Source organism: Medicago truncatula, chromosome 7 (genome assembly GCF_003473485.1).
Source record: "Medicago truncatula cultivar Jemalong A17 chromosome 7, MtrunA17r5.0-ANR, whole genome shotgun sequence".
Classification (NCBI taxonomy): Eukaryota; Viridiplantae; Streptophyta; class Magnoliopsida; order Fabales; family Fabaceae; genus Medicago; species Medicago truncatula.
Genome location: NC_053048.1, coordinates 42,986,484 through 43,040,902, shown reverse-complemented (window position 1 = coordinate 43,040,902; position 54,419 = coordinate 42,986,484). Strand labels below are relative to the sequence as shown.

Below are 54,419 nucleotides of genomic sequence, written 5' to 3'. Positions count from 1 at the left end.
AGCCTTGTGTGTTAAAAGAAGTACTAATACCTAAAACGTCCTTTGAATTGGTAGATTATTAACTTCTTTCATAAAAAAACCGATCTAATCGCATTCAATTACAAAGAGAATATGAAAAAGAAAAAGATGTCTTAAATATTCTTGTTCGACAAATTTTTATTCATTAGAATGGATTCAACAACTTCCTACAAGTTTTTTAATAAGGATTTTTTTTTTTTTTTTGGGTCAAGTAGTCTAGTGGCTAGAGCTCACACAATTTAATTGTGGAAAAGTGGAGTGTCCGGGGTTCGAACCCCGGCTCCTGCATATAATATGCAATATCCCTACCAACTGAGCTAAGCTCACGGAGATTTTTAATAAGGATTTTATTATAATTGTTTATTAATGCTCTACCTCATTAAAACATAATCAGTGCACTTCACCAACTCTTCAAAATACTCCAGTTATCCCCATACTCTAAAAAAAAAAAAAAAATTAAACGCACGTAAATTTAATTTGGTAGTAGGTTTTACAGTAACCTACCACACTTAATTAACGTGTCATACTTATTTTTTTTTTTCTTCTTTTCCTCCATTCTAGATTATAGTAACGTTTTCAATGAACAATCAAATATGAGGACATGTTAGTAAAGGTTGAGGATCGACAATGGGAGTGAGTTCTATTGAGTGAGTGATGGACCATCCTTCGTCTTTATATGCAAATTAGACAGACAATTCTGAGTCACAACAAAGTAAACATTTCATCTTCTTTTAATTTAGTGGATTGCACCCCACATTTATCTTCTAGTAAATATAAAGTATGTTCTATCTGATTTCATTAGATCAATCAAAGAAAATTCTAACTGTTTGATTGGCCTAAAGCCAAATTTCAACATTCAAGTTAATAATAGGTTTTGTCTATTACAATCATTTCCCAAATATTATGAGAAAATTGAATGGATCACATGTATGTGTTGTTTATTTTACTCAAATTGGTCCAATAAAGAGTTTTACAACTAGGCAGTGATAATATGCACATATTTTAAAGAGATGCCAAACATAGTATTTAGTAAAATATTGTTACACGTATATCTTTGTATGGTATTTCTTAATGTCCACGTATAATTGTAAAACTCACCAAAAAATTTAGCGTTTTATAAATTACTCGTTCATCACCATATAAAGTCAAATGAAAAATATATTTAAATTGAACCGAAGTGTAAATTAAAGATATACATTGTAATGTCCCGTAAATGTAGTCTAATTGATAGCTATCAAAGACATTGTGTACGGGGGCTGAGGTTTGAAACATTGTGATTAAGGATTAAATTTTCCAAAGATATTTTATATGAGTTTAATGAATATGTTTTATCAATGTTAATTAATTTTACAATGTCATCTAATAAGAATCAACCATTATTTACATGGTAGATATAATGAAGTGATCTAATGGAATACACAATTAATTTGAATTACAATGTAAATCATTTAACACCGTCAACATATACATTTTTTTATAAAAAAAATTCAGTATTTGATCGAAGAATTGACTAATTCGAGAGGACCAATCCCAGCGCCAACTTACGGGGGGGCCCATTTTAAACAAGAGCTTAGCTCTGTATGGACTTGCCCACCAAAATTGGCACAAGAGGGAATCGAACCTGAAACCTTGAGATGAACAAACTCCAAAATCCCAAGTCAATCATAAGGCCAACCCCAAATGGATTCCGTCATCACATACCTTATTTTCTCATTTTATATTAGATTAAATAATGACATGTCAATATCCAAAAGTTACATGTCACTATTTTAGATATGGTTATGACTTGCAAGCATAAACATTAGTTGAAAAAGAGAACCTAAATGCATGACGTTAGATGAAGGAAATCCATGTCATTGGTTATTTGTCTGCTTAATTCAACTTTTAGCTTACAAGTGAAATGGTATTTGCCAACTAAGACACACCATGTTGGTTAAGCCTAACTTAGATAAAAAAAAAAACATGTATAAATGATATATGACTTCACTTAAGTTGAGATTATAAAAGGAAAATGAGTGGTAAAAGAAGGAAATTATCCAAAAGAGAAGAGAATATCCTTGTAAGCAAAGCCAAAACCAAAATGGACGGTTGGTTGCACTGTGTGCGGATCTCTTTTACCTTAAAATAACGACTTTCCTTCATTGTTCTTATGTAACAATAAAACAACGTTGTAAATTCATAAAATATAACCTCGTTGGTCGTTGCTTTCTCTTTCCTTCTTTGTTTTTTCTTATTTTCTTTTATTCAATTCAATTTCCTCTTTATATTATCTTTTTATTGTTTTCATTTTGATTTTCATCTTCGTCATAATTCATTCATATCATACCACCTTTGTCTCTGCAACTCTCCGAAATTGCAAATCTCAAAAGGCTAAAAAGTTAGAGAGAGAGAGAAAGAAACACTCACAAAAACAGCAATAATTCACTTTTTTGTATCTTCTTCTCTCTCTCTCTTTATTGCCAGCTCTGCAACCTTGTCCTCCCCCATAACCTTTTCCTTCTTATCTTTCTTTCTCTCATCATCATCATCACACCCTCTGAGATCTCAGGTCTGATCATTCTACCCTTTTTTTTCTTCTCTTACTCATATCACTTTGTTTTGTATGATCTTTGATCTCAAGCTCTTGTTTGTATGATTCAATTTTGTGATTGTTGATCTGAGTTGGCCTTAGATTGTGGTAATTTTGATGGGTTTTTCTTGTTTTTGCTTTTCATTTTCTGATCACTATGATGCTTGTTGATCTATCTTTTCTCTGTTGATTTGATTCACAGTTTTGTCCATCTTGATTATCTGATTCTTATTGTAGTTAGTTTCTTTTCGTGATTTCATTCATGTCATTATGCATTTTTCATGATTTTCATTTAATTTTTGCTAACCAAGCTTTGATCAATTGTCATTTTTTAATTGAGGTAGAAAAATGGTTACATGATCAACAGAATAGAAGGGCAGGTAGATCTTAGTATCCAACTTGGAAGCAACCAATCAAGTTGATTACTTGATCGCTTTTGTTGTTATAGTTTGAAATTCTTTATGTTTTTCTTCTTTGTGGAAGTTCTTAGTAATTCATTGTTAGATCAGATCAAGGGTACTATTGATGGAATCCAGTGCATTACTATCACAATCATAAACATTTGTTTTTAACTCTTAGATAGTTATATGGAAGGAAATTGAAATTTTGGGATGTTGAACCCACAAGCTTGGATTTAGGACATTTTAGCGGACGAGCAATTATTTGATGACCTCTTCGCTGCAATCTATATGCAAGGAACTTCAACCTGATTATGCTATTCCCGAATAGCAATATCCACCTAATCAGAGAACTGAAAATTTGGAATTTCATAGATGGGGTGGTTAGGCAGTAAAAGAACGTGTACATTGTAGTTCTATACAGGAAATATACAAGGACTACTTGGATGATATTTTAATAAGATAGAGAAACCAGCTATTGTGTGCATACAAGGAAAATGGGTATCACCTCCAAGAAAAGTGCAGTCAGCATGTGAAACAAAAAATCATGCAACTGCGGAGTATTCTAATGCATGTTTAGTCAATGTAGTGTAGCAGAGTGAAAAAGAAAACAGGATAAGAAAACATAAAATCCTTTCTAGTAGTCGAGGGCTAGGTATCATTAATCATGTTATGTTTGTGACTAGGGGTTGAAATTGAGTAAGGAGACTAATCAGGATTGTACTTCAAGTGTAAGTTTTTGGAGAGTGTAGAAGATACCGAAAATTTCAAGAGTCTGATGACATATTTTTCTTGTAACTGCTGCTGAAGATTACTCAAAAGGATTTGCTTGTCTCACACCGGAAGGGATTTCGCATGAGAAAGCATGTTGTATATAAATCATCTATGAGCTTTAACCTAATAAGTTGAGCTTTTACGAGAGTTGGTTCTTGAATGAGATCATGATATCAAATAGAATGCAGGCTAAAGCCTGATTACAACAGTAATCCTGAAGTTAGTTAGCATGCAAATTAAAAAACTATCAAGTCATATTATAAATCGAAAGTATAAGAATGTCATATGCATTTGATATAGGGCTAAAAAATTGTTCTTACTAATACTCCCACAAGTAAGTAAATGTTTGTACTGTAGAGATGATTATATTAGTCAGAGCTATAATAAATGTTCACACGTTTTGTGATTGTCTTCTCTTAAAAACGAGGAATAAATGATATGGTAGAGTCAGAGGATATGCAATTATTTTATCGACAAAGTGATGCATGATTTTCTCTTGCCAAGACTTTCTTAACTCTGTTTCATCTCATGCAGTGAATTACTTTGGAATTTATAGACAGTGTTGCTGAAAAAAACAATATTTTAGGAGGAAGTTTCAGCCATGTCTAGCGCTACAAAAGTGTTGGAACCAGCATTCCAAGGAGTAGGCCAAAAAGTGTATCCTTAATATAAGGGTGATTTATAAAAGAACATGTGAAAATTAACATTTCTTCATTTATATTTTTCGATAGGGATCAAATAAAAAATGGTACTGATGATACTCAACTATAGGCATTAGTGTTCCTAATTATATTTTTATATGTTTGATATGTTATCTACATGAAGGGTTTTAGACTTAACTTCTTTGTAGAGGGACTGACATATGGAGGATTGAGAACTTTCAGCCAGTTCCATTGCCCAAATCTGATCATGGGAAATTCTACATGGGAGATTCTTACATCATCTTGCAGGTGCACATTGTATCCAATATTACATGGCATTTGTTTATACATTGCTAACTTTGTCACTGTTTGAAGACACTAGAGAATAAATGATTTGGAATCAGTTAATCTTTGTTCTGTTTAGGCTATAGATCAAAGCAAATAACCAGTATAATAAAGAAAGTAGCTTCAACTTTTTGATGGACAAGTGTTGACTAATTTCATTTGCAGACAACACAAGGCAAAGGAGGCAGTTATTTGTTTGATATTCACTTCTGGATTGGAAAGGATACAAGTCAGGTTAGTTTGGACTTCAACCTTCCCTATCTCAACTTGACGCTTGTCTTATTCATCCCCCCTCAAAGTGAGGAATTAACTGAACTGTTGAACCTTGTAACAATAATCCTTATTGATGGTGTGATTTTTTCCTTGTAGGATGAGGCTGGAACTGCTGCCATTAAAACTATTGAACTTGATGCAGCCCTTGGAGGACGTGCAGTACAGTGGAGGGAAATCCAAGGGCATGAATCTGACAAGTTTTTGTCATACTTTAAGCCATGTATTATACCATTAGAAGGCGGTGTTGCATCTGGTTTCAAAAAACCAGAAGAAGAAGAGTTTGAAACACGTTTGTATGTATGCAAAGGAAAACGAGTTGTCAGAATAAAACAGGCATGGTGTTCTCTATTCATTAACTTCTTGAATTTAGTGCACATTCATTGGCTACAAATGTGATTTTACATCTTCGTTGTGCAGATCCCTTTTGCACGGTCTTCACTGAATCATGATGATGTATTCATCTTAGACACTCAGGATAAGATTTTTCAATTCAATGGAGCCAATTCCAATATTCAGGAAAGAGCCAAGGCTTTGGAAGTTATTCAGTTGTTGAAGGAAAAGTATCATGAAGGGACATGCAGTGTTGCAATTGTTGGTAAGGACACAAGGCACATGTTTTCCTATTAGTTGCTGAAAAGCCTGTTATATAATTTTGTATGTCTGTTCTTCACATATGTATTTTGATTTCTTTGAAACTAAAAAATGTATTCCACATTGCAGATGATGGAAAGTTGGATACTGAGTCAGACTCAGGTGAATTTTGGGTCCTCTTTGGCGGTTTTGCTCCAATTGGGAAGAAGGTAATCAGTGAAGATGATATTGTTCCAGAGACCATTCCTGCTCAACTTTACAGGTATGTTGATTTCATTCTGGTCACTCCCCTCCACCCTGAACTTTTCTTCCCTAATCACTTGTTTCGAAAAGATAACCTAACGGTAAGATAAATCCATAAGAGAGGAATTTGTCAGCTATTAATAATTTGTTGGGTCAACACTGACTGTAGGAGTGTATTTCTCTAATGTGATTTTCATGCTTATCCTCCCTTTTCCCCTTTTTCTTGCATTGCTTCAAATTTGATTTCTTTTTTCATTTTAGACAGTGGATGTTTGTTTTGAGATATGTACATTTGGGCAACGGTATTAATTTTGGACCGGTCATTGACTCGGTTAAGACACCGAGTCATTGGGATATCGGTAGAACTAGTGGACCTCTAGTTGAACCACTACTCAGTCTCTAATAAAAATTTCTCAACATATAAGTGTCTTTGTCCCAAAGTCAAAAGCTGTGGCCGTGAAGTTGTGGCCGTAGGTGACTGTAGCAAAGATGGGAGGAATTCTGAGGTCGCTGTGGTGATTACTGGGAAAGGGTTTCACTGAAGAAGGTTCGGCTGTTTAATTAACAATTGGGCGCGGAGAGAAACACACCAAGGGAAAGGAAAAGCGCGGTATGAAGTACAGTAAATGTGAGTAGCTTGCAAAGGAGAGAGAGAGAGAGAGAGAGAGAGAGAGAGAGAGAGAGAGAGAGAAAATATGTAGGAAAATGGTTGTTTGCATAGGAAACTTTGTTCTGAAACTCCAAAACAAGGTTGTAACAAGGACGGAGATAACGCCGAGGATGCCTCCACGCACGGTTGATAGCATCGGTCGCAGTGATAGAAAACGTAGCGACTTCATCTCTGAAGCAAAACTCCAAGGTTGGACATATCGGGTGGTTCCACTCTTGATTGTGGTGCTTTTACCGGAAGAGGTAGCCAAAAATTATTCGGCCACGACCACATGTGTGAAAGCAGTAGCTGGCAGCTGTAAACGGTAGAGACGAAAACAGTAGATATGATAATAAGGGTCTATGAAAAGAGATGTTCAAGTGCTTCAACATCTCTTTTCCGTGACCCTTGTGTGCAAGGTAGTCAGGAACGAGTCCCAGCACGTAGGATCGCACGATCTTACGTGCCACAGCACCTCGACCGTGCTTCGATCCTACTTACGAACCATGTTTTCTCTGTTTTGCTCTGTTTCCTCTGTTTTTTGCCGTTTTTTCCTCTGTTTTATTGCTTGGTTCCTCTGTTTTTCCTCTAATATCTCTGTTTTTATGCTTGGCTCCCCTGTTTTTCCTCTATTTTCCCTATATATTTCTCTCAATTCTATCGACAACCTATCAATCCTACTTACGAACCGTGTTACGTTCCTCGTGTTTACATTCTTTCACCGGCCAACCGATCCTACGTAGGAACTCGTTCCTGACTACATTGCTTGTGTGGGGATACTTTTAAGTTGGTGGCCGGTAATAGCAGCTTGCCACTGGCAGCAGCTTCAATGAACCCCACTGATAACATAATTAAAACCTGCTGTAATATCAAGTTGAATTGCGGTGACTCCTCTAATACCCAATTAGAATGGTTATCGAGTGTTTCAAAATTGATAGGGTCATAATCTTGATGCCTCAGATGAATCCTAAGTTAATTAATTTGCTCATATCATATATCAGTATCATAAAACCTAACACATATATTTGTATATATAGAAAGTTAAAATAGTCAATCAAGAATAAACATAACAATACCTTTGCATCGACCTAAAGTTGCAATGAACAAAGACAAGATCAACTAGCCTTTGATGCTCCAACCTATTTCTTTTATTTGAATGAAGGTTCTCAAATAGACTCCAACTTCGTTCACAGCCTGAGGCACCGCAAGTTTGGCTTAAGACACGAATAGCCAAATTTTGCAAAGTTGGCAAAGCACTACCATAAGATTCCCACCATTCACCTAGAATATTAAATGTTAATGAGATATGTTAGTATATATACATTTAGGGTTTTTGAATTCTTCTCATAAGATATATTGGTATATATATTAGAAATGTTGGTGTTACATACACATAAGGAGATGGAGATTTTGAATTCTTCTCATTCCATCTGAAGGTGAAGTTGTCTTTCTTGTTTCATTTATTTTTTCCTACTTAATACTTTTAGAGGTATAACAAACTCTTTTGAAGTTTATGTTTTATTTTTCTGCGCCTTATATGATGTGTGCACTGTGCATTTATATTTCTTGATCAAGAGGGTATATATGATTATGAAAATGTGGTTACAGTATTGCCGATGGTGAGGTCAAGCCAGTAGAAGGTGAACTTTCAAAGTCACTGTTGGAGAACAACAAATGCTATTTATTGGACTGTGGTGCTGAGGTATTTGTCTGGGTTGGCCGGGTAACACAAGTAGATGAAAGGAAAGCAGCATGTACCGCTGCTGAGGTAATTCCATATTGCAGAATATATCTTCTTAATACGAATGATTCAAAGTAGAGTCGTTGATTTTTAGTAATTTCTCAGGACTTTGTTGCAAGTCAAAAAAGGCCAAAAGCTACAAGGATAACAAGGGTTATTCAAGGTTATGAGACACATTCATTTAAATCCAACTTTGATTCTTGGCCATCAGGATCTGCTAATACTGCTGGTGCTGAAGAAGGAAGAGGAAAAGTTGCAGGTGCACACCATTTATTCTCACTTCTAATAGTTTTAAATTGCGGTCACAGTAACTGTTGTGGTCTTGCGGAAAACCGTGTCAATTGCAGCTAATGTTGCCTCAGTCGCGGTTGCAAAGACGTAAAAAACTTTGATGTCACAGTTTAGACCCAGACAGACCTTTTTTTTTTGTAAAACTCTAGCTTAATTTGATATTTTTTTTTTCTTCGTACTCCTAGCTTTGCTGAAGCAACAAGGTATGGGTGTCAAGGGAGCGGCAAAAAGTACTCCAGTTAATGAGGAGATTCCACCTTTGCTTGAAGGAGGTGGAAAATTGGAGGTGATTTTATTAATAATAAATAATTAGTTTCTTGGCTCAAATGAATTAATACCAGTCAATATTTAATATTATTTAATGTTTTCAGGTATGGATAATCAATGGAAGTGCGAAAACTCCATTACCTAAGGAGGATGTTGGTAAATTTTACAGTGGAGATTGTTACATAGTGTTGTACACTTACCACTCTGGTGAGAGGAAGGAAGACTACTTCTTGTGCAGTTGGTTTGGAAAAAACAGCATTGAGGTAATGCAACATAAAAATACACAAGTCCACCAAAAAAAATGTAACATACAAAATACATGAAGTTTCCTTGAATTTTCATAACTTCTGTGGCTACTCATTTTAGTTGCTTGGAGTTTTTATGTATGTATTTATGACTATATAGAAATTGATTTGTTTATGATTCCTTTTTCAGGAGGACCAAAAGATGGCTACTCGGTTGGCTACTACAATGTCCAACTCACTAAAGGGTAGACCTGTTCAGGTATTGAAATGTGTATTTCTTCAAATTCGGAATGTAACTTTGAAACTCTGTAAAATTATTGTTTTTATTCTTCTTTCAGGGTCGCATATTTGATGGTAAAGAATCACCACAATTTGTTGCTCTCTTCCAACCTATGGTGGTCCTCAAGGTATCATTTGCAAAATCCAATGCTATTTTGAGTAATGTTGGAACAGAAACCCTGGTTCAAAAGATAAAATACGAAAAAACGCAAATAGAGAACACATAAAATTTGATCACGAAGTTCGGCTGAATGTGTATACGTCTCCGTCTGCAGAGTAGCTGCATTCAAGCTTAGGGTTAAAGATTACACTTTGGGTTTGAATACTATAGTCCAGTTTACAAGATTACCACTGAGCCGTACCCAACATGTATAGATTGTGTGAAGTTCATTAATTTAGCTGACTTGTGTTTTTTTCAGGGTGGCGTGAGCTCTGGCTACAAAAAATTAATTGCAGATAAAGGTTTACCAGATGAGACATACACAGCAGAGAGTATCGCTCTTATTCGGATTTCTGGAACAGCAATTCATAATAGCAAAACAATGCAAGTTGATGCAGTAAGTATCCATTAAATTATTCCTTTTTTGTCCCCCTTGGTTATGTGGCTAGGGCTTTTTTCTCTACTACTTGACCAAAGTTATGCTTTTATTGTTCAGGTGGCAGCATCATTGAATTCTACCGAGTGTTTTCTTCTGCAATCTGGCTCAACAGTTTTTACTTGGCATGGCAACCAATCTTCTGTTGAGCAGCAGCAGCTTGCAGCAAAAGTTGCTGAATTTTTAAGGGTAGCTTACATGTTTTTTCCTCCTCTCTTTCCTCCTTTCTATTTTGTAGGACTTTTCTCCTTAGTTTTATATTCACCTTTTTTCTAATAATACTAATAAAGTCCCTGAATTTTAGATCATCCACTAAATTAAACAAACATGTTACACCATGTGTGTGTGTGTAGTGTTGGTCAACAATTTTGCTGTCCAAATAATATTTCTCTATTTGTTAACATGTTACACATCCGTGTGCAGCCCGGAATTGCTTTAAAGTATTCTAAAGAAGGAACAGAAACCTCAACTTTCTGGTTTGCTGTTGGAGGAAAACAAAGTTTCACTAGCAAAAAAGTCACTAATGACATTGTCAGAGACCCGCATTTGTTCACTTTCTCATTAAATAAAGGTATTTCTTTGTAATTTTACTTCTCTGTATTATAAAATATTTTTATAAAATAGTATATCTTTGTTTACTGATAATTGAATGTTCTTCTGACCTTCATTAATTTTGTGCATCTCTTTGCAGCTGGAAAGTTACAGGTGAGTTTGTGACTGCAACTTCCATTTTTAAATTTTCAGACTATTGCTAGGAGTTATCAATGTCTATAATCTAATTTTATATTTTTACTCTTCAGATAGAGGAGGTTTACAACTTTTCACAGGATGATCTTTTAACAGAGGATATCCTCATACTTGATACGCATGCAGAAGTGTTTGTTTGGATTGGTCAGTGTGTGGATCCAAAAGAAAAGCAAAATGCTTTTGAAATTGCGCAGGTAAGCATGCTCAACAGATCGGAACTTATGCTTCTCATACTTTATTTTGCTTGATATTCTTGACGTATATTGGAAAATTTCCCCCAGAAATACATAGAGAAGGCTGGATCTCTGGATGGACTATCTCCTCATGTACCGCTATATAAAGTAACAGAAGGGAATGAACCTTGCTTTTTCACAACATACTTTACTTGGGATCATGCAAAAGCTACAGTATGTGCTAAAACATCAAGGAGCTCCCTTTTCTTTTTCTCATTTTTTTATGAAATAATTTTCCAATTGTCTGCTAATTGGTAGGTTTAGGAGAAACATATTGTCGTCAAATATAGATGACAACAATTTTGAAGTTTTAGACTACAGTTTCTATCTTTAAAAAACAACTATTGAAGGTCCGATTATAAATATGAAACAGTGCTAATGAGGGCTATTAGTACATTTACATATATAAAGTGTATCAGATGTAATAAGGCTAAATTGTTTCTTCTGGTTCCTGATAAAATCTTTGATAACAAGAAGCAAAGTGAAAACGAGATGACATTTTTGTAGTTATTAGTGAATTTAAAATATGGAAACAAAATATTTCTTTAAACCTAAAGGCCCGTTATTGGCTGCGTACTGATTATGCATTCAATTTATTTGTGATAAAATGCAGGTTCAAGGAAACTCATTCACGAAAAAGCTTGCATTACTGTTTGGAATTGGTCATTCTGTAGAGGTAAAAACCTGACATGTTAATTTGATAGAAAAAATCGTGGCTATTGAACCTTGCAAAATCTTACAATTTCGTTGTGTTAAAAGCAACAGTAGAAAGTGAACTTACATCGTGAACAATGTATTGCTTAGATTCAACAGTGAATATTGTAATTCATGTCATGCTGCTTTAGCTCCATTCATCTTTCTTACAATAATGTTGTACAGTTCAGTGCTTTTTTCATAATTATGTGACATGGGACTTTCAAATTGGGAGAAAAATTTAGAAGCATTAAGTAACTAATGTTCACTTCTTTTGTTCTTGTCATTGGCTTTGATGTCATGTGCTCTTTTGATGATGATTAATCATTTTTTTTTATTTGAAAACCTGCCTTTTCTACTTCTCTTCTATAATGTAATGATTTTGCCAAGAATAAAAGTCAAGTAAATCTGGTAAAAATATCAACATCTGTAAAGATCATATAAGAATTGCAATAAATATGACTATGCTACATAATTTAAATTACTTATAGAAATGACTCTTTTTTTTCTAGTTTACACTAAAACATAGAGTTTTGATTCCTTCTACAGTATTAATTTATGTTAATCCTGATTTTCTTATATCATTTGGTGTAGTTTAAGTGTCCCGATCTATTTACGATTCTTGTTTCTTATTTACAAGGTTTCTCGCTTGTAGCTCTTTATGCTTAACTAGACTTTGCTGAATCTTTTGACAGGAAAAATCTAATGGATCAAGTCAAGGGGGAGGACCAAGACAAAGAGCAGAAGCTTTGGCTGCCTTAAATAATGCATTCAATTCATCTCCTGAGGCATCTCCTAGTCCGGTATGGCAACTTGATTATCACATGTTAATACAAGGCGTTAAATCAAATATATACCGTATTCCTTTTTGTTGGGAAATCACAGTCACCTTGCCCCGTAATGTATATTTAAGTAGCCCATACACATCCCTTCAATTTTTTAAATGAATGCTCGCCATCCTTATTTGTTGGGAGAAATTGCACTAATAAATTTATTGTAGTGGCATTGAACGCATTTTGGAATATGCTCCAGCGGTTGACCAAAACTTCTCTTGGATGTGTTAAAAATTTGTGTAAATGTCAGATTTTAGGGGACATTCTTTGAAACCTAGAAGGCTACTGAAGCACTGATTTTTAAATGACATTAGAATATTTAATTGGACCATAGCTGATGGTTAAAAACAGAAAAGAAGAAATTAGTGCTTCCTTCTAATATTGTCTACTCTTACTGCTACAGGATAAATTGAATAACTTAAACCAAGGAGGACACAGGCAAAGGGCTGAAGCTTTAGCTGCCTTAAACTCTGCATTTAGTTCATCGTCCGGAACTAAAGCAGTTACACCTAGGCGATCTCCAAGAGGTCAAGGATCGCAAAGAGCAGCAGCAGTAGCCGCTCTTTCTAATGTTCTTACTGCTGAAAAGAAAAAATCATCACCTGACAGTTCTCCCGTGGCAAGCAGTAGTCCTGTTGTGGAAGGTAGCACTTTAGGTGAGAAATATAGCTCTTATATTATATAAGTCAATTGTGTTCTTTCTGATCCTTTGACATGTTTGATTTCTTGCTGCAGATGCTAAAAGTGAAAGTGTCCCTTCTGAATCGGAAGGCCGTGAAGAAGTTACAGAAACCAAGGAGACAGAAGAGCTTGTTTCTGAAACTGGTAGCAATGGAAATTCAGAATCAAAACAAGAAAATGTGGAGGATGGAAATGATAATCAAAATAGTCAAAGTGTCTTCACTTATGAGCAATTAAAGGCTAAATCTGGGAGTGATCTCTCTGGAGTTGATCTTAAACGCAGGGAGGTTAGTCCATGTTTTGCATGTAACTGAGCTATTTAATATGATAGGGTTTGATTAAATGTTCTGTAGTGATGTTAACATGTTTCCCTTTTCTTGTCTATTTGATGTTACATAGACGTATCTGTCAGACGAAGAGTTTGAAACTGTATTTGCAATGAAAAAAGAAGCATTCACTAAGTTACCAAGATGGAAGCAAGATATGCTGAAAAGAAAAGTGGATTTGTTCTAGACACTCCGACATACGATGAGTGACACATATGCTGCTTATGGGCATCCGAATATACCTTTCTTGAGTTGTGTTGAAATGCAGTTATCTGTTGAATGGTGTGGTTTTTTTTGGTATATACCATACTTGGATTCCTATGCATAACATTTTGGTTTTGTCCTATAATGGAAGTAGTTATGGTTAGTGTGGAGATTGATTTATAGTTTCTCTGTTTAAATTGATGGTGTCTCTTCCTCTTGTAATGTTCACACATATTGTTGTAGCAACAAAGACAGTGGACAGGTTCTATTCTTTGATTTTGTCATGTTTGTATTTTAAAGGTGTGGTTTTCTTTTTCCTTGTTGTTATTGGTTAGGTGGCGGGTGTATATGTATTGCTTGTTAAACTTTGAATCTCGATATAAAGAATGAAAACTTGTTTGTTTGTTATTTATGGTTGTGAATTACTGTATAAATGTGATGCTTTGGAAAGTGGAATTGATTTGCAGATTTTGTGCTGGGTTAAGAATTGTCAGGTAAATATAAAAGCTAAACTCTTAACATTAATGAAATGAAAAAATCTATACTATATATGAGGAAAAATAGTAGAAGAGATAATTTTGTTTAAAACTGGTAGGGTTATATACTTAAGTAAATGTATTCTGTGTTCTTTTGTTAATGTCAGACTTGGGAGTTTAAACTTTTGAAATATGGAAAATGCTAACAAGTAATCCTAAGGTGTTGTTTAAGAAGCTAAAAGAGGTAAGTTTGTATGGAGAAATGGTGTGTTTACTACATTGACAAATATTTCACTTGTGTTCTCAAAAAAGAGTTACCTTATAAATTTTTAATCAAATCTCTTAGGACACTTGTTAACCAAGACTTGACTTGAATATATCTTTTGTAAGTTTGTTGCATAAAATATGCAATAATACATGAATGGTGTTATGATTAAGTTGTTTGACTAATTAGTTTTTTTAAATGGCAAATGTCAGTGCGTTAATTATTATGTTAGCATTTTTCTTCCTTGCAATGATTCGAATTTGAACCATAGACATTTAAATCTTTTAACACTTTTAATCCCCTAGCTCAACCAAGTGAGCTACCCATCCACCTTGTTTGACTAATTAGTATGTGCTTTGCTTCCAGTCATAAACTAGTTCATACAAATATTAATTTTAAACATGTATTTATGGTATCTTGTTGAAGCTGGCAATCAGAAGGAGGATGAGATGGCTGGACTAGGAGGACGACAAGAGAATAAAGAAGATTTAGGAGCTGGAGGAAGAGGTTGAAAAATGTAGGTGTAGGAGTATTAGATGTGGGGTGCACCTATGAAAATTTTCCAAAGCGAGAATGACGATAAATCCTTTGTGGATCCAATCATAGGTTAGGGCCGATGGAAAGTTAATTAAAGAGATTATTTTTACACCTCCAGGTTTTCTCATATACACACTCCTCTACACCTCTTTTTGTCCACCTCCAATTATCTCATCTGAAAGAAAACATTTAGACTATCTATACATTTAAGAAGTTTACTCATACTTTATATAATTTTAATTCGTTGTATAATTTTAAGAAGTTTAACTCATACTTTATTTAGATTATCTTAGCGTCTGTTACCATCGACCCGTGCTAACGCACGAGTCATATGAAAGGTAATATTTGACGGTAATAGGTAACAAAATAGTTTAGATGAATGTCATGATTGTCATATAATATTTCATAATATTAAGAAGCATAGACGTTGGTACTGTACCATAACATAATTTTCTATGACATCGTCCTTGATACTGTAACGTAACATTATAGGTAAGTACAAGGACGGAGCTAGGTACTAATGAAAAGGGGCAGCCGCCACCCATGAAATATATAGGCCCCTATATGACTCATGTGCATATTAACCGTTCGCCACCCATGCTTTCATATCCACTTGATTCACTTATAATAAATTTTATTTTTTTTAATTAAAGGTCCACTCATATTCTCTTTTTTCTTACCATCCACTCATATTTTTTTATAATAATAAATATAGCATATTGAATTGATCAGTCTATTAAATTTTATTCCTATTTCCAAGTAGAAGCCAACAACGTTTGGGAAATTAGGGGTGATAGAGATACCCTAAATCATACATTCAAAAACAATTATATTCTAAAGTTCCAATTTCTAAAAATTTCAAGTACCGCTACACCTCAAGATTTAGTAGTAGATATTTGTTATTGTTTATCTTATTTATCATGTCTTATATTTTCACCCCCTTCATAAATTTTTCTGGCTCTGTCCCTGGTTAAGTATAGCAAGACATGTTATCATTTATAAGTAAGAGATTAGGTTAAGTATAACGAGATGGATTAACGGCTATTTCTTTCCAAAAAAACAGCATATAATTAGGAACATAATTTTATTTTACTTTAGATAAACATTAAATGCAAAAGTGTGGGGGAAAAATTAGGTTAAGTATAGCGAGATGGATTAACATTTATAAGTAACGTAACATAATAGATTAAGTATAGCGAGACGGGTTAAGATTTATAAGTAAGAGATTAGGTTAAGTATAGCGAGACGAGTTAACGAGTATTCATTTCCAAAAAAACAACTTATAATTAGGAACATAATTTTATTTTACTTTAGATAAACATTAAATGCAAAAGTGTGGAGGAAAAAATTAGGTTAAAATTAGAGATGACATTTTGCATAAATTAAATCTAGGGTTAATATAGTAAAGTCACGCGAAAAAATTAGGTTAAATCTAGGGTTAATATTGCATAACGGGTTAACATTTAGAAATAAGAGATGACATTTTGCATAAATTAAATCTAGGGTTAATATACATTTTGCATAAATTAAATCTAGGATTAATATAGTAAAATCACACGAAAAAATTAGGTTAAATCTAGGGTTAATACTGCGTCACGGGTTAACTTTTAGAAATAAAGAAATGACATTTTGCATAAATTAAATCTAAGGTTAATATAGTAAAATCACACGAAAAAATTAGGTTAAATCTATGGTTAATGCGATGTGTTTATTTTGCTTTGCATAACAATAGGAGATTTCCTTAACAATTAACATTTTGTTTAAATTAAATAGTGTTAATATAGTAACGTCTTGGTAAACTTAAATAAATAAGAGATAAGAGATAAAAGATATCTCCGTTTGAAAATAAGATTTTGATTAAACTAACTAAATTAAATAAGTTTAATTAAACAGGGATAATCCAGTAAAAATAAGCATAGAATTTAGATTAAAATTAAGGCAACAATTAACGTCCAAATTAACTTTAAAAATAAAAGATAAGAGATATATACGTTAATAATACCCACACCTAGACATTGTGTAACAATAAAAATAAAGGACTAAATAATAAAACCCTTAGTCATCACTCATTAGTCAAAGCTTGGAGATTTGGTTCTTGAATCATTAGCACTATAAGGTTTGTTTGCTTGTTTGGTTTGACGATATAGAAATGAACTATATTTGGCTGATTGATGCCCAATCTACAAAAAAGTTGCCCTTCACCAAACAATGAAAACGAATGATTTGATTTATTGTTTTGGATTTGGCGGATACTATCATGGCATATATAAAGTAATAATATACTTATTTTAAGAGCTTTAAGAGAATAATTGGTTCTGGAACTTTTCCAAAGTGTACAAAAAAAATTGATAGCTATTGAGTGGAGGGGTCATCACACCAATCAATCAAAATGAATAAGCTTATTCAGAGAACCGACCATTTCGATATAAACTTTTTCTTAAGCCATTTCTATATAATATAAACCTTTTCGTATTAATAATTCAGTTCTGTTGTTCAAATGCAACTTTTTTTAGGACACAAATAACGGACACTATTTGTCCTGTATATTACTAAAATGATGTATTGTTTGTATTTATGTCAAAATTTGTGTTCAAATAACTTTTTATAGGGATTGTGTTCAGATAACATTATTGTTTATAATTTGCATCTCAATGTTGTAATTTGTACGCTGTATATCTTAGAATTTGGATTCATGTTTATAATTTACATCTCAATATTGTAATTTGTATTGTGTATATAAATCAACTTTTTTAAACTGATTTATAAGGTGAGGGAGGATTACTCTCATTTAATATAGGACTCATAATCGTATATGAGTTTGAATATAATTATATCCTTTAATTATAAGTTTTATTATAAATAAACAATTTGCATTTTGAATGTCTCACTTTTAAAAACAATTACGAGGTACACAATTAATAAATATTGTTACTGTCACAATGTTATTTTAAGATTGAACGATTTTCTCTTATATATAAAACCGGAAAATGAAGTATTTAAGAGGTTTTGCTCTATCCATATCCTCCGCTTTGTGTCAAATGTTATCCCCAGATGTAACATTACTTCCAAATTTTGGATAACTCCTCTCCATTTTTGTGAAATATTCTAACTCAACTTTTTTCAATCAATGGGTAGTTGTTCATGTCTAATGTGATCAAGCTGGAGCTTTCCTTCTAGCTTGAACTGCAAATTCTAATATTCAAGACCTAGGTTTGGACCATATGCTAATTTTGCATTTGATTGCATGTTAGAAGTGAAAGACACATTAACATCATAGATGGAAAATATTTCTAAACTAGACTCCATTTTCTCTGGCATTCTATCTTAACACTAATTATAAAATAGAGTACTGGTACATTGTTAGAGAAGCTGATTAATTGGATTGTTTTGAATTTAGTCAGGATGTCTAATTATCTACCATGACTACTCCAATTGTCTTATATGATAAAAACATTCCATTTTATACAAAGTTTATATTTTGAAAATATTCATGGTGACAAATTCAACAATATCTTATAGCTACTATTTGTCTTCAACTATATATTTAAGAAAATAACATACATAAATTATCAAACTAACCCAATTTTAATTATCTAACTCATAAGTAAAATAAAAATTAATTGAGTTAGACAATTTGTAATGGTTAACTCTTTTTTAATTTGTTGTTGTTTGGTGGTGATCACTGAACTTTTGTTATAGACAATTTGTATTTTGATGTTTCTTTCTTAGCACACCTTGTGCTAAGAAGGTCTTGTTGATGTGGTAATATATTTCATTTTAGCCTCTTCAAAAAAAATAAAAATTAATTGAGTTAGAGTTAAATTTCCTATTTTTATTCTACTAAACAAGCAAAATCTTATCTCTATTGAATTTTTCTCACTTTTTGCAACAAACATGTTATTCTTTTTAACCGATCTATTTGAACATTATTTTCCCTCTCTCCCTCATTTTCTCACCTCTTCTCTTTCTCTCTCACATTCCATTTTATTTTTCTCTTTTCACGGTTTATATTTTCCTTTATTAAAAAAACAATCTATCTTTTTTCCATCTCTCATGTTCTCCTTTCTCTAACTTCTTTTTTACTCTTTACTTCATATTTTTTCACTCAATTTTGCTCTATTTTATTTTACTCTAAAGTGGGAAAATACGAGAGAAATGTTTGTCACTAATATATAAAATACAAGATAAATATTTGTCACTGTAAAATAAGAAAAAAATATGAATTGACTTAAATTCATTTTCTTTTAATTATTTTGAATAAATGTGTGTTGAATTAGTTAAATACTTTTATTAAGACTATAAATTAGAAAAACATGGTAATAACCCCGTAAGTATACCTCAATTGGTAAATATAGACATTATATGTCGAAGTTGGGGTTCGTAACCCCAAATACTCTGTTTCTCCATATTTAGTGTGTGTGAGTTTAATTACTAGATCATTTAGCCAAAAAGAAAAAAAAATGACAATACATGTATATGTCACATTTTAATATATCAATTAAAACTAAAGACTTCAAAGTTGCACAATTGAGAAACTAAAGGAGAAAAAATTGCTCAGTAAAACTAAGGGGTTGAAAAACACACAATCGAGAAACTAAGGGAAGAAAAATTCGATTTAACCTTCTTTTTTTTAGAGCAGGATTTAACCTTATATAATTAAAAGAGTAAGTGTTCATACGAAAAAACTAATTATTATGATTTCATTATTCATATATATAACTTCCTCTTGATATTATCCAAGCCTTTTCTTTACTCAACTTTTGTCATTGCATCCTCAATCTTTATCAAATAATATAATAATAATTTAAAGTTGTCTTTAGCCAAGAAATTGGTCCCAACCCTTGTTAATACTATTATAGGGGACCAGACCTAACCCTTAAGTAGTAATTAATTATGTTGCATGTAATATAACTCGAAAATTGATGTGCCAAAAGCCCCATTGCGTTCAATATATTGAATTTGAATTTAATCAATTTAAACAATTTTGAATTTAAGAGGGTTAGACAGGATCACCATGGCAATTTACATGATCACCTTCTTCAATTAGAAAAGACGCAACAATTTTGTTTCTAGAGCTTTTTTTTTTTAAGGAAATTTTTTGTTTCTAGAGCTTTCTCTTCATAATAGAGTAAATATTTTCTCCATTTGTTCTTAAAAAATGGATTGGTCAATATCTTCTCCATTTGTACTTTATAAAGAATTTTGAGACACAAATTTTCAAAATTGCTCACATGGATTGATCCTTTTGTTGTACACCAAAGTCATAATAATAGAGATGTTCATTTTTTAAGAAAGAAATTGATATAATCTTTACTATTTTTTTTTTCTCATTTTTGAACTTTACTATTCAAAATGAGATAAAGACATAAAAAAAAGTCATAAAACAAAAATCGTAGATTCGCACCACCTCTTTATACTTTTTTTAAGGGACCTTTTTATACTTTTATTTAGCAAACTTTATATACTTTTCAGAATACAAATAATACAGAACTACGAATTTTCCTTTCACTCGTGCAAATTTTTTTGCTCTTTATCTGCTTTCAAAGATAGAGTTAGATAATGTGTTTTTGTAAAATAAAAATAGTTGGACAAATAGAGTGAAGATACTTCAACTACATGTATAAGGAGGTCACAAGATAAATAAATTGCTAAAGCTGAGAGAGTTGTCATCAATCAGGCTTCATGAGCCACCCGTGCCATTGAGGTAAGATTATCAATTAATATAATATAATGTTTTTTGAATAGTTTAAAATGTTGATTCAAACATTTAACTACACCATTCAATATTATGGTGACTCATTTAGAGAGACTCGTGACCATTTAAAAGTTAGTTATACAGAGTGGACCTACACATGATTCCCAAGTGTTAATTTGACAGCACTTATATACTTAGTGTGCATCATTATATTATTGGCATAACATGATTCACATCTTAAATCATATCAATTGCTCACTTTAAATTATTTAATGAATTTTCCAAAGTTTTTCAATGAACATTTTGAGCGTGATCTGAGACCAATGAATTTTGATATGTTATGATACCATCTTAAAATTTAAATTGTGTATAATTCAAACTCTATAAAACTTACTCACACTTATAAACTCATATTGAGTTCATATATCATCCAATTAGCTAACATATACAGTACATGGTAAGATGTTGAAGGTTTTGCTAGCTATTTTGACGAGTAAATCATGAATCCAGGATAAGTTAACCTTGAGGAACTTTTTGTTATCATTGAAGTTAGAGCGCGTATAGCAATAAGCACCAATAAATAAAATGTTTAAAATGCGTGTCTTTGACTAGTTAAAAAAATAAAATTTGGATGTGTTCCGTTCACCCAAGGAATGCATTGCATATGTCGTACAAATTACAGCGTTAATGTTGTTTTTGCATATCCAGCAAAGAACTATATTTGTCTTTTTCCACGCAAAAAATAAAAATGCATGTTTTTAATCAAAAAATAACTTTTTCTAGCTCCATTCCTGTTGTCAAGTGTCCTAGATCGATAATTGTCTTCGATACTATAAAGTTATGTATGGTTGACTTTTGTTTCGACTAACATGAGTCTGAGTCGTAGTTGTTCATGTTGTTGTCAATTTTGCTTGTTGTGCAAGACTTTATACTTTTTAATTATGTAAGAAGTCCATAAACATTATCCGTCGCTGCCCGTGGAAAAATGGATAAGCCCTATCTCCTTAGTTCAATTAAACTATAACTTTTTAGCTATAAAAAAAAGAAGTTGTAGTTTAATTTAATTAACTTAAAGAAAACTCGAATTGCTTTTTTGCTTGCTTGCATGCTCTGTTTTTCCTTAATTAATACAATAAAATTAGATGTGTTTGCTACGACGAAAGATTAAGAGAGACATATATAGCAATGAAAAAGAGTATCAACTTCATTAGTAAAATTAAATTAAACAAGCAAACTTAATATTGTATAAGTAGCCCACACTAATGAAATTTTAAAAAGATATTTGGTGTTAAAAACTTTAATAACTCTATGTTCGCAGATTGGGTATTGGTTGATGGATTTGGATCGATTTTGAGATAAAAAGTTATTTGATTTAAAGATTAAAATAGCATATATTCAGTTTGTTTTGAACTGTTTTCCTAAAATAATTGATTCAATCAATTCATAGTGATTTAAATTAGATCTATCCATTCGATTTTCGTTCATGGCTTTGGTGACATGATATTGGTTTACAAATTTACCACGTCTTGTAATTAGATTGAGATCCTTTTGAACACGCATGCATTTTCACACAAGTTTGCAAGAGTGAAAAATGGAAAATCAAATTTTCTATTTAACCATTTTTGGAAATGGTAAATATAAGAGCAAAACAGATAAGAATAATTCCAATAATTATTAATTTGAAAGACAACGTGGAAAAGGAAATATAGACCCAAAGCTATACCACTAAATAAATTTGAGAGTATGGAAGTTCCTTCACATGTGGTTCAGGTAATTAAGTCCACAATATACTAACATTAATAGGACCTACTTCCTTGTGGTACTTGGCAATGCATATATCTGGCAGTGTCCGTAGGAAAAAGACACCTAAACCAACTATGTACGTGATGTACAAATTGATTATGTAAACCATTAAAAAAATATATGTATATTAATTAATTGATCAATTAGTAGTGCATAATATGTACAAATTATATAGGTTTACGTAAACATCATTATACTTAATTCCATTATTTATTTTGTATTGATCTTAACATATGAATCGTCTGCACCTCAAGATTCTAATTAAATCTTCCATACTTTTACGTCTCTACTATATCCCAAACCTAGCAATGTCTTTTAAAATGAAAGAACCATAAAAAGAAAGATCGAGAAAGAATGAAATGAAAAATAGGTTAAATATATTTATAGTTTATATGAAATTTTCAATTTTGATTTTAGTCTCTATAAAATATTTGTCGGCTTTTGGTTTTCGTCTCTATAAATAATAATTAAATTAATATTAAAACTTGTGTTAGTTAGACATGTAAACAAAATTATCAAATGAGTGAGGATTTTTAATCGCCTAGATAAAATTAGACGTGAATTATTAATACAGAAGTCATGTTAACTTGTGTCCTACGAACATAAGTTAAGGTATAAAAAAGAAAATAAGAAATAAATTTTATTTTAAAAATATAAATAAATAAAAATTTGACAACATCAAACATATAAATTCTAAAAAAAATACTTCTACCCTTAGTTTTTTAACTTGTGCGAACACACTAGCATTTTCTTTTGTATAATTGGCCCACGTTATAAATGGCTTATTCTTTTCAAATAAGTTATTTTCATCCACCCAATATTTTCCTACAAAATCGAGAGATCTAACGGTTGTACTGGTTCATGATATATTGGCTATTTGTGTAAGATTTATATATATATTTTGCAGTATGAATTTGGTGCAACATGCCAGCAAGTGGGCCATACTGTTGGTGTCGGTGGTTAATTGGCTTTGAGCATTGATAAGGAAACGATGATTGGCATTTGGAAAGCATACAAAGTCAAACATTCAACACACTGTTCCTTCGCTTTCACAACCTGTTTACTTCTCTGCCATTAAGCCACGAAAAGAACTAGTTAATGATTAATCAGTTGCAATTTGCTAATAAAAACAAAGTCATAAAAAAATATAACTAAACAGTTGGACTCAAGGGTTAGTTAGTTTCTTCAAATAACCACCAATTGTGAGAACTCAAATTTGATTTTTCGGAATTAGTCACTTTAGTCCCTGGATGGAAAATGAGTAGTCACTTTAATCCTTGAATGTTGAGAAATTGCAAAACAGTACCTGAATGTAGACTTTGTTGGTCAATTTCAAGGACTAAAATGACTAACGGAGTTTACATTCAGAGACTAAATTGACTAACAGAGTCTACATCTAGGGATTATTTTGCAATTTATCTGCATTCATGGATTTAAGTGACGACTCATTTCCTATTTATGGACTAAAGTGACTAATCTCCCTTGATTTTTTTATGGGAATATTTTTCGTCATGTTATATTTAAAAACAGAAAGATTAACACTAAAAATCAAACATAATTTCCTTTAAAAAAAAAAATATTTGAAAAGAATGAGCCATCTTCGTGGTGCCAATTTTTCATTGAAGAATTTTTTGTAGAAGACGAATAGAATCAATTCAATGTTTGAATTATTTTATTTTATGTGATAATTAATGTGTCCATTGCCTCTAATTTCAGTGTATAAGTAATAGAGAGCGAAGGTCTCCTCTCTCCCTCTAGAAAGGTTAGAGCTCTTTAGCTAACAAGTTTGTAGAACGCTGCTCCTCTCTATTAGGTTTTTTCCTCTGCCATTAGATCTTCTCTCTTAAAGTTTTGAGTGGAGATGTGGTGTCTCCATCTCTTGTGATTTTGGAGCAATATTGACATTGTTTGTGAACGAGTAAAGTGTTAAAAATATAGATAAGATAGATGACACATATAAATAATGTATTAAGATTTTAAATGTAGATATGACATCTCGTTTTCTTTGTGATTTTGAAGCATTGGTTTGTTATTGCTCTCGGCATCTTCTGCAGACTCCCCAACAGAAAAATATTATAGAGTGTCTATTAAAATTTGAGTTCTATTTGGTTGCCTTTGCGATTTATAATCAACCTATATGTAATAATGTTTTTGAACAAGTAACGTTGTTCAGGTTGGATAATGAAATTTGTTTCCATATCTTTAAAAAGAAATATGGATAACAAATGAAGCATTCTTTCTTTACTTCAATCTACATGTATCTTCATCCTCCCTCTAAATCTCTTAATCTTACCCTCTATTCATTAAATTAAAATATAACAAAAGAAACATCTACTTGAAAGGTTGATGGTAAAAACAATGTCCATTATATTTTTATCTAAAGTCATAGTGGGGTAGTGCGCCTAGTGGCCACTAAAAAATAAGGAAACTAAACGAAGCTAGCAATTTACAAACCTCACATGTCATCTATCATGACAACATATCGAATTCATCAAATAGCACGCCTAATCAAAAAGAAGAAAATGCTTATAGATACTACCTACCCTTTATTGAAGGGAGGGTGCTTCATGACACTACCCTAAGTCTAACCCTTTATTGAAAAGAAAGAAATATTCTAACGATACAATCAATAGCTTCACTTGCAAGTTACCATAAAATGTAGTAAGTCAATAACTACGGTCCCTTCAATATTGGCAACCCTTTAATAACGAAAGTAGTACTAAATAAAAGAAACAATGTTGGGAGTAACAAGCACCCACATTTCAAAATGCACACTTCTCAACTTTCCCATTTTCATCCTTAACACTGCACGAAGTGAATTTGGCTTAGTTTAGCTGCGTAATAAGCACGTTTAACTGTACTTTCAGCTTTTAAGTCGCGGGAATTTTTAAAAAATTGCTTATTGCTTTTACACATTAATTGCAAACGCGTAAGCTGCCGGAGCCAAAAAGATCTCAAAGCACATGGCTTCATCAATGCCTTTTACAACTCACTTGTTCTGTTCTGTTCCACCTTCACTGCTTTCCTTTCTCATCATTCAATTTCCTTCCTTATTACTGTTTCACATTTCATTCTCTTCCAATTTTCTTGCATTTCATTGTTTTCCCATTTGGATGAAACAATCAAAAGTACATTATTGCCTCAAATATGTTGCATATAATATTACCAATTTTCAATACATAAACAAATATAAAGCGCAAAACAAGCCAAACATCTGTTTGATATTAAGATGATCCATCGTAATTTTCTAAAATCACCATAGATCATCGTAATTCTAGCACATTTATCATAATACGAAACACGGACTAAACTAAAGTCCTGACTCAAATTATATATGATGATTGAGAACAAAAAAGTTTTGGCATGTTCTAATAATAACATTAGACCAATCAAATCAATCAAATACAGTATATAATAATGTATGTAAATATACTCTATTCTTGCATGGTCAAAATTTTGTATTAATTTTATTCATTTACTCACTCATAAACACACGACAGTCCATAACTTTCAAGTGAAAGAATACAAAAATGTAAATTCCAAGATGAATATGTACAACTACAAACATCACATAGCAGTGAATTAAAATTTAAAACTATCATTATAAAAAATAATAAATATGATTTTATTTTTTTATTTTTTTTACACCTTCGTGTACTTTTATTTTCTGTGGTAACTAACTATAACTAACAATCTCTATAAACAGAAGAAGAATCTACCACCGACGAACAAATTTGTTTCTTAATAACAGAATTTAAATCATGATTATTCATACCACGTTGAATTATTGCATGATTATGCCCATTGAGTGAACTCACTTCAGGTATCAACTCGTTCAAAACATTTAATTGAACATTCTTACTCTTCAATAGAAACTCGTTACTCGCGAGTTGACTCAGCAAAACCGATTCCGTAACCGAGTTTTTCTTCTTCCTATGCTGAGTTGCAGCACGAACGATCTCAACCATGACTGCATTAGACAACCTTCGAACACCGCGAGCGCCGCCAATGACAACGGCGGGTAGAACAGCACGCTGAGTGCTTGACTGAAGCTTTTTTCCGTGTTTGTTGAAGAGTAAAACCGATTCTGGACTCCGATTCTTGACTCGGTTAAACGGGTCACGAAGAATGAGAATTGTTTTTGTGTCTAAAAGCATCACGTGTTTGAAGTTGCGTCGAACACGACCAAGTAGCATTGGGTAACATGCCCAGCGTCGTAGACTAAACGGAACTCGGTCCAGAAAACCAGATAATGAGTTTTCTGGATCGAGTTCAGTTGCGTCAAAACTTAGTACCGACCCATAACTCAGTGAAGCAGTGGTAGCGTTGTTTCGTATTTTATTACCCCATAAGGGTTCTTGAACTGGGTGGTTATTTCCTTTATGAAAGAAACGAGAAGTGTTGAAAAATGTGTTGTTTGGGGAATGAAGGAGTGTTATGAAAGAATGATTTTCTTGTTGAATAATGTGTGAGAAAGAGGAAGAAGAAGAAGGAGAAGAGAAGATGAAAACAACGTCGGTGGAGGAAATGATGGTGGAAAGATGAAGGAGTCTTAAGAAGAAACGGAAATCTTCGTGGGAGGTTTCATCTGAGACATGGCAGATGAGAAGATCGGACATGGGTTTAGTGCCACGGAGATAGAGGGTGCCCATTTTTTGAAGAGCAAAATGGTGGTTGTTGTGGTGGTTAAGAAGGAAACGACGTCGTAAGGGGGATGGTGATGGTGGGGTGGTTGGGAGTGTGGAGAGGGTGAAGAGGAGGAGAGTTGTGAAGAGGAGAAGTGCACAGATTGAGAGTGTAGATTGTGCTTTGGAGATAATGAGAGATTTTGAAGAAGAAGATGATGGTGAGAAAGAAGAGGAAGAGGAAGGTGAATTTAGTTTAGTTGTTGTTGTGGTGGATGATTTGTCTTGTGGGAATAATACTAAGAGAAGACTCATGTTGTTGTTGTTGGTGGTGGTGGTGCTGTTATCTTCGTTGGTAGATTTTGGCTTTGTCATTGTTGAGAGAGAATCGTGGGTGATGTTTCTTGGTGGTGATGGTTAATGGATGTGTGAAGGAGTGGAAATGGGAGTGGTGGGGTATGAAGTGAAAAGAAGGAACAAATGTAGTAGTAAATATGTAATTGTGGGGGGTGTGTGTGTGTGTGTGTGGTTGATGTTGAGTTGTTATTCATGTCTTGCTCTGCTTGGGGAGATACTACTGTTGTTGTTGGGTCATTTGCTTCACACACATTTTAATCAACTCATTAACACAAGACTCTTCTGTTCTTTAGTTTATTAACGGCTATTATTATAAACAAAAACAAAAAAAAAATAGTTACTTCTTCCATTTTTCTACTACTCGAATATTACATTTTTTTTTTTGTTTTTATAAGTATTCTCTCTAAGAAAGTTATCTTATTCCATCCATGTTTTGAGTATTACATATGGACACTACTTCCAGGTCGAAAGATCCAGGAGGAACGTGACACGATGCAGGAGATAAGATCAAGTATTGTACTGCTACCAACCTCATTGTGGTACGATGGACTCGAAACGTGGCACGATGCTGCATATTCCTGAACATTATTTAAGGCTTCATTCTTCATTTTTTGGGAAGAGCTTCAAGAGAGAAAAACTTGGGAAATCAAAGGAGGTAACTTTAGTGTTGAGGGTCTTTGATTATGGTTTTCTTGAGAGGTTCTCTTGGGTTGGGAAACATTTGTAAACACCTTGGGTGAGTGAAAATCATTGAGTGTCTTGTTCATTGGTGAGATTGGGAAAATGGGTAGAAATTAGAGTTTGTTATTTGTGAGCTTGTTGAAGCTAATTTCTGTAACCCATTTGTATCTCTTTGTAAGAACTCATTGATAGTGGATTTGAGAGATCAATCTCTCCCCCATATTAGGTCAAGTTGGACCGAACTAGGTCAACAATCTTTGGTGTGTTTGTTTCTCTTCTCTCTTTATCTTTTGCTTGTGGTTTTTAGCTTTTCACTTTGATTACTAGATTAGATCTAGATGTTGTTATTATTGTTGTTGCTTGTTGTTTGCTTTGATATTGGTTACTACTTTCCTTTGCTCCACACATCATAGTTTGTATTTGTGTAATTTTGAGTCCGAATTCACAACAACAGGAGTTGGTGATGTAATCTCGATGTTTGATGCTTTGATTTCTACGTCTTTGGTTACAACCCTACAATATAAACAATTTTTAAGTGAGATTAAGAATGAGTGATCATACATGTGGTGTGAACCCCTAATTTAACATGTATATGCTCATGATCTTTGTAATCTTCACTTAGCTTGGTTCACCCTTGAATAAAGGTTGTGCTTGTATATATGATAGTTGAAATAGACAAAAGCACACCTTTGAGTTAAATGAGGTCCTCGATATGTCAAACAATGGAGGCGTGTCTGACAAAGTGCTACCTCTAGCCATGCTTAGTCTAAGGATGGCATCGAGTTAATTTATGCACTACGTCATCTCTTTGATTAATACTATCACGTGAAATCTTATTTGGTGACTAGACAATTGGACCTGTTTAATTTGCGCAATGTGGATCTGGATGGTACTTGATCCAATCATCATTTGGGTTGGCTCCGAAACTAATATTATTACAGTGTCTACGATTGAAGGTGATTTTTGTTGATATAGCGTGAGTTATTTCTCTGCCAATAGTTTCAATGGAATTTTTTCTTTTTAGTATTAGATCTTCTTGTATTAAAAGAAAGAAAAAATGCATGACTTATTTCATTTCGGACAGTAATTTTATACTTTATCCTTATCCTTATTTATCAATCTTTTATGTGTGAACCATATTTTTTTTTATTTAACTGAACACAGCCATGCTTATGTCCTCTTTGGTTGCTTGAATAGTTTTATATTATTTTCTTGATATTATGTGTACTGTGTATTATATTTTTTTGAGGGAAAAAACAAGTAATCACTTACAAAATTATACCAGCATAAATTTAAACAATTTTCTTCAACGGAAACAAAATCTACTTCTAAATTCACAAATTAAAATCGATTTTGGTAATTTCTCATCTAAAACCAATTTTAATCTAACCTATCAACAAATTTAAATTAATAAAAGGGGACTTTAACGTCTGACTACATCTAAACATAAATAAATTTATATTTAATTCACTTCCATCAAAATTAATTCCCACCATTTTAATATAAAACATTAACAAAGCTTAATGGACCTTGGATTTGCTGCTGTAACAAAATCACGCTTTTCACACAGTTACAAATCTCAACCATTGATTCAAGATTAGACAGTTCAGATTACAGTCATAATTTCATACAATTAACGATCTTTTCTATTAATTTTGATCAAACGGCATGAAACTCTTACTACGTCATGCATTAGTTACAACACGAAATCCATTTCCCAATTGATAAGGTCTAAGGGGGTGTTACTTGTTAGGTTAAGAAGTGAAGTAGCTGGGACTAGGAGAGTAATAGAGCAGGAAAAATGACGGTAGTGAATGAATGTGGAGGTGGAGGGAGGGGGTCCAAACAAACAAACTGTAAAAATGCTGTCTATCATATTCATACATAGGATTGTGTACCAGAAATTAAATATATTGGGTAAGCATGCAGTATGCTTATGCAGTAATAGAAGTGGAAGGTTCCGGTAAACAAAACACACGTGTTAATAGGGACACTCCCAAGTCCCGATCTCAACACTTTCTTCTACAAGCGTACTATGCTAATAGTACAAGTGGTTCACTCCATCCATCCACCTTCTTCTACCCTTCCCTCCTAGTGTCGGTTCCTTTGGAAAGCACAAAACATGTTGCCTATAGTTGTATTCCCCTGTGCTTATGCTATGCTACCTACAAATTATTGTGCGTATTTAGGTACGTATATACACCATATAATAATCATACTATATCTACCATCTTTTTCATTTTCTTTTTCTTCAAATTACCTAATGTTATACTAGTACATTGCCCAACATATCACTAGGTTTAGTATTCATGCTACTTAAAAAGGGGTCACTTGGTTAATTATGTCACACTCATCATTTTGGTATGTGTTGTATGACTATCAAGACATATGACCAACATGATTTTTGATAAACCACGGGATTGACTCGTCAAGCTGAAAGTTCACAACAGTGTGTTTTTGAAGTATTGTATGCTTCAGGCAATGTTTCACAATTTTATTTTTTATAAAAGCGCTGCAATTCTCAAGCGATGTCAGTTTTGTTTGTTTGTAGGAACATAAACGCTAATTCTTTTGAAAATTTAAAGCTAGCTTAGTATTCCATGTTTTTTTGACAAAAATAAAACAATATTCATTTATTCATCCAAATTGATAGAGTACATCATTCAACACCGCTAAAAACATAAATAATGAATCTGCTAATTAACTCACACCATCCAAGTTAATAGTATATAACGACATAATGTCTACAAATGAACACCGCAACAAGACGGAAAATCAAACAACACCAACACACCACCACACTCAGACGACGAAATCACGAAGAAAAAACCTAGATCTACGTGAAAAACACTTATTTAGATTGAATTAGAGAGAAAAAGATGAAGATGGATAATTTCACGTTAAAATTTGATCCAAAACAACCCCTCAATGAAAAAACGGAAAGAAAAAACTTACTGGAAAGAAAAAAAACTAGGGTTGATTTGTTGATGAGGGTGATTACCTCCTTTGTATTCCATGCTGAATACTTACTGATTTGAAACTTACGAAAATTATGAAGCATTTTAAAGATGTAATCCTATAATTGTATTTACTATAATGATAATGTTGATAGGGTCTTTAAATATTGAGTAACTTGTCAGCACATCCTATGACTGGCTATAATCATTGGCAGCATTTAAAATAGAAAGAATTGTGAATATAAAGTAAAACATAAAACATAAATTAAGGAATCCTTGGTGACAAGAGAGTGTAATTAGAATTTGTACCCATGTGCAGTTCACTCACCCAATGGCTGTTTAATTGACAACCTTAGCCAACAAGTCATTTTCAACATTTAGGTTTATATTAACCGGTTGACAGCTAACATCCTTCACAATCTGTTCCTTCTTCTACCCTTTTACTCCAAATTTCTTAGTGTACTTTCCCTCAAAGAATTTTCTAATGTGCAAAGCACTTGCACATTTTGATACTACTCTGTATTCTTCATGTAGCCACCAATTCAAATTGACCAATCATGTGGGGTTGAAACCGACCAAATAAGCAATGTATAGTGGGAAGAAATTATAAACCATTACTTGATAAAGTGGAAACGACTTATATTATAGTATTATATTTTATATTTATATTTTAGCACATTTGAGGGCTAAAAACTTGGGATGGTTTGTCTATTTTTGATTATTTTTTTCTTACAAGTTTGTAAAATTATTTGGTGATGAGAGATACTTGTGTTGTGGCCAATGAAAATGGTTTCGGTGCATCACATATATTCCATTTTATCATTATGTGGCTTTTTATTTGGTGGTATCTTGAGTTAGCCTTTATTCCGTGATCCTTGCCGATTCAATGTTATCCCTTCTCATGTGGAAGAATAATAAAAGGATAGAAAGAATGAAATTCACAATTTATCATCATGGTCATCATCATCTTTATAGTACTATATGATTGCAGCTTCTCTTTTTTTCACATGAAATGATTGCAGCTTATTTATATATCATTACTGTTTTTTTTTATGCTCCTACTCATTATTAGTATTTTTTTAACAACGCTGCTAGCTTTTTAATTTTGGTTGGCAGGAATGGAGATGGAGTGTCTTTTGACATTATTTGGGAACATACAATTCATTAGGGACTCAAGGAGTATTCTATCACTAGGTTTTGAGGGGAAAAGTGGAATTTACATTCTTAAACTTGAAAAGAGGTATAATATGCAAAATGGAACCCTTAAGCTTTAGAATATGCAAAATGGTCCTCAACTATTTTCCTTTTGGTCCACAAAATGGTCCTCAACTCAAACGAACATGTATTATAGATGTAACTTGTAACTTGTAAGTACCTAATGTATGTTACAGGTTGTTTTGCCAAATATAAAAATATATCGAAGAACACGTTTTTAAGAAGCAAAAAGCCAAAATAGAACAATTTTTTTAAAGGATTAATTCAATTCTTAAAAATTATTTTTAATAATAATTTGATATGTAATATGATTTATTTTATTTTTTAGAAAATATCAAAGTTTGTCTAATGAATATGTTATTCTAATTAATATGCATGTCAATTGATAGAGGTTAAAATATGCATTGTGAATATAGGCGTTCCTCTATGGTTACAATACCAAATGTATAATATTTGAGCACACACATAAAAAGATTTTTTCTAATAATAAAAAATAAAAAATGATTAAATATTTTGGGAATAAATCACTTTATGCATGTATGCATTATACATTGGGTCTTATGGATATAAGGACAATTATCTGCAAAATGAGAGAATTTGAATCCTTGTATTTGTGCCCAAGCATTGTACAAATTTGGAATGCAAAATATTGATGTGTAAATTGTCATCATCTATTTTTAAAGATTTCAAATATTATGCCAATTTAACAAATAAAACTAATTATATGTATTTTTCATTTATCTCTGACGTATGTCCATGCTAGTGATACAATTAAAAATCAGCTTAGATTTCGTTCAATATACAGAATACATAGCACACCAGTAAATTAGTAATAAATAACAATAACAATTATATGCCAGATCAAACTGATAAGAGACTTGCAACCAAAAAACTGGTAAAGAGACTAGTTATTTAGGCATTCTACACTTTAACATCTCTATGTACACCGACAAATCTATCATGCACTCTTCTGGCAAACTACAAAACTGGACGGATCAATAGTGATGCTCTGTGTGCAATTATCAGTTTTATAAATACCAACAAGTCGATCAGCCAATTCAAACATATTGTTCCTTAGACTGCAAGAAGAATGAGCATACCGCCGTAAGTATTATGACTAATTAAGCATGATTTACTACTAATAACCATAGAAGATCCTTTCTAAATCTAAAGTTACAAGCCTACCTTATGATAATGAACTGAGCATCCTTAGTCCTGTCTTTCACATAATGCCCAACGATAGACACATTCTTGAAGTCTGCCAAACCATATAAAACATAGTTTAGTGTATTGCAAAGTCAGCAATTACAACAAAATAGTTTAGCTACAAAGTTGATAAAAGTACCCAGAGCGGCGTCAATTTCATCCATTACATAAAGCGGTGTGGGCTTGTAATGATGAAGAGCAAATACAAGAGCCAGTGAGCTAAGAGTCTGGGAAATAAATAACAAAAACACACCACTTATTATTAACAGGGAAAAAGATAGTTTTGTCAATGAATTATATAACGCATGAATTGAGGTCAAAATTCAAATGAGGAAGAGGAGGGAGAGAAGGCACCTTTTCACCACCGGATAAATTAGCAATATTTTTCCAGCTTTTCTTTGGTGGTCTAACACTGAATACAACGCCTTCAGAGAAAGGATCCAAAGAATCCACAAGCTCGAGTTCTGCATCACCTCCGAGTGTAATCATCTGCAAACAATAAAAAAGGTAATACTTGTTAATTATCACAACCCTGTGCAATCCATTAGGAACTGTGTTTGTGAGAGTTATTAACGGCCTTGGAAAATATTAAGACCGGAAAGAACTGAGCTTTGGGACATATTTATGAAAATGATTGGTATATAAAATATTGTGCAAGTAGAGTACTTGGCAATTGAACTGTGTCTTCTGATTAGAATTATTCTCAATGTATTACGAAGTGGACAGCTTAAGACCCTAAGAGTTTACTTGTTTCAAAATATGCTTATATATTTTGGAAAATATGAGATTGGGAATATAGTGCTCCCGTATTTGATCCAAGGTTTAAAAAGTTTTTGTAATTTAATGGATTATGAGGAACATTTTTTGTTCATATTTTCTCTCCTTAATTCCCATTGTGTAGGTGGGAATTTTATGCGCCAAGGAGAATAAAAATCATTTTGAAATGTAAACCACCCTTCACCATTTCCAGTTAAACGAGAGAGAGAGAGAGAGAGAGAGGGTGAGTTTGAGGGTGGGGTTATATTCCCATTAATGAAGGGTGTTGTTTCTTATTCTGCCGTTTTTTCCTATATTTCCATATTCCTAATCTCTTATCCAGTTTATAAACTGGACCTGAGAATCTATGCCCTCATTAATTTACATATCTGTCAGCACCATTAGATTCACATCTTATAAATCACACACTTTTCTGGCTTACCACCAAGTTGTAAGTGGCAATGCATTTAAAACACAACTTCACTGTTATCAGAAGTCATGCAATCCAAATATGTTAAGTTTATTAGATATATAACAAGTTAAAAGCACAGTGAACTGCAGAGCAAAGCACAATAAATCCTTCCATAAACTCATCCAATCTGAAATGAAAGATTCAGCTTACATTTTTCACAAATAGAAAATAATAAAGCAAGTCAACAATACAAAATAAATAACCTGCACACCTCTTCTTTCTCAATTCATCATATTGCTTCTTTATATCATCCCGCTCCCGAGTGACTGCATTAAGTTCTTCAACTCGCTCACTGTGCAATGATACCTTCTTCCGATATCTGATATCATAAATTAAGAAACACTTCAGTGCAACACCAAAAAGGAAGACAGTCAGGATAACAAATTGGAAAAGGCCATACTCTGCAATTGAATCAAGATTTGGATTCATCTCTTTCAGTTGTGCTTCAAGCAATGCAACTGTTTCACAGGTCTTTTTCAGGTCACAAGCAGCATTGAGATGTTCTTCAGCCAATGTAGCCTGTAGCTTTTCTTGATCCACTAAATCTACCTGAATTCTGCATCCAATTTGTCTTTGTAAGAATTTCAGAATAGTGAAGAATGTATTCCCAAACAAATATTGAATGACATACTGCTCAAGATGCTTGGAAATAGCAAATTGCAACTCATCTAGTCTTTTCTTGTAACTTTTCCCCTTTATTTCCAATTCTTTGTATGCTTTCTTCATGTCTTTTAATTTAAAATCAGCGTCAACCTGCAAAATAAAGACTACAGTGAGAAAACTCCAACTTTAAGAGACATGAAAAATGGTCACACAACCGGTACCTCAGACGCGCGCAATTCGTCCACTGATTTTTTCATCTTATCATGCTCAGATTTTGCTTCCTCTAAGACATCCCAGTGTTTGTCAATCATCTACATAGTAATGTACACAATACATGAACGTACAATCACCACCGCCACCACTTATGTAGGCACATAATTTACATAACCAGACAAGCAAAAGAACAAGGAAAAGAACCTCTTGTGTTTTCTTATAATTCTCTTGAACAGCAGATTTTTTCTGCTTTATTTCTTTGATGTTTCCATTTAACTTTTCCTCCTCCTCAGTTAACCTTTCTTTCTTCTTCGAATCCTCTATTCCTTTAGCCAACTTCTTCATCATCTTTTCCCTGTCTCTATTTGAACCTTGTGACGGTTAATCACTGAGCTGGTCTTGTCAATATCTTAGTAAATGGGTACCATTAGTATAGACACAGCATCATATTGAATTTAAAGTTCTTCTCAATATCCAGGATGCTTACAGACTGAATTTTCTGGACCTTCAACTTCTGAGATTTTAATTTTTCACCTCCAGCATTCTCTATTTTCGTCTGAAGCTCTGAAACCTAAAAATGAAGGATAAGTTTGGCTAACTTAATTTAAATAAAGATATAGCCTTTGTTAACTGCGAACACTGCTAGAAATCAAAAGATAAAGATAAAGATGACATGCAAGGCCAGTCAAGCAACACCAAACTTGCAAAGCAATTCAAAGTTATAAACATAAGAAAGTTCAAAGCCCACCTTTTCCTTCAGTTTTTTAGATCCGTCAGCAAGTCTATTAATCTCTCTTTCTTCTGGAAAAATACTATTCTTCAGCTCTTCCAACCGATCAAGCTCGTTCTCTTGTGGCTTTGATGCAACTTCAAGGGAACCAAATTGTTTTTCAATATAACTATGTTGTGAATTCAAACTGTCAACCTGTAGAAGAAGGGGGAAGAAATCAATGCTTGGTACCAACAACTCCATAAAAGTGCCTTTCTAGACTCAGAAATAAGCATTACCTCCTTCAGGCTTTTAGCCAGCTTCATTTTTAAAGCTGCAATATTTTTTTCCGCGTCCTGGTATTGCTTCACAGCATCCATCATTCCTTGGCGAATTTCATTCAATTCGTTGGTCAATCCAGACAATTCCGTCTCAGCTCTTGCAACGTCTTCTCCAGACACATTTGTACCTCGAATCGATGTGCCCATCTTCCCACCCTTGGGCTTACTACCCCGCCACTCATTGTTCCAGATTTTTCAAAAAGTTCACCATCAAGAGTAACAACTCGCCGAAACTCATTGTTTCCACCATATGCTATGCGTGTTGCCTAAAAAATTTACAGGAGGAAAAAATGTTGCTATTTATTTGCTTCCTTTTTTGATACAAACAGTGGCAAATTAGCTGTCCAAGACCAAGGTAATATGTCTTCGTTTTAAAATAACTAATAATTATATTTATAGTAAGCCATACAATTCAATTATTATTTCTTGTATCATAAACAATCTAATAGTTTTATGATATAAGAAACAAAAATTCAAAACTTCTCAAGAACAACTCTTAAATTTATAATCAGAACAAAGTTTTATGCTAAGGAGGAACAATTGACCTGGTCCAGATCCTTAGCAACAACTGTGTTTCGAAGTGCTGCAAAGAAAGCAAGTTTCATTCTTTCATCTTGAACCTTTACTATATCAAAAAGGCGGGGAACCCCCTCTGGAGTGCTTACACTCTTTTTCATCATTGGAAGAAGATCAACCTGCTTCTCCTGAAAAAGAAAAAAATGTTATTATAATTATATTTGTCTGATTTGGTTTAAATTTAAACTATTATCATTGCACAAAAAAACATTGAAATACAAAATAGATAATCAATGGGAAATCGTATTCCATTCAATCAAATCAACACTATTATTCAATACCAACTTTTAAGCGAAGCTGGAACTTGGAAATTAATGTGAAAAAACACGAATTTGCAAATTGCTAAAGAATCAATTCAGCCATGGTTATACTAATCAAATTTCAGTAGACCAGAAGTTAAAGTGAGCAAATTGATTAATACCATTCAAAATCTTCAACAGCTATTCAGCAGCAGAAACACATTAGATAATGTAAGTTATCTACACCAATATATAGATGGGATACATAGTTTTGGGCTGGATTTTTGCTTCTGTTTTTGCCCTTCATTTGAACTATATTATTTACTACAACAACAACCAAGCCTTATCCCACTAAGCGCGATCGGTTAAATAAATCAAATTACCCTATAATGTTCTATCATAAACCATATTTGGATCCAATTCATTAACATCTAAATCTTTCCAAATAGTTTCTCTTATAGTTTTTCTAGGTCTTCCTCTACTTCTTCTGATCTGACTCTCCTCCATCTGATCTGCTCTTCGTACTACAACATCTATAGGTATTCTCTCTATATGCCCAAACAACCTAAGACTATTTTCTACCATCTTTTCTACTATAGGTGCTACCCCAACTCTCTCTCTAATGGTGTCATTCCTAAACCTATCCCTTCTAGTCTTACCACCCATCCAACACAACATTCTCATCTTCGATACGCTTACTGCCAAAAATTGAATCAATTGTTGCATCAAGATGATTAGAACAATCGTGTTTAAGAAATGTAATGCGAGGAACCTGATGAGTGGTGCATAAGGAACCGTACGTAAATATTGGCCTTTATTTTAATCTTATTTGCCAAAAATATTTGATCGCATAGTACATGAAATAATTGATATCTCTATTGCAAAAAAAAAAATAAAATTGATATCTCTTTCCACATACAATTAAGCGCAACAGAAAAGCGGCTAGTCTTTCCGCTAGTAACAACAATAAAATAGATACCAATATCATGAAAGTAGCAACACCAAGATTCTCCCTGCGAAGTAACTCAACACAGGCTTGTGCTGCAGTTGTTGTTTCCACCACAATATAGTCAAGCCCAGAACATGCTGTTGATATTGCAACATCAAACTTCGCTGCAGTTATCAAAATTCAGACATCAATATAGAGGTATATTCTGATCACATACAATGTCAATACATCAATAAAGTTAATCACTGTTCACCAGCATCCAGATCGATTAGAAGATAAATTCAATAATTCGTATTCACAATCTAATCTAATATCATTCAGCGAGTAAAACAAAATAAAACTAAGCCAAAAATATTTGGAAAGTGTAAACTAATTAATAGACAAAATAAAACATGATAGATGATATGTATGATGTATTTGCTTTTGGGATATTGGATTTTAGCATTAGAATTTGAAATTATTTTTGAGGAAGCAAAAGAGATCGCTCCTCCTCTGAGTTTACTTAAACCTTCAAACTACAACCAAATAAAGCATAGGTGGAATAAACCTAGCTTTTGGCTACTAGTTCAAATTCAAAACTTCCACAACAATAAGCCATTACCCCAAGTTCTATAAAGTCTATTTCATTTTGATCATAAAAAATAGGTAAGATATGTTTGTTTTTGAAAATTCAGTGTACCGGCATAAAATTTTATAATTAAATTTAAATCAATTAATAATAACAGATACAATCAGGACCATCATAAACCAGGTTTTTTTGCAGTTTTCACGGCACGAAAGGGATCTAATTTGGAAAACTTAAAAAGAACATCATCAAGCCAGAAAGATTGCAATAAAAAAAACCTTACCATCAATGGCACCTAGGTCACCCATGCGTCCATATATCCCTTCTATTTGTCCGGTTTCCTTAGCTTTCATGATTGCTTTTAGAACTGATCCCTGACTCTTCTCTGAATCTAAAACAGACTTCAGTTCAGCAACTTTCTGTCTAGCAACTTGTTCAGGAGCAATTACGGCATCTTGTTTTTGGATGCATTCCTTAAGAAAAAGAACATTATCACCAAAAGCCTGGGAAAAAAAATGTTAAAGTGGAATAAAGAAGGAAAATTTACTCACTTCTTCCACTCTGAGTTTCCAATGCTTCATGCCTCTTCTTTTCTATATCACTCTTAATTTGAGAAATGCTTGCAGTTTTTGATATAATTTTTTCTGTTATGCTTTTCATCTGATTTTGAGCATATTTAAAGGTTTCACGAGCACCTTCATGCTGAAAAGAAAAACCATCAAGGATCACCTTCAATATCAAACATGCTCCTACTCGCTTAAAAGCTTAGCCTCACTAGATGCAACGTCAAGCTTTCCCTTGTGCTCGATCAAATCATTTTCCCAAGGTTCAAGCTCCAAACGAAATTTAGCAAGCTCAGAGAGGAATTTCTCAGTTTCAACTGTTTACCAATAATAAAAAATTAATTTGAAACCGTCAAGAAAAGAAAACTACAATTAATATCCACTACTGCTCATAGTATATATTGGTTTCATTTTTGTATATGGAATCAATTTAATATAATTTAGACAGGCTGATGAAGTAGAAAAACAGATTTTTAGGGGATAAGTTAGCAGCTTAGTTCAAAATGAAGGACCACAGGAGGTTGAAGTACTTCCACGGCATAGAGGTTGTCTACTCTTGGAAATTTATCTTCATCTTTCATAGGAAATATGTCCTGGATCTTTATAAGAAGATAAGTTGAGTTGCAAAACAACTGGTGTTCCCACAGAGCATAATCACCAAATGGAAAAAGATGGGGTAGAAAGCCGATAAACTTGTAACAATAGTAAGAAATACAATTACTTTTTATCCTCTTCACGACTTCACCTTCTCTTTTCAAGTGCAATGAAAACTAACAAATGTATTTATGTATACTTACTAAAACTAGCACTTGTATGTGGCTACATATTAGCTTAAGCAGTTTTATACTTTTGGAAGTATTTAAACAATTAAAGATTTGCATGAAAATACCAAAAACAGGGATCAGTTTTCCCATCAAGCAACCTACTATTTTTTAAGAAGAGACCAAACCAATATGCATCCATTCAAACCAATCCGATTCATACCTATTTGTTGGTTTAACAACTAATCGACAATTGGTTCAATAGAAAAAAATGATTCGCTTACTTCAAAGAGAATAATGATTCACATAGTTGATTGAGCCTCGCTGAGGGTCTGGTTCACAATTATACTGAACCGATCTGACATATTACAATCATTATTATCTATCAATTTAAATTTGGATAAGCTAAAAGCCAAGACAGTCAGCTATGCATCAGAATTGAGAACCTAACCAGCCAAGCATTGTAAGTTTAACAATCAATACGGCAAACGACGAATGTTGCAAGGAAGCATGTTTAAGAGCTGAAAGGTTTTGATGAGGTTAACACTAAAAGCATCATATGGAGATGCATTCGGTAAATCAAATTTAATCAAAGGCAACTTCAAGCATATCAGTGGTTAAGAAAGACAAGGGCCCACCTTTAGAACTCTGTGATCTCTTCCAAGACTCTCTCCTCATCAGTCAACAATTTTTGCAGTTTAGGGATATTATCCTCGAGTTTTGGTGTCATATTATTTGAGTCCTCACCCTCTTTCACAAGAGCTTCAATTCTTGATGAATCCTGAAATATGAATGAATAGATAAGGCACTTCGCTCATGCATTTATTCAAGTGCAATAAATCATGTCTTCCCATTACCTTTTCCACTTTATCCTCCAGCTTCTTGATCTTCCGATTCATGTGCATAAAATTTTCTTCATGCTTGACATTCTGCCTCTCAAACTCCTTGATTTCTTCCTTATACTTCCTCGTATCATTATCTAGCTCCTGTTACAGGCATAAGAGAAGAAAAAAATCGGTTATTACCTGATAAGCTTATCACTAAGCATACAATGCCCTGGCATGCCATCATGCAAACTGATAAGTTCAAGTCAAGTCCCATGTCATGTGAACCTCTTGTCTTTTCATATTGTTATTGTGCGTAGCTTCAAGATCCTTCAGAACTTGTTTACTTTCTTGGATTTTGTCCCTGGAATAAGGTATCACAAAGTTGTTCATGAGTCAAGAATAAGAAAAGTGAATAATTAGGAAAGTTGTATGTATATATAGAGAAAGACAATAGATGAAATTAAAAGTTACCTTTCCGCCTTAAGATTTTCTTCTAGGCTAGCAACACACTCTTGTAACTCATCCATTTTTCCACCTGTATCAGCAACAGCTAGCTTCGTAGCCTTCTCTTTCCATTTTAAGAGAGATAACTCTTTAAGCATGTACGCTTCTGCTTCATTCTTCACATCCTGTTTCAAAAGAACTATTAGGAGTTGTTCAAATGTCAAGTGATCCATTTAGTCACAATTCTTACGTGCCTCCAAGCTGTCTCTTTCTTTCTCAGATAGCTTGACCATCTGTACCACCCCAGATCTTCTCTCATTTAGAAATTCTAACCTAAAAAAACAACACTTCAGACATTAGAAGTTCTCTGCTATAATTGGAATCCAAGTGATTAATAAACAGTATGTCACCAGAAAAATATGAAAAGTGGGTCCTTATTATAGAGCAAATAAAGTTTATACATTCTTTCGTGATTAGTAGCTAAGGCAGTTTAGTGATGATAGCTGTATAATAGCTGTCACACAGATTGTTAGAGAGATGAGGTTGGGTTGGGCCTAAATCAGCTCCACAAAACAGCTTTCAAAATGAGGGATGTTCATCACTTACAACCAATTTTCATACCATATCACTATTCAATGTATGACTCTCAACCGTTATAACAGAATATCTGAGTGACTGAGAAAAGGGGCTATCGTCTATTAATGTGGTTGGAACATAACGTGAGTGGAGAATAAGAAAGAGTATGTCAATCTGATATGACTGAATTGGTCTTATGTATGGAAGAGGAATGAAGTAATTCAGGTGTTAGGGAATTGGGAGGCTGCAGTCCCTTGAATTGCTGCTTATCCAGTCTTCACTGCTTTTTCTGTATATCCTTTTGTATAGTTCATCTTCTTACATGGTTGATTGTATGGCAGGAAGTAATAGTATCTTTCCTTGTATGGTTCATCTTCTTACATGTAATAATATTATTAAGTGGGTGTACTCTAGCATTCCCCATTTTTATGTATATCCTTTCCTTGGATAGTTATAGTTCATCTTCTCACATGGTCGATTGTATAGCAGAACAAAATGGTATCTTAAGTATGAATTACACAAAATTTAGTTTCCTATCCATCAGTTTTTTTAGTTTCCTAACAGATCACAGGCTGTTTAAAACAAAAAGGCGAATTAAACCTCTATTTGTTTGGGTAAACAGCTTATTACATGATTTTCATAAGCTTATATGAGAAGCTTATTAAAATGACCCAAGAACTTATGGGTAGCTCATCATAAGCTATGTTTATAAGTTTATCCAAATACTTGCTTGGGTACACTTATGTCATGCATAATCCCAGATGAACTCAAAAATTAAAAATAAAAACAACTCTTTCAGATGCCCCGTATATTTTAATTGTAATAAGCAAATCAAACCAAATTAGGCAACAACAACAACAACAAAAAGTATCTATCTATGCTTTTTTAATGTTGATTGAGAAATTTGCATTTCAGAATTGAAATGAAGAAAGGTGCTCACTGTTTATATGACTCGTCAATTTTTTCTACATATTTTTTGGTCCCAGCTATATCTTCCAAATATTCTAGAAAGCCTTCATCATGAGGTCCTTGAGATTTTGGTTTCATAAGTGAAATCTGCTCAACTTCACCCTGATAAGAAACAGTTTAAGCATCAACAGAGATATACATGACCACCTTTAAAACAAAATTAAAAGCATCGTATATGAAATAACCAACCTGAAGGATCAGAAACCTATTATTGTCAAGGTCAACACCTTTCTCTTTCAATTTATTGGTAACTTCAGTGAAGTTGCTTGAAATGTTATTAATGTAATACTTAGAGGAGTTGTCCCGAAAAGCCACCCTTGTAATTTTAAAATCACGTCCAGAAACAGCCTTATGTGTTCCATCTTCCTGCAGTCATACATAATTCAATTCTAATTTTTAAATATCAAAGATGAAAAACACAAAAGGGTCATAAAACCGTAAATATGAAAACGCTTTTGACCACTGGCAGTGTGGTATAAAGGCCACACTTAAAAACAAGCTTGTGGCAGAAGAAACCAAAGGAAAATAAGAAAACAAAAAAGAATCTAAAATCTAAGAATAAGGGACACATGTGTAACTAAGGGTGCTTACGATTTTCTCCCTTGATTTTCCATTGAATAAGTTTTACTACTAAATGTCTGCTGGAAATTCTGCCTTATGTATGAGCCTTATGAAAGTTTTACCTAGTAAGTTTCCATTGTATGAGCCACCTTAATTGCGGAATTAGGCTATCTTTCATTGCAGCCTCCAAGTGCTTCATTGTACAAGCCTACTAAAGTATGACAGGGTAGGTTTAGACTTGCATCACCTATAGACATGGTTTAAGTAGTGCTTATAAAGCTTAGACAGTCCTCAATAAAGTGAAGCCATTTGTAAATTCGTTTCACTTTTGTTCCTTCTTTACCTTTACATTCTGATTATACTTTCTTTCCTGTTTAGCCTTTGTAAATTCTTAAAATCACTAAATAAAGCGAAACCATTTTTAGAATTAATAGTGAAAACATATCAAATGAAACTTAAAACAAAAGAACGAAATCTACAAGCTTTTCATGCTTCACGAGAGCAAAAAATAAACTTTGTCAAAAAAAAAAAAACATCAAATTGAAAGACTTTATGAATTACGCCATTAATATCTCATCTTATGTTATACATACGTAGAAAAATTAATATAAAAGGATTAATAAGAAAAGGTACCAAATCAAGAATCTCCTGAAAATAAACAGAAACCTCAGCACTATCCAAATTGTGGTGATCGGTAGAATTGTGTATAAGCTCCGAAACTTTGTTCAATCGCCTCTGCAAGCACCAATCGGCAATCAAAATAAGTAAACAAAAATTTAAAAAAATTCTAGAACACTCGAGAAAAGGAACAAACCTGTTTCGCTCTCTTCCCAAATACAAACAACATGGCATCAATCACATTACTCTTTCCACTTCCATTGGGTCCAACCACAGCCGAAAAACTCTGCAACAAAAACTTACCAAAATTTCAACTTCACAAATTGAATGATTCAAACAAATGGAAGAATCCAATTAATAACCTTATGAAATGGGCCAACGCGTTGTTCGCCAGCGTAAGATTTGAAGTTCCGCATCACCATCTCTTTGATGAAAAGCCTAGATGGTGGTTGTGATTCCATTGATGCGGAAGAGTTAGGTTTGTTTGGGAATTTTCGTTTTTGTTTTTCTCTGCAGTTACGTTAAATTGAATTGTAGTAATGAAGATAGATAGGGTTTGAGAAAAAGTGATTATTTCGAAATGGAAATGGAAAAGCGCGATGAATAGGGGTTTCAAATTTTGATTTTGAATGTATATATACTACAGGTCTTCGTGGGTAACGAGCCCTTCACCCTTTGAGGCTTCTAATTATTTTTATTTAATTCAATAATAATAATAATACCAATGCTAAACGGTGCCTCAAGTCATTGGTTAAGTATCTAAAACAATAAAATTTCATACAAAAGTAATGTAGTCATTATTTGGTCAAAACCAACCGACAAAGTTTCTATTTAAGGAGTTTTTAACCAATGCTTCGGAAACACTATTTAACAAAACCTAAATAATAATAATAATAACTAAATAAAATAAATCAGATGTTATAAAAAAAATTACATTCATTGTCTTTAAACATAATTTCAGATTTTGTTATTTATCTTCTTTTTTCTGTCATTTTTAATCATCAAATCTAAAATTTATATGAAAACATGAATAAAAACCATAAACTGAATCTTAAAAATTCATTTCAAATAGACGCCAACTTATTTAGAACACTCTTTATAAATATGATTTATATAAATAGACGCTAGCTTATTTTTAGAGGTTTGATGCGAGCATGTTAAATTATTTACACTTATTTAACTAAGTGTGATCATTGATGCATAACTCATGTTTTTAAAATTGTTTTGCTCAATAATTTTCAACAGTTTAATATGATTTGATTAACGAATTATAATATAATATACATAATATTTACGAGATCAGAAAAAATATGTTTAAATTTATATTATATAATAGAAGAATGCTAACAACACACATTTTTCAACATTCTCTTTTTTATTGGTTAAAACTTACATGGTTCCACCAAATTTATTTGGTGGGACTCATGTGAATTTTAACCAATCAAAAAAATGTGTGTTAAAATGTGTGTTGGTAGCATTTCTCTATATAATATTTATGTAATTAAAAGAAGGATAAAAGAGGAATATATAGTTATAATGCATTCCATTTATTTTTTAAATAATGGGACAAAATTTTTACTTCATTCCATCATAATATATTTTAACAATGAAATAAAAGTTTTGTTTCATTCCACTCTACTTTCATTTCAGTATGTTTACGTTCCGCTCTGTTTATTTTAAAATATCTAAACATAATCTTAAGCTTATAGCAAGGAACGAAGTTCGTGTTCATTCGTAGTAAGTGTTTAAACTTGTAACAAGGGAGGAAGTTCAAATCCGCTCAGGACAGTTGTAAAATGGCTATCAGTGTCACTTTGAATGAATGAATATAACTTTTTTTGTCCAAAAAAAGAAAAATTAATAAATAATATATTAATACAATGTCTCATGCTAATAATAAAACTAATAAGTATGAACATTTTTTAAGATTGAGTCTGACTCACCTTTAGACTCAAAAATCCAAAATACAATCCAATATAATTTTTAAAAAGAGCTTTGTTATTAATAGAACTCATATTCACAAGTGATGACAAACTTTGAAAGAAATGTTTCTCGAACGGCAATGTTTGTTCGGATATGGAATAGTTAATACCCAATGATGGAGGTGTACCAACTATTATGGATCGATCCTTTGTACTTGTCCAATACCATATTCATAAAATTATATAAGCATCACAATGTGGCCTATCAAGGTATGTCTCATTCTAAACGTCTCATCCACCTCAAACACATACTGACTTAAACGTCATAATATTTACAAATACACACATATTATTAACCAAACAACACCATCGAGGAGTATTTCGTCCATGATTCATCGTCATATGTGAATATGAGATCCATTGGAAACAAAGTTATGAGAGTGTAACCAAACAATTGAGCTCAAATGGTCAAATGAGCCTCACCAAATGACAAATTTGTTCACAAGAACCTATGTTCGATTCTTGACTAAAATAATTCTTAATCATTCTTTACTTATTTCAAAGTCAAACTTCAAATTAACATGATTTATTTTCCTAAAAAGTGGATGATTAAAAAAATAAAAGTTATGAGAGTGTAATTAAAGTTCAGATTAATAAAACTCATTCCCCTAAAAACCGGTGATTAACAAAAATAAAAATACAGTTAGGAGAGTGTAATTAAAGAAGGAAGTGTGAATAGTAAATCTCTCAGATAAGATATATATCCGATTTTTAAAAGCACAGTTTATCTGCATCCTTGAAATGCTCCGGAATTTCAATGGCCACCACCACATCACCTTACTGCATCCAACTCAGCGGCGTTACCGAGTCAACTCGTCCTCCAAAATCCACAACCACACGCAAGAAAAGCTCCAACGAAGTTGCATTCAAGGAGAAGAAGGATGGTTTCGTCGACTACGACAGAGGACACCACCAAGTCTCCACCAAAATATCCGGCCTCCGTAAAGAAGATATCCCCGCTCACTACCGCCTCCGTGTTGCCGGTAACCGCTTCCAAAAGGATTGGACCGTGTCGGAGGTCGTCGACTCCGTCCTCTCCCTCACTCTCCGTGACGACATTGAAGGCCTGCTCAATCGTTGGATTGGTCGATTCGCTCGCAAGAATTTCCCTTTCCTCATCAGAGTATCGCACTTTACCTTTCTCTTCACTCTTCCATGACTACAACTACAACCTTAGTGCTTGTTTGATTCTGCTTTGACAAAAATTGACAGTTGAAAATAAAGTGATTTATGGTAGTTTGAGTGCTAAAATCAATTCTAGAATGAAAATCTTCAATTTTTAGCTTAAAGTTAGGAATCAATTCTTGATGCAAAATCAATTTTACTTGAGACCAATCAAACTTGTTTCCAGAATCAATTTTGGCTCTTCCTGAAGTGGAACCAAACATACACTTAGAAGCTTCTGACTCAATTTTAGCTTAAACAATACAATTAATCATTGTGCATTGTATTTTCATATTTGATAGGAGTTGACACAACGAGGTTCAATTGAACACTGTAACTTAGTTTTCAGCTGGATGAAGAATCAGAAAAATTATTGTGCCAGAACAGATATATACAACATGATGATTAGGTTGCATGCTAGGCATAATAGAACGGATCAGGCACGTGGTTTGTTTTTTGAGATGCAAAAATGCAGGTATGGTATGACTGGTGAAGGTTTAGTTATTTAATCGTTGTTAGTAATTGTGTGTGTGTCTGTGTTGCTGTGATTTGTAGGTGTAAACCTGATGCTGAGACATACAATGCTCTTATTAATGCGCATGGTCGAGCCGGACAATGGCGTTGGGCTATGAATATTATGGATGACATGCTGCGTGCAGCTGTGTGTACTTTGTATTTTCTTCCCTTATCAATCTTCAGTGACTCCAAATTTATGTGATCATCATTTCTTTCTTGGTCGTAATTCTAGATTGTAGTTGAGCTTGAAAACACAATATCATGCCTGTGCTTCTGATTTGATTGTTTCTTTTGTTTGGCTTTGGCCCGTTATATATTTGGCCCATTATATATTCTATAGTGTCAGTAGGTGAATCATTTAGGCTGTGTAGTAAGTAAGTTAGGTGAAGTGAAGGGAGAGAGAACATGTGTATTAGTGTTTCATTGATTTGCCTCATTGTTTCATAGTCAAGTTAGGCACAAATAAGTCCTATTTTGCAGGATTCAGTTTATGATGATTTATGCCTCCTGCAACCCATATTCTTAATGCTTTAGTTAAGATCCACACAGGTGCTTCATCGTATTGTAGACTTTTTTGAAATTCCATTATTAAATACGTAGAAAATTTCTCTTGCCTCCAATTCTGGGAAGTGGGAACCATCTAGGTTTCTTTCTGGTCAGGGTTGATTTTTTTATGCATCATTTACTCTGTTTACCTGCATGCTACAATAGTTGGTTATAATTCATGAAGTTCTCTGTGCACATTGAAAACAAATAATTAATCTTAACGGCAAGATATTTGTGATAGATGTGATCTTAACATGTTTCATTCAGTCTTCTTCAGATGCTATGCACTTCTTAAGTGGGAATTTAAATTGAATACAATTAGATAGTTGATATCTTGACTATAAGTGTTGTTTGTGACATTAACTTATCATTGCAGATCCCACCAAGTCGGTCAACTTACAACAACTTGATTAATGCTTGTGGATCTAGTGGAAATTGGAAAGAAGCACTTAATGTTTGCAAGAAAATGACTGACAATGGAGTTGGACCTGATCTTGTCACTCACAATATTATGTTAACTGCATTTAAAAGTGGCACTCAGTATTCAAAAGCTTTGTCGTACTTTGAACTTATCAAGGGAACTCACATTCGCCCGGACACAACTACACACAATATCATTATCCATTGTCTAGTGAAGCTTAAACAATATGACAAAGCCGTTGATATTTTTAATTCCATGAAGGAAAAGAAGTCGGAATGTCACCCTGACGTTGTAACATTCACCAGTATGATTCATTTGTATTCTGTGTGTGGACACATTGAAAATTGTGAGGCTGCATTCAATATGATGCTTGCAGAAGGGCTGAAACCAAATATAGTCTCATACAATGCACTACTAGGTGCATATGCTGCTCGTGGGATGGAAAATGAGGCACTTCAGGTTTTTAATGAGATAAAACAAAATGGTTTCCGTCCAGATGTTGTATCTTATACATCTCTACTTAATGCTTATGGAAGATCACGAAAGCCCCAAAAAGCAAGGGAAATATTCAAAATGATAAAGAGAAACAACTTGAAGCCAAACATTGTCAGTTACAATGCACTGATTGATGCCTATGGGTCTAATGGTTTGCTTGAAGATGCAATTGAAATCTTGCGAGAAATGGAACAAGATAAGATTCATCCGAATGTTGTCTCAATATGCACACTCTTGGCTGCCTGTGGACGGTGTGGTCAAAAGGTGAAAATTGATACTGTGCTGTCAGCGGCTGAGATGCGAGGCATTAAATTGAACACAGTTGCATATAATTCAGCTATAGGAAGCTATATTAATGTGGGGGAATATGACAAGGCTATAGACTTGTATAACTCTATGAGGAAGAAAAAAATAAAATCTGATTCCGTTACTTACACTGTCTTGATAAGTGGTTGTTGTAAGATGTCAAAATTTGGGGAAGCCCTGTCTTTTATGGAAGAAATGATGCATCTAAAACTTCCTATGTCCAAAGAGGTCTACTCATCTATCATATGTGCCTATAGCAAACAGGCAAGTGCTTTGGTTAGGATTCATGTATATGCTGCATTCATTTGATACTCTGTTTCTTTTCTTTAACATTTTGTTTTTTATTCGTAATAATGTTTCAGGGTCAAATCATAGAAGCAGAGTCTACATTCAACTTGATGAAATCATTGGGTTGCAGTCCAGATGTGGTTACATATACTGCAATGCTTGATGCCTACAATGCAGCCGGTAAAATAATTTTTTAACTGCTGCAGTATTAGGATTTTATGTCAAAATGTATGCCGAAGTAACTATATTTATGATCAGAGAAGTGGGAGAAATTATATGCACTATTTGAAGAAATGGAAGAAAATGACGTCAAGCTAGATACCATCGCATGTGCAGCTCTAATGAGAGCTTTTAACAAAGGTGGCCAACCAGGAAGGGTCCTTAGTCTTGCACAAAGTATGAGAGAAAAAGACATTCCTTTAAGTGATACCATATTTTTTGAAATGGTATCTGCCTGTGGCTTGTAAGCTCAGATTTCATATCCTATCTTACTACCTTCACTGTTTGGTCTAAGTTAAGCTAATTGAGACTGAAATTTGCTTAGTATTATATATATTTTTTTTCAAAACTGAATTTCTCTTTCGCTGCAAGATTACATGATTGGAAGACAGCTGTTGATATGATCAAGTACATGGAGCCCTCACTTCCTGTAATTTCATCTGGGTGTTTAAATCTGTTCCTTAATTCTTTAGGAAAAAGTGGAAAAATTGAGATTATGTTGAAGGTATGAATGATAAAATATTCCTTTTGATATTTATGAAGATGATGTTAACTTCAATATGATTTATTTCCTACATCTAGATATCTCTTTCCGATTTCTTATCTTATTTTTCATGTGTACAGCTATTCTTCAAAATGTTGGCATCTGGTGCTGAAGTTAACTTCAATACTTATTCTATTTTATTGAAAAACCTTTTATCATCTGGAAATTGGAGGAAGTATTTAGAGGTAAGTGCTCTCTCGGCCTCTCTTTACACCTCTCTTGTTCACCCTTGATTAAGATCTAATGTAATGACGATACATGCATAATTTAACTTCATGACTTTGGTGACTGTGTTTACTCTTAGGCTACCGTTCACATCCCTATTTGGTCTTTACAACATTTTTTAGTCTGTTAAAGAACTGTAGCAGACTTCTGTTGTAGGATAATTCAGTAGCAGCAGTTATGTGCTTTCTTTTAAGCAAACAGCTTGCAATGGATGCTAGGGTACTTCTATCTAAAATGCTATCTTTGTATCTAGTACTCATTTATCCAACTCAAGTTAGGATCAATTTCTCTTCTAACCCTTTCCTTCTCTCTAGATTCAATGACAATAACATTACAATTCCTACTTATACTTATTTTCTAGGGGTAGTACTGTCTAGGACAACTAATATAAGCCCAGGCCCAGAGCCTAACAACACTGTTAAGAATTAACATATAAGGCTCCCAAATTGACAAAAATCATAATATTCCAATAGTTTTATCTTGTACAGCTGAAGTATCTCCAATGCCACTCACACCAGTCTTGTAGAGACTTTTGTTATTGATGAATATTCCGTCGTGAATATGCAGTTTCATTTTTCTAGCATTTCACTTGCAATAAATCACATATGGAAAACCATGCAAATTCTATTGCAGGTACTACAATGGATGGAGGATGCAGGAATTCATCCCTCAAATGAAATGTACCGTGATATATCTTTTTCACAAAAAAACTGTGGGGTTGAAAATGCTGCTGTCATAAAAGAAAGACTTGGTATGGATACTCTATTTTCTTGTTGTTTTGCATTTAGAATTCTGCTCCATTGTGTTCACATATGTTTGCTTTCATTCTTTTGATGCACTTTGCTTGTTTGAGCGAGTCTATTATTCAATCAACCTGTGCGATCTTTCTTAGGCATGTGCCTGAACTTATATTTTGTTTTTGTTGTGGGGTGGGGGATGACGGGGAGCAATACTGCTAACAAAAGGGCCTAGCTCTCAAGATGAAGACACTCAAAGTAGTTAAAACTACCTTCTCTTCTCACTCCCTTTCACTCTGATATGGTGATACCAGATATCCCCTGTTTCATGGCCACGTCTTCCTAACAACTGTCGATTGCAACATCCTGTCTTTGCTTACCTAGTTTCTTAGCTCTTCTAGAACATCAATTGCATACCAGAGAATCATCAGTGAGCTGTTCAGCCTTTTCTCTCCACACATATCCAGGCCTAACCTTACTCAAGCACCATCTCTAGTTCAGATTTTCTAATGCCACAAGAATGTTGTGCGTTTTCTGATACTGTCAGACTAAAGCAGAGTCGAAAACTATACATTCTAATTAACCAGCTATTTTAAACTTCCAAAATTCTGGAGCTTTCTCCTGTCCTTTGTTTGCAGTGACCTATAAATTATTGCTTATCCCGTACAAGATGAAACCCGTGCCCGTCTTTAAACTATATATAGGCCGAACTCCTGGGGAGCTCTTATTTAAACAAGTGTTATTTTCTGCCTTAGACACATCTTCATTTAACTGGTTCCTCATCATGGAAGATTTATCTTCTCTTCCTTTTTTGTTTGCTCAAAATGTATGCCAGTTAAGTTGCATAGACTCTTTGTGCTTAATTTCAGAAACATACATGTGGAGAAGCCTGACACCACTTAGGGCGTGTTTGGTAAAAATAAGCTATAAGCTAGCTGATAGATGAAAATCTAGCTTGTAGCTGATGTTTGATAGCTGATAGCTTATAGCTGAAAAACTAGTTTATTAAAATTAAAGTGTTTGGTAAAATTAGCTGTTGAAGTAGTTGATAAATATAAAGTGATATGTTTCACTAATTTTTTTTTTTTTTTGCGAATTATAAATATATATATATATAAACTTTTTTTTTACTAATTTATTTATTTTTTAATATTTTAATTTATGGTTTAATATGTTTTTGGTCCCAATAAATATTCTAACTTTTGGTTTGATCCCCATAAAAAATTTCTTTAACTTTTAATCCTCCAAAAAATTTCCACCCACAATTTTGATATTTGCTTTTATGAATCCCGAAAATAATGGCAAAAAAATGTGAGCAAAGAATATATAAAATGTTACAACTTACGGTAGGCTAGTTTTTTTTTTTTTTTGGTAGTGGCCGGGGTTTGAACCCCGGACCTTGCATATTTTATGCATATGTCCCAACCAACCGAGCTCAGCTCACGAGGTCAGTAGGCTAGTTATAACAAAGTATAAAGTGTTTCTTTAAAAAAAAAATATAAAGCGTTCCTTAAAATGGAAAGAAAATATAAAAAGCTATAAGCTCAAAAAACACTATAAGCTATTGAGAAAATCGTTTTACCAAACACATCTTATTCTATCAAAACAAGCTTATAAGCTAATCCAATAAGCTATAAGCTATCTTCTTTGTGTTACCAAACACAACCTTAAATCTATAATTTGTCGGTGTGTCTCCTTGATGGGTACTTTGGGTTGGTAGTAGCTAGATCTACCACTAGGCCCAAGGCTACTGGTGGAAATTGAATATAAGCTTTTATTAAGGTAAACATTCCACTTGTTGCGGAACCAATACCACAAGATCGAAGTTCACAACAGAACAACATCTTACTCCCTTCATTGAACAAGATGGACAGAAGCCCCAGAATTAAAAACAATCATCAATAGGCATCTTGTACACATTAACCTTCTTTTGCCACTCTTGGCAGTTAGAGTGCAGGCACATGACAATTTTGAGGAAGTGATGTTTTTTTTTTTTACTAGGGAATAATACCTTTATGCTTTTATTGATATTGTTTTCTATTCCCTTTATTTGACAAGTCCTATTCACTAGTTTATAGCGGATTTGACTAGCTTATAGCGGATATAATAGTGTAACTTATAGTTATCCTGGTCATGAATTTGAACAGAATCTTTGAAAAGAAATGCCGGGGATCAAAGTTCTGCAAGCCAACCTTGTGAATCTCATGTATGTTCTTAGCTGACCGTTGTCGTGGAATTCGAATAACTTTGACACACTGTTTGAAACTGCTGGGAGAGTCGTGCATCTGAGTTTGTGAAGATTGAAGTTGGATCTCAAGTAAATTGATTTGACCATCCTCTATTCCTTGTAAGATTATTTTTCTTGTTACAAATGCAATTCTGTAAATCAAATTATGTTATCCTTCCTGTGTAGATTGTTCCACAGATCCTTTATTAACCATTAAATAACCAAATGAAAATATAACATGTGGATTTAGTTTATTTATTTTAAAAAGTTAACACACTCTTCTGTTTCACAATCCCTTTCCACTTTCTCTCCCTTCTTTTTTTTCAGAACCGTTTCCATCTAGCCATGGCTTTTTGGTTTCTTTTCAACAAAAGTTAAGTTTCTCCAGCTGTTTATAAAGGTGTAGTATGAGAAATGTATAATCTGATTTCTGAATAAACATTGTAAAAAGCAAATGAGCATAACACTAAGCTAGAATGAATCTAGCTTCTAAAACTGTCTAATATTGTAAAATGTTCACACAAATAATGAATCATAAGACGCTACAGACATC

The 54,419-nt window shown here is 33.3% G+C and overlaps 3 protein-coding genes and 1 pseudogene across 4 annotated transcripts; 2 read left to right on the top strand and 2 right to left on the bottom strand.

The window, feature by feature from the left end:
- The first annotated feature begins 2,274 nt into the window (after positions 1-2,274).
- On the top strand, positions 2,275-14,047 carry LOC11425184 (villin-3). 2 transcript variants are annotated; one of them, XM_024771453.2, is made up of 24 exons: positions 2,275-2,566; positions 4,294-4,416; positions 4,610-4,709; positions 4,911-4,979; positions 5,115-5,351; positions 5,436-5,613; positions 5,739-5,871; positions 8,110-8,269; positions 8,348-8,501; positions 8,719-8,819; positions 8,905-9,063; positions 9,236-9,304; positions 9,384-9,452; positions 9,744-9,881; positions 9,981-10,109; positions 10,344-10,491; positions 10,612-10,625; positions 10,721-10,861; positions 10,949-11,074; positions 11,514-11,576; positions 12,289-12,396; positions 12,830-13,070; positions 13,162-13,394; positions 13,507-14,047. In XM_024771453.2, exons 2-24 carry the CDS (start codon positions 4,361-4,363, stop codon positions 13,618-13,620), a joined length of 2,940 nt encoding a protein of 979 aa, XP_024627221.1. In that variant the 5' UTR covers positions 2,275-2,566; positions 4,294-4,360; the 3' UTR covers positions 13,621-14,047. The 2 variants fall into 2 exon arrangements, with proteins under 2 accessions (XP_024627221.1, XP_003625145.2); XM_003625097.4 differs by having other exon boundaries at positions 2,276-2,566; positions 12,830-13,082.
- An 11,946-nt stretch (positions 14,048-25,993) lies between these two features.
- On the bottom strand, positions 25,994-27,624 carry LOC11421646 (uncharacterized). Its single transcript, XM_003625096.4, has one exon. The coding sequence runs from the start codon at positions 27,411-27,413 to the stop codon at positions 26,100-26,102; it is 1,314 nt and encodes a 437-aa protein (XP_003625144.1). The 5' UTR covers positions 27,414-27,624; the 3' UTR covers positions 25,994-26,099.
- A 5,424-nt stretch (positions 27,625-33,048) lies between these two features.
- LOC11418477 (structural maintenance of chromosomes protein 4-like) lies at positions 33,049-44,787 on the bottom strand (annotated as a pseudogene).
- A 2,076-nt stretch (positions 44,788-46,863) lies between these two features.
- LOC11418476 (pentatricopeptide repeat-containing protein At2g41720) lies at positions 46,864-54,120 on the top strand. Its single transcript, XM_003625092.4, has 10 exons — positions 46,864-47,301; positions 47,645-47,817; positions 47,898-48,003; positions 48,781-49,890; positions 49,989-50,094; positions 50,173-50,377; positions 50,506-50,638; positions 50,758-50,862; positions 51,536-51,653; positions 53,787-54,120. The coding sequence occupies exons 1-10, from the start codon at positions 46,936-46,938 to the stop codon at positions 53,855-53,857; spliced, it is 2,493 nt and encodes an 830-aa protein (XP_003625140.2). The 5' UTR covers positions 46,864-46,935; the 3' UTR covers positions 53,858-54,120.
- The last annotated feature ends 299 nt before the right edge of the window (positions 54,121-54,419 follow it).

What these genes read in the sequence shown, in the direction of transcription:
- LOC11425184 (XM_003625097.4), top strand. Translation starts at nt 4,361, where the DNA reads ATGTCTAGCGCTACAAAAGTGTTGGAACCAGCATTCCAAGGAGTAGGC. An exon ending in CAAGGAGTAGGCCAAAAAGT is followed by an intron (nt 4,417 to 4,609) that starts GTATCCTTAATA and finishes ACTTCTTTGTAG; the next exon opens with AGGGACTGACATATGGAGGA. An exon ending in AAGTTGCTGAATTTTTAAGG is followed by an intron (nt 10,110 to 10,343) that starts GTAGCTTACATG and finishes ATCCGTGTGCAG; the next exon opens with CCCGGAATTGCTTTAAAGTA.
- LOC11421646 (XM_003625096.4), bottom strand. Translation starts at nt 27,413, where the DNA reads ATGACAAAGCCAAAATCTACCAACGAAGATAACAGCACCACCACCACC.
- LOC11418476 (XM_003625092.4), top strand. Translation starts at nt 46,936, where the DNA reads ATGGCCACCACCACATCACCTTACTGCATCCAACTCAGCGGCGTTACC. An exon ending in TTTGAGATGCAAAAATGCAG is followed by an intron (nt 47,818 to 47,897) that starts GTATGGTATGAC and finishes TGTGATTTGTAG; the next exon opens with GTGTAAACCTGATGCTGAGA. An exon ending in ATGGTATCTGCCTGTGGCTT is followed by an intron (nt 50,378 to 50,505) that starts GTAAGCTCAGAT and finishes TTTCGCTGCAAG; the next exon opens with ATTACATGATTGGAAGACAG.